This window comes from Saccoglossus kowalevskii, chromosome 10 (assembly GCF_978046115.1).
Source record: "Saccoglossus kowalevskii chromosome 10, keSacKowa6.1, whole genome shotgun sequence".
Classification (NCBI taxonomy): Eukaryota; Metazoa; Hemichordata; class Enteropneusta; family Harrimaniidae; genus Saccoglossus; species Saccoglossus kowalevskii.
This window is the reverse complement of record NC_140650.1, coordinates 25,281,202-25,353,290: the sequence shown is the minus strand read 5'-3', so window position 1 is coordinate 25,353,290 and position 72,089 is coordinate 25,281,202. Positions and strand designations below refer to the sequence as shown.

The following is a 72,089-nucleotide window of genomic DNA, read 5'->3' as shown; positions in this document are numbered from 1 at the left end:
CCACTAAAAATATCTTACTCCACTTAATGCCTAGGTATGATGCTAGTAATATCTCAGTATGTAGTCTAGCATCTAGAATATCCCACTAACAATGCCTTACTCCACTAAATGTCTAGGTATGGTGCTAGTAATATCTCATTATGTAGTCTAGCATCTATAGTATCCCACTAAAAATATCTTACTCCACTTAATGCCTAGGTATGATGCTAGTAATATCTCATTATGTAGTCTAGCATCTAGAGTATCCCACTAACAATGCCTTACTCCACTTAATGCCTAGGTATGATGCTAGTAATATCTCATTATGCAGCCTAGCATGTATAGTATCCCACTAACAATATCTTACTCCACTTAATGCCTAGGTATGATGCTAGTAATATCTCATTATGCAGCCTAGCATCTATAGTATCCCACTAACAATATCTTACTCCACTAAATGTCTAGGTATGGTGCTCGTAATATCTCATTATGCAGCCTAGCATCAATAGTATTCCACTAACAATATCTTACTCCACTTAATGCCTAGATATGATGCTAGTAATATCTCATTATGCAGCCCAGCATCTATAGTATCCCACTAACAATATCTTACTCCACTTAATGTCTAGGTATGATGCTAGTAATATCTCATTATGTAGTCTAGCATCTATAGTATCCCACTAAAAAGATCTTACTCCACTTAATGCCTAGGTATGATGCTAGTAATATCTCATTATGTAGTCTAGCATCTATAGTATCCCACTAAAAAGATCTTACTCCACTTAATGCCTAGGTATGATGCTAGTAATATCTCATTATGTAGTCTAGTATCTATAGTATCCCACTAACAATATCTTACTCCACTTAATGCCTAGGTATGATGCTAGTAATATCTCATTATGTAGTCTAACATCTAGAATATCCCACTAACAATATCTTACTCCACTTAATGCCTAGGTATGATGCTAGTAATATCTCATTATGTAGTCTAGCATCTAGAATATCCCACTAACAATATCTTACTCCACTAAATGTCTAGGTATGATGCTCGTAATATCTCATTATGGAGCCTAGTATCAATAGTATTCCACTAACAATATCTTACTCCACTAAATGCCTAGATATGATGCTAGTAATATCTCATTATGCAGCCCATCATCTATAGTATCCCACTAACAATATCTTACTCCACTTAATGTCTAGGTATGATGCTAGTAATATCTCATTATGTAGTCTAGCATCTATAGTATCCCACTAAAAAGATCTTACTCCACTTAATGCCTAGGTATGATGCTAGTAATATCTCATTATGTAGTCTAGCATCTATAGTATCCCACTAAAAAGATCTTACTCCACTTAATGCCTAGGTATGATGCTAGTAATATCTCATTATGTAGTCTAGTATCTATAGTATCCCACTAACAATATCTTACTCCACTTAATGCCTAGGTATGATGCTAGTAATATCTCATTATGTAGTCTAACATCTAGAATATCCCACTAACAATATCTTACTCCACTTAATGCCTAAGTATGATGCTAGTAATATCTCATTATGTAGTCTAGCATCTAGAATATCCCACTAACAATGATTTACTCCACTAAATGTCTAGGTATGGTGCTAGTAATATCTCATTATGTAGTCTAGCATCTATAGTATCCCACTAAAAATATCTTACTCCACTTAATGCCTAGGTATGATGCTAGTAATATATCATTATGTAGTCTAGTATATATAGTATACCACTAACAATATCTTACTCCACTTAATGCCTAGGTATGATGCTAGTAATATCTCATTATGTAGTCTAACATCTATAGTATCCCACTAAAAATATCTTACTCCACTTAATGCCTAGGTATGATGCTAGTAATATCTCAGTATGTAGTCTAGCATCTAGAATATCCCACTAACAATGCCTTACTCCACTAAATGTCTAGGTATGGTGCTAGTAATATCTCATTATGTAGTCTAGCATCTATAGTATCCCACTAAAAATATCTTACTCCACTTAATGCCTAGGTATGATGCTAGTAATATCTCATTATGTAGTCTAGCATCTAGAGTATCCCACTAACAATGCCTTACTCCACTTAATGCCTAGGTATGATGCTAGTAATATCTCATTATGCAGCCTAGCATGTATAGTATCCCACTAACAATATCTTACTCCACTTAATGCCTAGGTATGATGCTAGTAATATCTCATTATGCAGCCTAGCATCTATAGTATCCCACTAACAATATCTTACTCCACTAAATGTCTAGGTATGGTGCTCGTAATATCTCATTATGCAGCCTAGCATCAATAGTATTCCACTAACAATATCTTACTCCACTTAATGCCTAGATATGATGCTAGTAATATCTCATTATGCAGCCCAGCATCTATAGTATCCCACTAACAATATCTTACTCCACTTAATGTCTAGGTATGATGCTAGTAATATCTCATTATGTAGTCTAGCATCTATAGTATCCCACTAAAAAGATCTTACTCCACTTAATGCCTAGGTATGATGCTAGTAATATCTCATTATGTAGTCTAGCATCTATAGTATCCCACTAAAAAGATCTTACTCCACTTAATGCCTAGGTATGATGCTAGTAATATCTCATTATGTAGTCTAGTATCTATAGTATCCCACTAACAATATCTTACTCCACTTAATGCCTAGGTATGATGCTAGTAATATCTCATTATGTAGTCTAACATCTAGAATATCCCACTAACAATATCTTACTCCACTTAATGCCTAGGTATGATGCTAGTAATATCTCATTATGTAGTCTAGCATCTAGAATATCCCACTAACAATATCTTACTCCACTAAATGTCTAGGTATGATGCTCGTAATATCTCATTATGGAGCCTAGTATCAATAGTATTCCACTAACAATATCTTACTCCACTAAATGCCTAGATATGATGCTAGTAATATCTCATTATGCAGCCCATCATCTATAGTATCCCACTAACAATATCTTACTCCACTTAATGTCTAGGTATGATGCTAGTAATATCTCATTATGTAGTCTAGCATCTATAGTATCCCACTAAAAAGATCTTACTCCACTTAATGCCTAGGTATGATGCTAGTAATATCTCATTATGTAGTCTAGCATCTATAGTATCCCACTAAAAAGATCTTACTCCACTTAATGCCTAGGTATGATGCTAGTAATATCTCATTATGTAGTCTAGTATCTATAGTATCCCACTAACAATATCTTACTCCACTTAATGCCTAGGTATGATGCTAGTAATATCTCATTATGTAGTCTAACATCTAGAATATCCCACTAACAATATCTTACTCCACTTAATGCCTAAGTATGATGCTAGTAATATCTCATTATGTAGTCTAGCATCTAGAATATCCCACTAACAATGATTTACTCCACTAAATGTCTAGGTATGGTGCTAGTAATATCTCATTATGTAGTCTAGCATCTATAGTATCCCACTAAAAATATCTTACTCCACTTAATGCCTAGGTATGATGCTAGTAATATATCATTATGTAGTCTAGTATATATAGTATACCACTAACAATATCTTACTCCACTTAATGCCTAGGTATGATGCTAGTAATATCTCATTATGTAGTCTAACATCTAGAATATCCCACTAACAATATCTTACTCCACTTAATGCCTAGGTATGATGCTAGTAATATCTCATTATGTAGTCTAGCATCTAGAATATCCCACCAGCAATGCCTTACTCCACTAAATGTCTAGGTATGGTGCTAGTAATATCTCATTATGTAGTCTAGCATCTATAGTATCCCACTAACAATATCTTACTCCACTAAATGCCTAGGTATGATGCTAGTAATATCTCATTATGTAGTCTAGCTTCTATAGTATTCCACTAACAATATCTTACTCCACTAAATGCCTAGGTATGATGCTGGTAATATCTCATATGTAGTCTAGCTTCTATAGTATTCCACTAACAATATCTTACTCCACTAAATACCTAGGTATGATGCTAGTAATATCTCATTCTGCAGCCTAGCATCTACAGTATTCCACTAACAATATCTTACTCCACTAAATGCCTATGCATGATGCTAGTAATATCTCATTATGTAGTCTAGCATCTATAGTATCCCACTAAAAATATCTTACTCCACTTAATGCCTAGGTATGATGCTAGTAATATCTCATTATGTAGTCTAGCATCTATAGTATCCCACTAAAAAGATCTTACTCTACTTAATGCCTATGCATGATGCTAGTAATATCTCATTATGTAGTCTAGCATCTATAGTATCCCACTAAAAATATCTTACTCCACTTAATGCCTAGGTATGATGCTAGTAATATCTCATTATGTAGTCTAGCATCTATAGTATCCCACTAAAAAGATCTTACTCCACTTAATGCCTAGGTATGATGCTAGTAATATCTCATTATGTAGTCTAGCATCTAGAATATCCCACTAACAATTCCTTACTCCACCAAATGCCTAGGCATGATGCTAGTAATATCTCATTATGTAGTCTAGCATCTATAGTATCCCACTAAAATATCTTACTCCACTTAATGCCTAGGTATGATGCTAGTAATATCTCAGTATGTAGTCTAGCATCTAGAATATCCCACTAACAATGCCTTACTCCACTAAATGTCTAGGTATGGTGCTAGTAATATCTCATTATGTAGTCTAGCATCTATAGTATCCCACTAAAAATATCTTACTCCACTTAATGCCTAGGTATGATGCTAGTAATATCTCATTATGTAGTCTAGCATCTAGAGTATCCCACTAACAATGCCTTACTCCACTTAATGCCTAGGTATGATGCTAGTAATATCTCATTATGCAGCCTAGCATCTATAGTATCCCACTAACAATATCTTACTCCACTTAATGCCTAGGTATGATGCTAGTAATATCTCATTATGCAGCCTAGCATCTATAGTATCCCACTAACAATATCTTACTCCACTAAATGTCTAGGTATGGTGCTCGTAATATCTCATTATGCAGCCTAGCATCAATAGTATTCCACTAACAATATCTTACTCCACTTAATGCCTAGATATGATGCTAGTAATATCTCATTATGCAGCCCAGCATCTATAGTATCCCACTAACAATATCTTACTCCACTTAATGTCTAGGTATGATGCTAGTAATATCTCATTATGTAGTCTAGCATCTATAGTATCCCACTAAAAAGATCTTACTCCACTTAATGCCTAGGTATGATGCTAGTAATATCTCATTATGTAGTCTAGCATCTATAGTATCCCACTAAAAAGATCTTACTCCACTTAATGCCTAGGTATGATGCTAGTAATATCTCATTATGTAGTCTAGTATCTATAGTATCCCACTAACAATATCTTACTCCACTTAATGCCTAGGTATGATGCTAGTAATATCTCATTATGTAGTCTAACATCTAGAATATCCCACTAACAATATCTTACTCCACTTAATGCCTAGGTATGATGCTAGTAATATCTCATTATGTAGTCTAGCATCTAGAATATCCCACTAACAATATCTTACTCCACTAAATGTCTAGGTATGATGCTCGTAATATCTCATTATGGAGCCTAGTATCAATAGTATTCCACTAACAATATCTTACTCCACTAAATGCCTAGATATGATGCTAGTAATATCTCATTATGCAGCCCAGCATCTATAGTATCCCACTAACAATATCTTACTCCACTTAATGTCTAGGTATGATGCTAGTAATATCTCATTATGTAGTCTAGCATCTATAGTATCCCACTAAAAAGATCTTACTCCACTTAATGCCTAGGTATGATGCTAGTAATATCTCATTATGTAGTCTAGCATCTATAGTATCCCACTAAAAAGATCTTACTCCACTTAATGCCTAGGTATGATGCTAGTAATATCTCATTATGTAGTCTAGTATCTATAGTATCCCACTAACAATATCTTACTCCACTTAATGCCTAGGTATGATGCTAGTAATATCTCATTATGTAGTCTAACATCTAGAATATCCCACTAACAATATCTTACTCCACTTAATGCCTAAGTATGATGCTAGTAATATCTCATTATGTAGTCTAGCATCTAGAATATCCCACTAACAATGATTTACTCCACTAAATGTCTAGGTATGGTGCTAGTAATATCTCATTATGTAGTCTAGCATCTATAGTATCCCACTAAAAATATCTTACTCCACTTAATGCCTAGGTATGATGCTAGTAATATATCATTATGTAGTCTAGCATCTATAGTATCCCACTAACAATATCTTACTCCACTTAATGCCTAGGTATGGTGGTAGTAATATCTCATTATGCAGTCTAGTATCTATAGTATCCCACTAACAATATCTTATTCCACTTAATGCCTAGGTATGATGCTAGTAATATCTCATTATGTAGTCTAACATCTAGAATATCCCACTAACAATATCTTACTCCACTTAATGCCTAAGTATGATGCTAGTAATATCTCAGTATGTAGTCTAGCATCTAGAATATCCCACTTACAATGCCTTACTCCACTAAATGTCTAGGTATGGTGCTAGTAATATCTCATTATGTAGTCTAGCATCTATAGTATCCCACTAAAAATATCTCACTCCACTTAATGCCTAGGTATGATGCTAGTAATATCTCATTATGTAGTCTAGCATCTAGAGTATCCCACTAACAATGCCTTACTCCACTTAATGCCTAGGTATGATGCTAGTAATATCTCATTATGCAGCCTAGCATCTATAGTATCCCACTAACAATATCTTACTCCACTTAATGCCTAGGTATGATGCTAGTAATATCTCATTATGCAGCCTAGCATCTATAGTATCCCACTAACAATATCTTACTCCACTAAATGTCTAGGTATGGTGCTCGTAATATCTCATTATGCAGCCTAGCATCAATAGTATTCCACTAACAATATCTTACTCCACTTAATGCCTAGGTATGATGCTAGTAATATCTCATTATGTAGTCTAGTATCTATAGTATCCCACTAACAATATCTTACTCCACTTAATGCCTAGGTATGATGCTAGTAATATCTCATTATGTAGTCTAACATCTAGAATATCCCACTAACAATATCTTACTCCACTTAATGCCTAGGTATGATGCTAGTAATATCTCATTATGTAGTCTAGCATCTAGAATATCCCACTAACAATATCTTACTCCACTAAATGTCTAGGTATGATGCTCGTAATATCTCATTATGGAGCCTAGCATCAATAGTATTCCACTAACAATATCTTACTCCACTAAATGCCTAGATATGATGCTAGTAATATCTCATTATGCAGCCCAGCATCTATAGTATCCCACTAACAATATCTTACTCCACTTAATGTCTAGGTATGATGCTAGTAATATCTCATTATGTAGTCTAGCATCTATAGTATCCCACTAAAAAGATCTTACTCCACTTAATGCCTAGGTATGATGCTAGTAATATCTCATTATGTAGTCTAGCATCTATAGTATCCCACTAAAAAGATCTTACTCCACTTAATGCCTAGGTATGATGCTAGTAATATCTCATTATGTAGTCTAGTATCTATAGTATCCCACTAACAATATCTTACTCCACTTAATGCCTAGGTATGATGCTAGTAATATCTCATTATGTAGTCTAACATCTAGAATATCCCACTAACAATATCTTACTCTACTTAATGCCTAAGTATGATGCTAGTAATATCTCATTATGTAGTCTAGCATCTAGAATATCCCACTAACAATGATTTACTCCACTAAATGTCTAGGTATGGTGCTAGTAATATCTCATTATGTAGTCTAGCATCTATAGTATCCCACTAAAAATATCTTACTCCACTTAATGCCTAGGTATGATGCTAGTAATATATCATTATGTAGTCTAGCATCTATAGTATCCCAGTAACAATATCTTACTCCACTTAATGCCTAGGTATGATGCTAGTAATATCTCATTATGTAGTCTAGCATCTAGAATATCCCACTAACAATTCCTTACTCCACTAAATGCCTAGGTATGATGCTAGTAATATCTCATTATGTAGTCTAGCATCTAGAATATCCCACTAACAATTCCTTACTCCACTAAATGCCTAGGTATGATGCTAGTAATATATCATTATGTAGTCTAGCATCTATAGTATCCCACTAATAATATCTTACTCCACTTAATGCCTAGGTATGATGCTAGTAATATCTCATTATGTAGTCTAGCATCTAAAATATCCCACTAACAATTACTTACTCCACTAAATGCCTATGCATGATGCTAGTAATATCTCATTATGCAGCCTAGCATCTATAGTATTCCACTAACAGTTCTTTACTTCACTAAATGCCTAGGTATGATGCTGGTAATATTTCATATGTAGTCTAGCATCTATAGTATTCCACTAACAATATCTTACTCCACTAAATGCCTAGGCATGATGCAAGTAATATCTCATTATGTAGTCTAGCATCTATAGTATCCCAGTAAAAATATCTTACTCCACTTAATGTTTAGGTATGATGCTAGTAATATCTCATTATGTAGTCTAGCATCTAGAATATCCCACTAACAATTCCTTACTCCACTAAATGCCTAGGTATGATGCTAGTAATATCTCATTATGTAGTCTAGCATCTATAGTATCCCACTAAAAATATCTTACTCCACTTAATGCCTAGGTATGATGCTAGTAATATCTCATTATGTAGTCTAGCATCTATAGTATCCCATTAACAATATCTTACTCCACTAAATGTCTAGGTATGATGCTAGTAATATCTCATTATGCAGCCCAGCATCTATAGTATCCCACTAACAATATCTTACTCCACTTAATGCCTAGGCATGATGCTAGTAATATCTCATTATGCAGCCTAGCATCTATAGTATCCCACTAACAATATCTTACTCCACTTAATGTCTAGGCATGATGCTAGTAATATCTCATTATGCAGCCTAACATCAATAGTATTCCACTAACAATTCCTTATTCCACTAAATGCCTAGGTATGATGCTAGTAATATCTCATTATGCAGCCTAGCATCTATAATATTCCACTAACAATTCCTTACTCCACTAAATGCCTAGGTATGATGCTAAAAATATCTCATTATGCAGCCTAGCATCTATAGTATTCCACTAACAGTTCTTTACTTCACTAAATGCCTAGGTATGATGCTGGTAATATTTCATATGTAGTCTAGCATCTATAGTATTCCACTAACAATATCTTACTCCACTAAATACCTAGGTATGATGCTAGTAATATCTCATTATGCAGCCTAGCATCTATAGTATTCCACTAACAATTCCTTACTCCACTAAATGCCTAGGTATGATGCTGGTAATATCTCATATGTAGTCTAGCATCTATAGTATTCCACTAACAATATCTTACTCCACTAAATGCCTAGGCATGATGTAAGTAATATCTCATTATGTAGTCTAGCATCTATAGTATCCCACTAAAAATATCTTACTCCACTTAATGCCTAGGTATGATGCTAGTAATATATCATTATGTAGTCTAGCATCTATAGTATCCCACTAACAATATCTTACTCCACTTAATGCCTAGGTATGATGCTAGTAATATCTCATTATGTAGTCTAGCATCTAGAATATCCCACTAACAATTCCTTACTCCACTAAATGCCTAGGTATGATGCTAGTAATATCTCATTATGTAGTCTAGCATCTAGAATATCCCACTAACAATTCCTTACTCCACTAAATGCCTAGGTATGATGCTAGTAATATATCATTATGTAGTCTAGCATCTATAGTATCCCACTAACAATATCTTACTCCACTTAATGCCTAGGTATGATGCTAGTAATATCTCATTATGTAGTCTAGCATCTAGAATATCCCACTAACAATTACTTACTCCACTAAATGCCTATGCATGATGCTAGTAATATCTCATTATGCAGCCTAGCATCTATAGTATTCCACTAACAGTTCTTTACTTCACTAAATGCCTAGGTATGATGCTGGTAATATTTCATATGTAGTCTAGCATCTATAGTATTCCACTAACAATATCTTACTCCACTAAATGCCCAGGCATGATGCAAGTAATATCTCATTATGTAGTCTAGCATCTATAGTATCCCAGTAAAAATATCTTACTCCACTTAATGCCTAGGTATGATGCTAGTAATATCTCATTATGTAGTCTAGCATCTATAGTATCCCACTAACAATATCTTACTCCACTTAATGCCTAGGTATGATGCTAGTAATATCTCATTATGTAGTCTAGCATCTAGAATATCCCACTAACAATTCCTTACTCCACTAAATGCCTAGGTATGATGCTAGTAATATCTCATTATGTAGTCTAGCATCTAGAATATCCCACTAACAATTCCTTACTCCACTAAATGCCTAGGTATGATGCTAGTAATATCTCATTATGCAGCCTAACATCAATAGTATTCCACTAACAATTCCTTATTCCACTAAATGCCTAGGTATGATGCTAGTAATATCTCATTATGCAGCCTAGCATCTATAATATTCCACTAACAATTCCTTACTCCACTAAATGCCTAGGTATGATGCTAAAAATATCTCATTATGCAGCCTAGCATCTATAGTATTCCACTAACAGTTCTTTACTTCACTAAATGCCTAGGTATGATGCTGGTAATATTTCATATGTAGTCTAGCATCTATAGTATTCCACTAACAATATCTTACTCCACTAAATACCTAGGTATGATGCTAGTAATATCTCATTATGCAGCCTAGCATCTATAGTATTCCACTAACAATTCCTTACTCCACTAAATGCCTAGGTATGATGCTGGTAATATCTCATATGTAGTCTAGCATCTATAGTATTCCACTAACAATATCTTACTCCACTAAATGCCTAGGCATGATGTAAGTAATATCTCATTATGTAGTCTAGCATCTATAGTATCCCACTAAAAATATCTTACTCCACTTAATGCCTAGGTATGATGCTAGTAATATATCATTATGTTGTCTAGCATCTATAGTATCCCACTAACAATATCTTACTCCACTTAATGCCTAGGTATGATGCTAGTAATATCTCATTATGTAGTCTAGCATCTAGAATATCCCACTAACAATTCCTTACTCCACTAAATGCCTAGGTATGATGCTAGTAATATCTCATTATGTAGTCTAGCATCTAGAATATCCCACTAACAATTCCTTACTCCACTAAATGCCTAGGTATGATGCTAGTAATATATCATTATGTAGTCTAGCATCTATAGTATCCCACTAACAATATCTTACTCCACTTAATGCCTAGGTATGATGCTAGTAATATCTCATTATGTAGTCTAGCATCTAGAATATCCCACTAACAATTACTTACTCCACTAAATGCCTATGCATGATGCTAGTAATATCTCATTATGCAGCCTAGCATCTATAGTATTCCACTAACAGTTCTTTACTTCACTAAATGCCTAGGTATGATGCTGGTAATATTTCATATGTAGTCTAGCATCTATAGTATTCCACTAACAATATCTTACTCCACTAAATGCCTAGGCATGATGCAAGTAATATCTCATTATGTAGTCTAGCATCTATAGTATCCCAGTAAAAATATCTTACTCCACTTAATGCCTAGGTATGATGCTAGTAATATCTCATTATGTAGTCTAGCATCTATAGTATCCCACTAACAATATCTTACTCCACTTAATGCCTAGGTATGATGCTAGTAATATCTCATTATGTAGTCTAGCATCTAGAATATCCCACTAACAATTCCTTACTCCACTAAATGCCTAGGTATGATGCTAGTAATATCTCATTATGTAGTCTAGCATCTAGAATATCCCACTAACAATTCCTTACTCCACTAAATGCCTAGGTATGATGCTAGTAATATATCATTATGTAGTCTAGCATCTATAGTATCCCACTAACAATATCTTACTCCACTTAATGCCTAGGTATGATGCTAGTAATATCTCATTATGTAGTCTAGCATCTAGAATATCCCACTAACAATTACTTACTCCACTAAATGCCTATGCATGATGCTAGTAATATCTCATTATGCAGCCTAGCATCTATAGTATTCCACTAACAGTTCTTTACTTCACTAAATGCCTAGGTATGATGCTGGTAATATTTCATATGTAGTCTAGCATCTATAGTATTCCACTAACAATATCTTACTCCACTAAATGCCTAGGCATGATGCAAGTAATATCTCATTATGTAGTCTAGCATCTATAGTATCCCAGTAAAAATATCTTACTCCACTTAATGCCTAGGTATGATGCTAGTAATATCTCATTATGTAGTCTAGCATCTATAGTATCCCACTAACAATATCTTACTCCACTTAATGCCTAGGTATGATGCTAGTAATATCTCATTATGTAGTCTAGCATCTAGAATATCCCACTAACAATTCCTTACTCCACTAAATGCCTAGGTATGATGCTAGTAATATCTCATTATGTAGTCTAGCATCTATAGTATCCCACTAACAGTGGCTTACTCCACTTAATGCCTAGGTATGATGCTAGTAATATCTCATTATGTAGCCTAGAATCTAGGTGGTATTCCACTCACTCATCTAATGTCTAGGTGGAGTTCTGTATACAAATGGAACACTGCATAGATTATATGCTAGGTTCATCGTGCAAGTATGTTTTTGACTTGTGTGCAAAGCACACAATGGTAGTCTTATATTAAAGTAGTAGTATTAATTGCCTAATTTTGGTAAAGATTAGTCGATTTTCGGCTTTTCCACTGAAATCTCAAGTACTATTCATCACATTTCAATGAAATTTGGTACATAATTGTCATTGGACAATGCACAGACCTGATAGGTTTTAGGTTAATATCTAATTTTTTTTTGAATTTTTATAATGTGGATTACATTGTGCATCTCAAATAGCAGACAAATATTAGTTGCCAAGCTTCTTGTTTGAAAGACCAATCTTAAATTTTGAATTACGGGACATGGTAGTTCCTTTTAAGCTTTCTTTGATTTACTCTTGTTTGTGAAGCACATGATGGGAGTTGTTGCAGTTACCCTGACTATGTGTACAGTTGTATGTATGTAGGTATGTCTGTTGCACTCATACCTCAAGAACCACTCAATGAATGGAACTTTGTATATGTGGTCTGGGATTAGTTTGGGGTTGAAATCCGTTCATATCAATTACCTAATTTGCATAATTATTAGACAATTTTCAGCTCTGACGGTATATGTAATCAAATTGAATCCTTTTATTTTTGTTTTCAAGAATTATCAACTTCTATATTATGGATCAGTTTTTCAAAATTTTTCTTGATTATGATAATATTGGTAAAAGTACACAAGTCCTAGATTTCTTTTTTCCTGATGGTATGATAATTTGAATATTAAGAGGAGTTCCTCAATCTTGTTTATTATTTTATAGCGAAGTTTGCGGCAACTCGTGACAAGTCGCATGAAACAAGAACCAGAGCTCACAACAAAATGTATACTCCTTTCTATTGCCATGTGGATTAAAAAGATAAATTTTAATTTGAACCAAAAATATTTTAAAAAATCCATAATTTAAGTATATACATTCTGGAAAGAGAGAAAACAAATTCCATTTACATATAGAGCTGTCCCAAATGAACCTTAAAAAAAATGTACCGTATTTGCTCTAATAAACGCTTACAAAAATGCTATGTCAAAACTGTGAAAGGCCACAGTATGTTTTTTACAACTAGATTTTCAGAATAAGGATAGACTGGTTTACATAAATGTGAACACTATATAATCACTATAAATGTGTGATTTTCCATTCACTGTGAGACCTTGAGTTATGCGTGAATCGCGCATACCAAAATCTGCCGCAAAAATCAAATGATTTGATTTCAAGCTTGAATTTTTTTTTTTAATTTTATATAGTTCAATATCAAAATGCCAATCCTAATAGGGTAATATAGTGTTGATATACCCTTACTTAATTAATATTTACCATCATTAATATGATATGACCTTTGTTTGACCTATTTTTAAGTTTGATTTCATGGACAACACAAGATCTCACAGTAAACAGAAAATGGTCTACGCTTTGAAAGGTTACATTAAATAAGAGACAAACAGCAAATAAAAAGTAGGGTACTGAATCTTGTTTCCATGGATACAATAGTTGGTGTTTTCTCAATAATGTTAACCCTACTCTGGAGGCCATGTTGAATTTCAAAAATTGGTCAAAATACATATAATTGACGATCATAATTGATAAACTAATATTTTTAAATAGCCTATAACACAGAATAACAATGAGAACCTTCCTGTGTTGAAAGTATACTAGCCACGCAACCCTTAAATGCTAAAAAAACAATTTTAATTTTGCACGAGTCAGGAAAATGATGAAATTTCAGCAGTGAAAATTTCTGCAGGGTTCTACAACAGTGCCAGTGACTTTCGCCAAATTTTGCCTTAAATAAATGCAATAAAACCAACAAATCACGAAATTCCATCACAGTGAAAAATAAATGGTTTACAGTATTCACTTTTATGGGATGTCATTTAAATAGAACAAATACAGTATGTATTCACTATAATACATATTAATATACCTCATGTTTACTCTATTAGTAAGAACATGCAAGGTTTTTTAATAATCCAGCATACAATAAATGCAATTTTTGTTACACCAGTATTAGAACATATACGGTAATGTAAAAATAAAAAATATATAACGCAGGTAACAGAATGTAAACATATCATGTAGACTTTACCTCTATAGGAGACAAGCTTTCAAAAGTATACAATAATTCTTTGGCACATGTTGCCAAACAGTTATGAGATCAAATGTTTAGGAGATCCTAATTTCATTATTTTGAACTTATTGACTGGACTTGCTAATGAAACGTTGAGTTTGATAATGATTTTACATGCATTCACAGAACTCATAATCCATATAAATAAAAGTAGTGTTAAACATAACCACATTTAACCCTGATCTGCCACCAAATGAGTTACATTGGGTGGCAAAAATAAACAGATCAAGAAAATAGCTATACCCCTATCAGTTTCCCTAGAGACAACAATACTCAAGGAAAACAATGCCAGCAGTGTTTGTTTTGACTTGAACACTTTTGATATATACGGGTAAGTGACGGTTAAAAGCAATGTCATTATAAATAAATGAATAGCTGGCAATGTTCCTAGGAATATGAAACTTAAAACAGTTCCATGCTAGGAATAGTACAATGTTGCAAGGGAGACTGATAGAAAGATAACTGTTTTCTTGTTCAGTATATTTTTAGCACCCACTGTAACAGTACAGTATACTAGTAACTGCACAGCTAAATTAAAATAAACAGTGAGTCAGCCTCTAATTGGAAAACACACTTATACACATCCACATACATATACTTTGTTTGAATCGTATGGGACCCACATTCAATACACTGTGGTGCTAAAAGATAGAAACAGGGGGGAAACTAGTTTAAATTTAATTAATATGTGATTCAGACATTCTCCTAAAGTTACAAAGCATGCATTATCTGAAAGCTTTGATATGGGTGTGAATGGTGAAAAAAACAAAAAAACACTTTCTTTCCGGAGTGTTGTTTTTTTGTGTACAAGAAACCTTCATCTTGATTTTGTTATCTATTATAGGGTTTAGTTTTTTTCATTACAGCTTATCCAACAAATTGTATATGGCAGGGAGTTATTTGGCTAGACAAAAAAAGACAGATATATATATATATATACATGTACCAGTAGTCTTCAAGCCAACAGCATTACAAACTTCCCATGCAATTCACAGGTCAGTGTTAAAAACGGTGTTCTTAATAGTCAAAATAATCTAAAACGACAATAGCGAAATGACTATCAGGTAATCCCTTAGACAACCGTTGGTAAGACAAATGCAGTACTATATTCACTTATATCACAGATTTATCGTTTGGTATAGTAGCATGCTTGGAAACTTTTAGAAATTATCTGAATCAAAGGTCAATTTTCAACTTGTTTACCCTGTTGCTACTTTACGTTTCCAGCACTGTCAGTACAGACTACTATAGTCAGAAAATGAATTTGTTAACAATACAGCTCTCCAAATACATATGAGATTTACTGTAATATATACATACAAATTACTGTAAAATGACTAATTTTCACTGGGTTTAAATTTTACTGATTTACCATTTCAGGTATATTCAGTGGGTTTTCAATTCACAGTTTTCTATGCTCAATTTTACATATTCACTGGGTTTTAATTTAGCGCATTTTCCAGTCAGCGAAATAAGCAGTGAAACCCAGTGAATAATTAATCTTTTTACAGTATCAGAATATTAGCTATGACGCAGCGATGACCCAAACTGGACCACGCCACACCAACTTTAACTCCATAAAAACATTTTCTCTAGCAATAGTATCCTTGATCTTGTACTGATAAACTGTTCTGACCCTTTTGTGTGGAAATGAATGCCACTTGAAACAATTTCCTTAGTTCAAATTCCAAGGAGGTAAGGTAAGACAATACAATGTTTAATAGTAGTTATAGCAAAATATATTCTCCCACTACTGTAAAGTGAATGGTTGATTATTGGATAAATTGCAACATAATTTTGTCTCAATTAACCAGAATAGTTTGTGTATAACCGCATTTGGACATTTCTATTGCAAAGTGCAAAAATAACATATGAATAAAGTCTTTGTTAGTCAATGAATTATGAAAAGATCTTTTCTACTCAGTATTAAAATGAAGTTTTATATTTTTAAAAGAAGCTTGTGAGCCATATCAAAGTTTTCCCCAACACTGGAGTCAATGTGGAGCTACTTACAAGATTATTCCTGATTGGCTACCAAACCCTAACACCTTACATTCAGGCCAATCAGAGAGCAGCTTGTTTGTTGCCAATTTTGTTCCACGTATCAAATTCTGCCTGGTATATATGCTTTATCCCAGCTACAGCAGTAGCAGATAACACCATAAGTTCCAACTGTGAACTCTCAAGTACATATGTGTGGCAGGTTAAATTAAAGAAATCTACACTGCTGTCATTTTCGCTACCTTCATACAAGGCTTGATGAGGTAAGGGGTTGTCTTCAGGGAGTGTATGCAGGAGGTGGAGGGGGAGGTGGAGTAAACGAAGCAGGCAGGTTGACAAACTCATTTTCCCAATCATCAATGCCGTCATCTCCACTGTCATCGTACATAGGATACCTACGTAACATGTTAGTTGCCACAACGATAACAGACAATCCACCGGCTCCAGCGATTAAATAATATCCTATATCAAATTGTACTTTTACTAGACTACCTGTGCCCCGTTTGTTGGCATTTAGATGTTCATCTATCAAGTCTGATATCCAGTAGCAAAATAAATTGATTGCCGCACATAGTACAACTGTGGAGAAAGTTAAACAAAGTTGAGGTCATTTTAAGCAACTGTCTATACAGCGATCTCACTAGAATGACTTAGTCATGGCAATTTTTCTTGTTTTATATGATAATCTTTTTTTTTTTGCATCTTGACCCGACACTAAATTACTATGACTGGTCTATTCTATGGTGTACTCAATGCTCATAATTATTCATGATACCTGGTAAGCAGTGAAGTTATGAATCACTTTCAAAGGAGGGAATTGGGTGTATGCTTGTGCAAAGAATTTTACACATCATTGTCTTATGTGCTTCGGTATTGTGTTGAACAGGGCAGATCAAAAGCTGCCTTCTTTAATTGGCTGCCGTAGGTTACAATCACACTACTCATTAGCATAATAACCCACACAAAAATATGGTGCTGTCGCTAGAGGCACAACAGAATAGACCATTTATTCAGAATCAGAGATTTTACAAATTAATTCTCAAAGGGAGTTATCATATAAAACAAGAAATTGCCACGACTGGGCCAGTCTTAGATTTCACTAGGCCAACAAGAGTGCTGCTCACTCATTCATATTCATAAGCTAATGAATATTCAGGAACATGGTTACTGGAATTACAGCCTAAATAGCTACTACTGTAATTCTTCTATAAGTTGGCTGCTATGCAAAAGATTGATTTTATTTTCACATATAAATCATCATATCGTAATCATTAAAATTACACTATCATACCTACAGCTTCACTGGGGTTTGGGACTATTATTTAAATATTTCACATACCGGTACATAGAGAAGTGTGATAGTTCCAAGACCCATTTAAAGTGGGAAAATGATCTCAGAGTGAACTTTAATGGTAGAAACAAAATCTAAAACAATTTTTCCAAACTAGAGCTCGTATATTTATGTATTTTGAGCAAATATTATTGAAAATCAGTATATGAATATAGTAAATACTGTAACAAACATTGGCAAAACAGGATTACATGTACCAGAAAATTAGAGATGCACATATGAAAATGCCTTACCTGTGACAATATTCCCAATTCCATGCCGCCGAATTATTTTCAAAATTCTTTTTGAAGGACCAAATGTATCGAGTATAAAACCAAACAAGGAAGTGCCAATACCAACAAAACAAAATGCGATAACAACTCGCATTAACCCAGCAATCTTTTCCGTCACGCATAATTCCATATCTAGAAAAACAATGATCAGTAATGCGATTTACATTATGTGAAAACTCGAGATGTCTTCTCTGTGAATTTTTTTTTTTAAATTCTTAAGTGAGTAAGTTTGCTTATTATGGTTTGCTTCAACCATCCGTAATTCAACAATTCTACAAATATTATGAATATAATACAATGTTTTTCTTATCTCCAACATGTTTAGCTACTTTGAAATAGCATTATGAAATACTAATATTTATCGAAATGGTGCGTCTTTCATCTACTGTTTGCTATCCAATTGCAGATCTGGCGACAGAAATATGGTCATGCGTGTTCAGCATTGAATACGAAATGAATAAATGAATGAATGAAATTTTATTTCACCAAAAAAAAAATTAAAACAACATTAATTAATTTAAATGTAGAAATTGTATAAATATATAGAAATAAATAATGAATGCTACTGCAATATTTTTTTTTTGGTGGGGATTACAGATATAGTTCATCAGAACTAGTCAGGTCTGTAAACTTGGTATATATAATTTCATTGTTAATCAAATAAATCTTCAAATAAAGAATGAAAGAAAGAAAAATGATTGATAGGAGATTATTTTTCAGTGAAATATTACAGTTTGAATATACAGTGTCGCAGTAAACAAGAAGAGAGAAGACAGTTGTTGAAATAATATCTTTGCAAACTTTCTCAGTGAAAGAGCGCAGGCGTCTCAGACGTGATGTGATAAGTGGGAGCCACAAAACACTAAAGATAAGTCGCATGATTTGACCATTTTAGCTCAGGACCGAATATTAGTTCAAGACAGGTTGCAGTTGAATTTGAATGTATGCTTTGATCTTGATCTTGAATTTTTTGGATTTGTCGTCATGTTCTGCAGAACATGTTTTGGCATTTGGGGTTTGAGAGAGTTTGACTAGAACCATGGTTCCAAACGATTAATTGCTTGTTCTTAGTAAAGAAGTTTCTACTGAAAATACACTTTCGATTGGGCATTACCTTTTCCTTTCTATCGATGACGACATGTTTTAAACAATCACCATTCACTCAGACTAATTCATATTTGAAATTGGCCACTGGTTGTGACATAATTTGATGTAAACGGCATTAGCATTGGCAACTGGCAAAGCACTATCGAAAACCCAGTTATGTTATGGTACACTAGTACATCATAGAAAATGAGACCCTTTCGTTTACAGAAAATAGAAACAAATTCTTTGATGGAGCATGATAGAACTAGTTGTGTACCCTCATTGGTAAGCTGAGACTGAGACACACTAATTTTCAATGGTTGAAAAAATGCTGAAATAAGTCTACAAAAAGTCGGCATGTGGTGATTTGCAGGGCCTGAACCCAAATGTCAGCGAGAACCCATTTTCAAGAAAAATTTTATAAAATGGCCTTTGTGTCTAGAAGAAATTTTTAATTTTTGGAAGGGCACAAAGGCAAACTGCCTTTAATGCCTTCGTAAAGTTCAAGCTCTGAATTTGTTATCCATTATGATCAAAAGAATACCTTTTTATTACATCACCATTAAAAAAACTGTAAATTATCAGATTAGACTTTCTGTAAACTGAACGGTCAAAAAGTGTAGTTTTGCAACTCTCCCTTTAAACCACACCCTTCTACGTCACTAGAATAAGCCCACTGACCCGGCACAACCTGAAAACCAGACCAATCAAATACTATGGCATGCATCTACAAATATCAGTTGTTCAAGAGAGTCCTCAGATTAAGAATGAATGCTTACACTCAGCTGTTTGGTGAATTTAATTGGTTGTGTTTGCAGGTCTGACTGGACAGTGAACACATTTAAGTGACATAGGAGGGCGTGGTGTGCTCATTTTTTTTGTGGTGTTGACTTTTCATTTGAAAAGTTTGATGACAGCTAGTGATTCATCGATTTCTAGACGATCCGACCCTGGTCGGTTGCGGCCCTGGTAAAAAAAGGACGTTCCGGTTCTGGTTTGGACGTTCCGGCCCCAAAACAGTTTTGTCGATCCGGCCCTGGTATAAATTATATTCGATACGTGTTCATGTCTAATGTTAATATATTAAATACACGAATGTTTGACTATTTTGTTTAACAACTTATTTTTCGTCTTTTGCAGGGAATTTTTTACGATTTAACACAGTGTTTGACAGTGCAACAGATGTATGTTCATTTATTCGCCGCCGCCTGCGTGAACCGCAGACATTAGTATACACATCTAATACAATCTGTTTTTGTCAGGGTTCGAATGCACATTCGTGGTTTGTTGCGTAATGGACGTTAATACATGAAATGCACAACGAATGTACGACTATCTTATTCACAACTTATTTTCCGTCTTTTGTAGCACTTGACAAAGTTTATGGAAAGAATGTAGCCATTTAGCACAATGCAAGAGCCGTACACATCTTCCGTTCGGGCATGGTGGAAAAGTACACACAATCATTGAAATGGTAATGAGGAGTGTAGCAAACAGGTCACTTGACTCCAGCGACAACTTGTCAAAGCACAGACAAATATTTAAATAATAATTCCCTATGGAAACACATTCAAACGAACAACAAAAATGCGGACCCTGAGCGGAACTGAAATGTATTGCTCAACAACCAGAAGCACAACATGCAAAGAAACAGTTAATTTGTTTATTTACTGATAGACCAAAATTTTGTCTGCCTACATAAACTGCTACATAAACCTTCCTCTGTTGATTAACGTTCTTAATTCATGACGTGACAAACCACAAATGTGTATTCGAACCCTGACTAAAACGGATTGTATTAGATATGTATTCAAGTTATCTGTCTGCGGGCCACACATGTCCACGTGCCCAGTGTAAAGCACATCCTGCCATACACTGTTTAGTACAAAGGCGGCGACAAGTAAATGAAAAACATCTGTTGCATTGTGTAAAATATGGTGTTAAACCGTGAAAATTCCCTGCAAAAGACGAAAAATAAGTTGTTAAACAAGATAGTCAATCATTCGTTGTGTATTTAATATATTAACATTAGATATGAACACGTATCAAATATAATTTATACCAGGGCCGGATCGACCAAACTGTTTTGGGGCCGGAACGTCCAAACCAGGGCCGGATCGTCTTTTTTTTTACCAGGGTCGCAACCGACCAGGGCCGGATCGTCCTGATACCGATTCATCTGGCTAAGCAGTTGCACAGAGGGTGTGACTTAACAGTTTAGTGGTTTCTGCAATACAAAACAGTGTGTGTTCACCTCAGGTTAGTGAGTCACCCCTTAAAGAAATAGACGTATGTTGTTTATATTTGTTTACAATGTTGCCTTTACGCAGATGACTAGTAAACCAGTGCTAACCAGCGAGTAATAATATATATATATACATAATGTTTCATGAAGCTAAAACTCACCTATGTTGTGTTCGGAATTCTGATCAAAAAACATATAAACTCCAATATATTCATAATCACATTTGCCACCATGTAAATAAAACCACCGTGGTTCGGCTAACGCTGTAGCCAATGTAGCAATAACAATCATGCCGAGAATAGCTGCCGCGATGTTTCTCTCTCTTTGTTTGGGTCGTATTCTACGAGCCCCAGCTGTTGCTGGCGATAGTGAAACCGACGGCGCAGATGACCGAAGTCTACCATATCGTGGAAGCCGGGGCGGCATACTTTTGCTGTATAAATACTTCCAATGTCTTTTAAACGTACCTTTAACAACCACAGAACACTACCACCAGTGTGTGTGACTGATACAGTCACTTAAACGGGCGATATAGACATAAATTCGCCAGTAAACGACAACAACAAATGGACGACAAACGGGGGAAGTTCCTCTAAAGCATGGTGACGTCACAGGATTACCCGAATATGACCTCGGTGTATTTTATGGAGTCTCCTTTGCGAGAAAACGCTTGATCCCCTCATTTTTTAAAATTTATTTACGCTACTCTCAGTCTATTTTACTTAATGTTTTACATTATTGTACCCGAGTTTATGATTTTTGCTGACTTTTCTCAGTTAATGAAAGGTCGAGCCCCAAAGTTCAAAGTTCATTTTCTCAGCCATATCGCCAAGAAATTACGACAATGCTACATATCCCAATAACTAAAAGCGCATTTGTAATTTATATAACTGTTTTTAGAGAGAATACAGTGCATTGAAGCTAACGAAATCGTAAAACGTTGGATGAATCAAATTTTATGTGGGGGCGCTATATGTTGACGTCACGCTGGACAACCATAAACATTCAGCCATCTTTATAAGCCGAAGAATAGTTTCGCCGAGGAAATAAGGGGTCGTTATTTGGTGCCATACTTCTACGAGAAGACAAAAATGTCAGATTCTGAAGATGAAAGCCCAGATCGCCAGTTGAAAATAGTCATAATGGGTGATGGTGCATCAGGAAAGGTACGTGTAAATCAATTTTGTCTAAGTTTAATATGACAGAGAAGCCCGAAATCATTATTTATTTCGGTAACAGTAAACAAGACGTGAAGCTGTAGGATGAACTGTACTACGGTATTACTACACAGACTGAAGTCCCCTGGCTCATCGACGCACTTTTCTCTTCAACAACAATTGTTGTTTATACAGTACAGTGCAGTAGTAGAATTACATTTTCCAAGTACTACTGGCTGCCAAAGTCAGTATGGAATTATGCATATTATTAAACCATCATTTAATCCTAGGTTGTTATTAGTATTACATACAAATTGGATATATGATATTACTGTTATGATAGTACTGCTAATTTATTTGTAATTAGTAAACCCGTGATTAGATTACATCATTAATAGCTAATGTAAATCACACAAGTGCTTGGTGACCATATGATTTTAAGGTTTCATTGAAACACATAAAATTCCCCAGGTGGAATAGGTGATTTTCTGGCACTTCACTACAAATTTTTTTTTTAATTTTTTTTTAGTTCAATGTTGATTATTGATTATTCAAAGAGGTATAGGTCACTGACACACCATTTCTTCATCAAAATTGACCATCATCAAATGTGTATAGTGCATTATTAGGCTTGGAAATAACTCAAAAAAAGTGTTGGTTGAATCTCATGCAGCGTTTTGATGCTACTACAGCGCCATGACCTTTGTTTGTCTCGTTTTTATGCTCAATTTCACACATAATACAAGATCTCTGATAGTGAACAGAAAATGGTCTTTAAAATAGTTACGTAATAAACTAACACATCATTGTTATATTAATTATAATAGTTACAAGAGAGAAAGAAAAACACTATGAAGTACCTCGGTAAATGTGTAGCAAAATTATTTCTAACAAGTTTAGCCAGTTCAATATGCATACTAATATTTTGTTAATTATTACAAATATATTAACATTTTACCATTTTGTCATGCATTTTTCATATAGTGAATTTTTTTGTAGAAAGGTGTCATGGTCATTAAAGTTTGTTCATCAGTGCAGAGGTACTATACCCACTGATGTTTCTTTCTTTGAAAATTGAATGTTAATAATTTTTGAAATTATGGTTATTTAAACGAAATCACAGAGAAAATGATTCTCAGGGTTTGTTAACCTTACACATTCAAACATGCTCGAGTTCATTTAACCAGTTGAAATGTGCTGGATTAATTACATGTCATTGTCATTTATGTATCAAACATCAAAGGTACACAAAGAGGTAGAAGCCTACTCATAAATTTAAAAATGTAATAAAATGTACTCCAAGGTAATATAAGTTGGGAGTCACCAGCCTTTTTTTCGAGAAATTAATGATTGTATTTTAGTGGAAAGTCACCATTTTGACTCTATTATAACACTTTTACCACATGTTCCTATGGTGACATAGGCTGACAAAATCATATATTGTTAATGATGGAGTACTTTTTGTTTTTCTGAATTATTTAAAAAATCTGGGTTTTAAAAAGTGTCAAAAAATGCAATTTTTCTTTAACATTGTGTTCTATAGAATTGTTCTAAAATGGCAATTTTCAAGAAATATTAAGACACGTTTCTCAAAAAGCATAATTGTAAAACACAAAATAATGCTATTTCATTGTACCATGGAATATTAGCTTCCTGATTGTACATAATAAACGATTGAACATTGTCATGTGATTTATGACCAATTTTGTAAAAAAATTATGAGTAGGCTTCTACCTTAAATAGTAACTTTATTCTTATGACCAAGTGATTTTTTTATGTTGATTATTTTGGTTTGCTGAATATTTTCCTGTTTACTGCTCTATGAAGATGAGTGTTAGACTGTATCTAATAAGTATTGGGTGACAGGTGAAACAGTATTCAATACAAATTTAGCTGGTGTACAAGTGATCATAAAATAAATGTGATTAATGTACTGATATTTTCTATAATTATACTAAAAATATCATTCAACTGTTGCTGATTTGATGCTTACATTGAATGATAATTTTGGTTTCAAATACCCCAGGAAAAGACATGGGTTTATTGTGTTTAAACGATTATACGTCTCTCTACTATTTTTTTGCAGATATTTTTCTTTGGAATAAAGGCCATTGCCTTGGATTTCAAAAACATAGGTGCCTTTCATAATACCAACATTTTCATTTGTACAAGGTTGTTTTATCGGTAATAGTTTTTGCATTGAAATTTAAAGTGCTTGGATTCAGAATACTGACAATCAAGCCATTTTTTCTGAGCAGAGATGTACTCTTCTTTCTTTTCAGACATCACTGGCAACTAGATATTCACAAGAACAGTTTGGTAGGCAATATAAACAGACAGTCGGTCTAGACTTTTTTCTTAAAAGATTAATTTTACCAGGTAAGTAATCAAAGCTGTCTGTATTGCTTTTTTACAGCAGTTTTTGGATTATAACACGATCTAAATCCTACTTTAAGCCAATTAACTCTTTTCTGTGCTTAGTGCTAAGCTCCTTTGTTAAGTACAACAGCAAATATTCTGATGGTGTCCAGAGAAGGAACAGCCAAAACAGCTTGACGAGGAACATGTAAAAACTCAATCGATTATTTACATGTAATATTAGGTTTTGAGGGCTGCTGAGTCCAAAACGTACTCTAAATGATCCAAAAAGCATATGTTAGAGACATACCTGTTGATTGACCAGTACATTTATTCTATTGATTTTAATAGCTCTTGAACTGGTTGATAACAAACATGCACAGAATGGACAAAACATGTATGTTTCATACGGATAAAAAAAAAAGTCATAGGCAAACATTTTCATATGAGTGTCTATTATATTTATTATTATAAAATATTATAAGTATTTGATGGTATGAATTTGTGCGAACTGTGGGAAACATTTATAATGATTTTTAGCAATTTGCCCATATATTTCACTTGTTACTCAAGTAAAGCTGAGTGGGAATGATCTCAGAGTGAAACTGTAATGTAATTATGTAGACTGATATCAGTTACGCATTAAACTGTCTTGATGCTTTGATCTTGGATAATTTAATTGTATCACTTACAGATATCTTAGCACATAGTGTATGTTGATTCACAAGTAAAAAAGGTGGATGCTTTATTTCTGTTCCTGTGATTTTGTTGATTGATGTTATTGTTAGGGTTCAAAACTGAAATTGTACCATTTTGTAATACTACTGTAAAATACTTTATTTTTGCTGAAGAGATGATTCAGTGAAAATAAAATCCAGCAAATATACCTTTTTTTTACTTTATTTTACATTTTACTCATCAAAAATCAATGAAAATAAACTCCATACAAAACACCCCAAAAATTGATTCTGGCTAAAATCATATTTTTTAGAGGGTCTATGCTAAAATAAAGTATTTTTCAGAAATTATAATTTAGGCCAGACTTTTTTTATTCCTTGTTTTGCGAGTTTTTATAAGGCAATTTTTTTGAGGAGGGCGGAAATAAAAATAAAATTAATTCTTTTTTTCCATGAGATTTGTGTGATTCTCAAAGAATTGTAAGTGAGATCATAGATCAGAGAGAAGAAATGAAATAACATTTTATTTCATGTATGATCTTGTTTCTCATCTGCGCGAGACTTCAGTACTTTGATTATGATACTCCCACGAAAATGCAACTTGGATTTATTAAGCAGGCGGGCGGTAAAAAAATGAAGATAAAAATAGCATTTTTTGCGCTTACATGCTGGCGGGCGCGAGAAATTACGCTGAAATAAAATTTTATTTTTATTTCATTTTTATTTCATTCGACAGGTTCGCGAAACAAGGGATAATAAAAGTCTGGCCTTGAAAGTTAATGTGCATCCTGTGCGAGGTACACCCAATTTGCCATGCCATGTTGATTAGTTTTTTTTTCTTTATTAATTACTACAGGTAATGTGCATGTAACACTCCAAGTATGGGACATTGGTGGTCAAACACTGGGTGGAAAAATGCTTGATAAATACATATATGGAGCACATGTAAGTTTATGTCTACAACGATATTCTATATATGTTGTAGTCTGTGTGAATAAAGGAAAGGTTATTTGCAAGGGAAGTGGTATAAATGTAATATACATGTATTTCTAATAGGTGATTTTCCGTACAATTGCGAGATCTCGCGAGATGCATGAAAGTCGCGTGTCGAACGTCTGCCGCAAAAATCGAACGATTTGATTTTGAACTCGAATTTCTTTATTTCGTAGCTCACATCGACCGGCCGATCTTCGACAGAGGAATAGTGCTTCCGAATACCCTTACTTAATCGAAATTGTCTGTTATCAAATGTGGACAGCACATAATTAAGCATGGAAATGTACCCCAAAATACTTTCGCGTTTGTCGAATCCCACGCGATGTTTGACGCCACTACGACGCTATGACCTTTGTTTGTCCTGTTTTTACGTTCGATTTCACGCATAACGCGTGATTCTCACAGTGAACGGAAAATGATCTATTATAGTGACTGTCATTAGTAACATGTTACCGAGGTAATACTGTTAGGATTAGTAATCAAGTGTATCTAAATATATATATGAAAACAACTTGGTTTTTTTCAATAAAAATTATAACTCTTAGCATAATGTTATTATGATGTACCAATCTGATGTAGATTGTAGGCTCCAATTTTTTTTTTTAAATATTTATGTTTTATGTGTTGTTAATTTTGTTTATTTATGACTATTTTTTGTTTGTTTACTCGCTGTTATTAAGTTTTTTTATATTGTATCCCGCTCTCCTTAACTACTGTGACTGAGATGCAATATACAAGTATTATATTATAAGTAACACCAAAAACATATTCATAAACTAACAAAAATACCATTAGAAAAAATATATATAATATTGTATGATGTAAACTCATAATATACTTTTTTTGTACCAGTATCCATCTTAAATTAAACTGATGACTTTTTTGTTTTTTTTTGCTTTTTTGAACATTTCTGATTCTGGTCTGCATATAATAATTTGGTTTATATTTCCTGTATTATCCAAATAATGACATTTTGGAAATAATATTTGTGTTTCCTTTTTTGTCCAAATAAGGACATTTTGGAAATGCCATTTTTACAGACACCTGTTTCTTGTGATGTTTTCAGCGTATGAATCTATATGCTACAACTGTATGTAATTAGTATGTAATGGTAATGATATAGACAATTCATTATATGTTAATCACATATTCTTGTACATACCAGATTGTGATCACAAATTGACTTTATTTTTTCCAGGGTATATTACTAGTGTATGATATCAGCAATTACAATAGTTTTGAAAATCTAGAAGACTGGTATGCAATAGTAAAAAAAGTTTTTACAGATCAAGAAAAATTGCCCCATGTGGCTTTAGTTGCCAATAAAAGTAAGTTTTCCCTGTGGTGTTGTAAATTATATGTGAAGTTAGAGGAACGAAGCAAAACAGAAATGAATGTCAGTTGTTTATTTCACTGGTATCCTGGCAACACTTACTGCCTGTTCTATACTATGTAACAGTGAAGTGCTTTTAGTCTCTGCAATTTTTAGGTTGTATGGGTTTCTGTTGGAGATGCACTTCCAATAGAGTAAATACAGTATTAAACCAGTTGTTGCAGACAAAGTATCCTTTCTCAATCATGAATGGTAGATTTGAATAGAGTTAGAAATTGTAGAAATGGAAATCTGATATTGTTGATAAACTAATCACAAAATTATTGTTTCATTTCATACACTGCTTTAACTTTTTGTTTTCAAATGCATTTTGTTACAGTGGATTTAGAACATATGAAGACAGTCAAACATGAAAAACATCTAAAGTTTGTACAGGAAAATGGAATGTCCAGCCATTTTGTGTCGGCAAAGACCGGTGATTCTGTAAGCTCTAATTTTGTAAAATAAATAAGCTCTGCACTCTCCTATTTGTACAAGCACAGGGATTCTTATTAACGCCTGTGATAATACATTGAATAATTCTGATGTTTTACCATTTTATTTATTTCAGATAAATTTATGTTTTCAACGAATAGCTGCTGAAATATGTGGAATCAAGTTAACAAAACCAGAGTTAGAACAGACAACGGTAAGATATTTACAGATACAAATTGTAATTTACAAGAAACAAATACTTTTATTGATTTCACTACCCTGCAACAGTAGTTAACCTAGTTTTCAATAGGGAATTAAGTTCATTTGGTCCAAATTTAACTAAATAATTACATTAAAACTTTTCAAGATAAAACTTTGGTCAGAATTATTTTGTTGTTTAGAGGTGTTGTAGAGGTCACTGACACTATTGGATGTGTAATTCATTTCATTCACTTTACATCTGTGTAATGAATAAGATTGTACTGATACTATTGTTTGTTACAATAGTTGTATGATAATACTCAATTTGTTGTCTTTCAGAGAGTTGTGAAGGCTGATATTGTACAGTATAGTAACACAGAACCATCAAGTCGAGCTTCACAAACACAGACAAGAAGTTCAATGTGTAATTTACAATAAGAAATATGTTGCCTGACTGTGTCACAGTGATGCCCTGATATACCTGTAACAGTGATATATGTATCTGTGGTACCCTGATATATATAAACAACCATGATGAACTGTGTCAGTGATGCCCTGATATGCCTGCAACAGTGATGACTGTCAGTGATGCCCTGATATGCCTGCAACAGTGATGACTGTGTCACAGTGATGCCCTGATATGCCTGCAACAGTGATGCATCTGCGGTACCCTGATATATATAGACAACCATGATGACTGTGTCAGTGATGCCCTGATATGCCTGCAACAGTGATGACTGTGTCACAGTGATGCCCTGATATGCCTGCAACAGTGATGACTGTATCTGTGGTACCCTGATATATATAGACAACCATGATGAACTGTGTCAAGGGTGCCAAGATATTCCTCAACTCAGTGCTAAGATATTTAACTGTAGTGACTTTTGCCATGGGCCACTGTACTTTTTTTTAACAATGGTAGTTGGACAACAATTTTGATGTCCGGATGACTTGAAATTTTGCATAACAAAGTACCGGTAGTATGAATGAGAATCATTTCTGCACACAAGATGGCAGAAAAAGTCAATGACAATTAATTCACACAGCTCAAGTAAAGCTTTTACAAGCATTTATTAGTGGCTCATGTGCAGGTAAAAGTGCTTGTCCATGTTACAGATAAATATGACTTGAGTATGGGCATTATAGTGAAGGAGTTCGCCTCACTACAACTCTTGGTCTGTCAGTCGTATTTAAACAAAAATAATTTTCCTATTGTTATTTGTTTATACAGATTTATCTTAGGAAATCAAATGTTGTTGACCTCTTTAACAAACATCCATTGTGCATGAAATTGAATGCATAATGGTTGAGTGTTTTTTGAGAAAAAATCACTGATCTTTCATGAATATTCATTCATATTTTGAGAAAACAGAGGATTGACATGTATATTACAGTGCCCAGGGTGATAGTCTTGTTTGTAACTAGCAATCCACATTTATATCATGGATGTTTTAAATGAGTTCATTTTCTTTTTCACTAAAATGGAAGTAATTTGAAGGATATAGTTTCACTGTGACACTATTAGTCAAGACATTAATTTATTGGCAACTGATGCGCGTGATATCATCTAACAGGAAACATGTTGGATAGACTCTACATTTACGTCCACCAATTTCCTTTTTTATTGAATATATATGTACATAAGATTTACCTTATCGAAAAGTAATGAAACCAATATTGTAAACGAGATTGTGAAATGTGTATTTCCTAGGTGGGCTTCCATCAGTATGGATTATCTATTCACAAGGATACTAGAAGAAGAGTACTCTTATCTTGATGAAGATAATGCTTTGGTAATGTCTAGCATTCTCCCAGACATATTTCAATGTTCAAGATCTGATGAAGGTAGTTGTATTTTGTACCTTGAATATGTGTGTATATTGACGGCGTACATTGAATATTGGAATTTAAAGTTGTACTCTGAGAATCAGTTCTAAATCTTTATTGGGATTTATGAGACTACTATGTGAAGTATTTGATTTTATGAATGTATATTCGTATGGATCAACAAACAGGGTTTTGTTTATACAGTAATTCTGAACAAAGGTAGGTCCTGAAACCCCAATAAAGCAATAGAAATGATCTGAGAGTACAACATTAATACATTTATATATATATATATACAGTATATATAAAGATTTCTGTATAATTCTATAGAAGTCCCAATTTCATGAATGTAGTCAGAGTTTCCCCTAAATCATCTTTTCTGTTTTCCCCTCCACCAATAAGTTTTGGTTATTGTTACGAACACAATGTGATTTAGTTTAATGTTACAATCATTTGGCTGAAAGCAACTCAAATCATGATTTCATAACCCTGGAACATTTAAAAACATTGAATCAACACAAGATCACTTGAGTCATGTTTTTTTTTTTTGTTTCTGCTCAGTTTAGATACATAGTTGGGCAATTGGTGTAAAACGCACCGTTGAAGTGCATTTCCAAAGCTGACAGTGTAAGCCAAAAACATCTTGGGTGTGACCAAACAACGATACACAGTATTATTTGTAGGCTGGCTCAGCCGTGGCAATTTTATAAGTTTTTTTTTTCATTTCAAATCTTGGTTTGTCATGATAATTTCATGTCAACATGAGACAAAATTGCCACGACTGAGCTAATCTATATTATTTGGTCCCCTGTCTGAAATACTTAATCCAAGAATCATATACTCTTTCAGGAATTACTTTGTCCAATGCATTTACAAAGTTTGGCTTTCCTTCATTTGGTTGAGCTTGTTTGCCTCTAGTATTGTTATAAGTTTATGAATGAGACATGTTGTCAGATCGCATCGTCTCCCTGCCATCACAAAGTATGGCTGAACAGTGACAGTACAAAACTATATGTTGTGAATATAAAAGTGTATAGTTTTTTATCATAATATTATGATACAAATGTTGTGAAACATTGTAAAAGCTATTTATTATTAACTATTTCTGTATTTTCAATTTATTATCTCTTAAATTGTAATGACTGAGCTATCATTAAAACAGATTTTATTTGTGAACTTTTAATATCCAGCTCCGATTGTGTAACTTTACTGGACAGAGGATTTATTCCCTTGTGATCAAATTGAGGACGCATCAACAGCTTGGTGTATATTGTTCGTCAGTGGATCGTACCTCAGATTTGTAAAATAGAATGAACTTTAAAAGGCCAGACATGTAATCATATAGATCCACAGTAAACCAACCAGTACATTATTTTCATGTGCATAGTAAAATAAAAATACTCAAATTAGCCATGTTTCAAAGTTTGAAATTGGAGTGGGAAGTTCTTCCTCAATGAACAAGTTGGGACAAGTCACTGTTAAAAGTATAATACAACTACCCATTGCGTCGCCATTTAGAGTAAATACAAAGTCAAGTATACTGAGGTTGGTAAACAGTTTTATTTCTCAATTAAAAACAAAATGAAATCTCGGGAAAAATATCTTATTAAACATGAAATTAATCATTTCACCAACCACCATTCTCACTCTTTATTTTCTTTGGCATCCATTCGCCATGATTGAAATTTCAGCCACACACATTTTATATCCCATCAAGTTCTTATTGTGTATATTTATATATAATTACTTTTAACTAGTATGTTGGGTGTATTTTTACATATTTAGTAATAATTCATATATTCAAGTACAGCATATTTCTAATTCTTTACTTATAAGTTGAGCATTCCAAGTACGTCATACTTATTTTTATTTACTAATAACTCGTACATTACAAGTACGGTATATTTATTTACTAATACTTTGTGCATTGCAAGTACGCCATATTTCTAATTATTTTTAACTTGTATGTTGCATGTACATCTTCATTATCTAATAACTCGTACATTACAAGTATAAGATATTAATAATAAATAGTATGTTCAAGTAAGGCATATTTTTATTTATTTTCTAATAACTCTTGTATTGCAAGCATATTTGTAATTTATTTCTAACGTGTATGTTACAAGTATTGCTTACCGGTAATTATATTTATTTACTCTTACGATTCAAGTACAGCATATTTATTTTTATTTAATATAAAACACCGGAAGAGTTAAATAAATCTAAATAATTAGAAATAAACCATGTTTGGAATGCACAAGTAAATAAATATTTATATATTTTGCAATGAACGAGTTGAAAGTAAATATATATAAATTTATTTTTAATCGCAAGAACTCAATCAGTAAAATCTAAAACGTGTGGCCAAAACTTCGAGGGTGGCAAATAGAGGGAGAAACTTCTGTGGCTGAAACTTGCCCCTATTGTCCTCTCCCCCTCTTATTCTTTGGTTTCTTCCTATTTACTGTTTCACCAACCACCTCCCTTCTTTCCCCCCTTCTTTTTTGGTTTCTTCCTAGCTGCAGCTGCTGATTTCTGTTGTCTTGGTCCAGGTTGGCTGCTTGCGGTAGATGACGCCGAAGAAGGTGGTACAGTACCTGCTCTTGGTGAACTCGGCGTACTTGATGGTTTGCTGGCATCCCTGAGAAAGAGAGAAAATAATTATTCCACAATTATTTTTCAAACTGATTTAAATCAAATACTATTATTACAATTTTATATAAGAATGTCTACCCAGAAATTCCAGTGGAAGGTGAATTTCATTTTGATATGCATGGATTTTTTTTAAAGTAATGGCAAAGGACAACACAGATCTACCTTTTGTGTTACACAAATGAACAGCGTCAACAAATGTAAACAAACAGTGACAATTCCTAACTGCAAAAATTAAATGGCTCACAGGAATGAGATGAATTTGCTTTTATATTTATTTGACATTTCCATTTATGGTTAGCATCCCCATGTGTGGTCACTAAAACACCATGGCGACTTGTACAATAAACTATACTTATAACACTCTTGCCCATGTGGTCTATATTGAGACATGCCCACATTTGAGCTGTTCAGTGAATTGCTAGGCATTTTTCATTCATGGAATTTATATTTTTTGTGTGTTTAAATCCATGATCTGGGCAAGGTCAAATGTTCCAAAAAAATCTATATTTACAATGTCAAAAAAAAGGCAAAGGTGACTGCATAAAATGGCCCAATCTTCTTTGATTGTTAACATATTTATGACTGGTGTAAGAAGAATTTTCACCGAGCTCGCACGTCGGGATTAGCATGAAATTTTATTTCTGGAATCTTAGGGTATCAGTAACTTTTGGAGCAGTGAACATTTTATTGGGATGCTAGGGAGCCATAGCGACTTTTGGAGCAATGAGCATTTAATTGGGATCCCCTAAGACAGCATGTCACAGTGACTTTGGCAAAATTTTGTCTCATGGATGCCCTAAAATCATGAATATTTAAACTATTTAAAGTATTTTAATAAAAATACTTACAGGTCATTGTAAGCAGAGGATGACGCAGCACCCTGAGTTCCTTTACCAACATTCATTCCTTTTTTATCTTTCTTCCTTCCTTTGTAATATGATCTCTCTCGTTTAGGCAGCCATCTTTCTGGATCGGGATCAACATTAGTGTCGTAGCTTTTTGGTAACTTTCCTATAAATATATACATGTGTTCATATTTTGCATTTTTGTTCTGCATTACTGTTCCAGTCACTTAGCTATCATTACAATACATCACTTTTGTGATAATGTGATAATCGATTTTGCACACAGAAAATTTGTTTTTGTGTAGTAAAAAAATCAGTCGTTGTCCTGAATTATTAGAAAATTATAATGAATACTACCAGTATTTATTTTTTTGAATAAAAAAATTGTGATAAATGTTCTCGGGTATTTAACAAGTCAAATGTCAACGGACGACCTTAACAACTTGTTAGTACGGTACTTACCTCGTCTTTTCTTTTTCTTCTTTTTCTGAATTAAATCTTGTTGGGGTTGTGCAGCTTTCTTCTCGATACTTTCTGGCTTGCTAGCCTTTTTCAGGTACTTGGGCCCAAATAAGAAAGCTGAATTTTCCAAGGCATCTACATTTATATCTTCCGCTGACTCAGCAATAGACGGCAACTCTTCACTCAATCTTAATAAAATGTTAAGGACTCTAATATAACCTGACAGAATAACTCGTGCTCAAGATACAAATCTCTGTTGAACAAGTTCACCGTGATTGTGGGACAGACCTACAGTTTCTAATGAATTAGTTATTTTTTCCAAAATCGAATCATAGGTTTTATTTAGTGCAATTTTTAAAATTAGTGAATCCATTGCCCAAAAAATATATATTCATATGCAAATTAGCCTTCATGCATTAGCATACAGCTAGGAAGCACACTACGTTTTTAGAAACCGAGATCCTTCTTGCACCAAACCCTATAGGCCTTCGCACTTGTTTATGTTTTGCATGTGTGTATGCTTGTCAAGAAGACGCACTTGAAGATAAACGACATTGTTTGCTGCTATTGTTATTAAACATACATGTACGTGTCCCTGTTGATAAAATAATTTTTAGGCAACACTGTCACAGCCGATCACGTGTGCGATATTTGATATCAGATGTTCGCATACTGGTTGGTAGAAATGTAAACATATGTTGTCACAGTGAGATGGCCTATACACATTAACAAATGATTTCAAAAAGATACTGTTGTGCTTTCACTGGGTTGAACTGTGCATACGCTGAGATTAACTGAGCCAGTGTATGCATATCATTGGGATTGGCACTGCAATAAATGAGAAATAATATGTCAGTCAGATCAGATTTCTGTTATATTGGGTTGCACAAATAAGCTATATAGGTGTCAGTGTCAACAGTTCCAACCATTTTATTAAGTCTTGTTCAACCAATCACACCACTGCATGACATATACATGTTTCATTTGATTCCACATAAAATTCACAAGGCCACAAAAATATGCACAAGAACAAGTTGCAAATGTAATTCGACAGAATCTGACTAATGTTGTATTAGTGACCACTGCTTCATGTTATAATTAATAGTTAAACACTGGCACAGAAAACAAAGGTTACTAATATGCTCATTATAATTGACCCTTAAGCCATACAATTAAATCACACAAAAATGTAAAACTGCTAAAATTGGGATAATATAAACCCGATTCAGAGAGGGGCTTATAACCTTTAATAAAAGTAAACTTGTGACAGAACACGGTAGCACAGAAAACTACAGCACCAACAAATACACAAGTTTTAGCCCTGTGGCTATCTGTATCACTATGTCTAATGCATTCCATGACAAGTGGTAAATTTATTTTACATTTTGTTACATTCTCAATGTGTGAAAATATTTATTATTGTTATCTGCCAGACTGCCATGTACTATTAAAGCAAAGTGTTGAATAAGTTATGGTAGAATTTGTGACCAAATGCCCAAAATTCACTTTATGAGCCCAGAATTCACTTTATGAGCCCAGAATTCACTTTATGAGCCCAGAATTCACTTGACAAGCCCAGAATTCACTTGACGAGCCCAGAATTCACTTGACAAGCCCAGAATTCACTTGACAAGCCCAGAATTCACTTGACAAGCCCAGAATTCACTTGACGAGCCCAGAATTCACTTGACAAGCCCAGAATTCACTTGACGAGCCCAGAAATCACTTGACAAGCCCAGAATTCACTTGATGAGCCCAGAATTCAATTGACAAGCCTAAAATTCACTTGACACACCTTGAAATTATTCAACTACTTTCTCTAGCTAGAAACCTGCGATAAAACTTACCGTCTAAGGTCCTCTAGCATCTGCACAGCTTGCTCTGATCTGCCATGTCGTAACTTAAAATTAGCATTTTCTTTCAATAATGATTGCAAGCAACCTTTAGGCCCCTAGTGAATAAATGCAATGATGCATGAGAACTCAAGTAAAGACACAAACTGATGGAAGACTGTCTTTATATTTTTTATGCTCTTAATAATTTCTGAGAACTGATAAAAGCTCAACATCGTTGAAGTAGCATTTTGAGATGCCGTTAAATTTATTAGTGTTTGTTTGTGTAGCACAATTTCGAGAAATATATGACAATTATTTTGAATACAGTGATTCTGAACTAGCACATGTATGTAAAGGATCTAAAAACTAACTCTGCGATGTGATTACACTGTGACAAGTGGTCTTCCAATCAAAATATGCCGTTTCGCAGAGTGACACTGGGACCCTTCCGCAGAGTGTAATAATCGACATGAAACCCCCTTAAACACCTCACTAGCACACATTTTTTTGAATCCACACGAGTAAGAAAATGATTCCAAAATGTTTACAAATACAATTAATTATTCAATTAACTTTTGCAAAATATTTTTGCACTCTGGCAATTCAGCAGCACGTAAGTAGTATACTAACCCGATTTTTTCTGTAATAATGTACTGCATTATCTAGTATTTCTATGGCAGTATCTACATCTTCTAAACTCATATACAATGAAACCAGCGTGGATACCATACCAAGGTGGTGTTTCAACTCTTCAATGCTTCGAAGTACTTTACATGCTTGACCAACGTTACCTAGATAAAAAGGTCAGTGAAAGACACACATTTAAATATCTTCTCTACGAGCAGTACATCTTCAATATATAGTAAGTATATGTCACATTTGAACACCTTCTCTTTCTTTGCATCACACAAAATAAGCTAAATATCAAGTTTGCTATTTGCTGGCATTTCTGGCTATTATATATCACTAAATTATGACTACAGACAGGAGATGTTATCACATGAATACTACAACATTCAACTCTGGTGGTAATTTTTGCAAATACCAAACCAGCACATGTAAATACATACCTTGCATTAAATGTAATTGTGACAGAGTTAGTTGTACTCTAACAGATGGATTTGATTGCACTTCTAAATATTCCTGAAAGGGAGATTAATCATATCATTGTAAAATAATTAGTACATTTGAATTGGTTTGAACTAGTATGAATTGGTTTGAACTAGTATGAATTGGTTTGAACCACCGGGGCAGTATGAACTAATTTGAACTAGTATGAACTGATTTGAACTAGTATGAGCTGGTTTGAACTAGTATCAACTGATTTGAACTAGTATCAACTGATTTAAACTAGGATGAACTGATTTAAACTAGGATGAACTGATTTAAACTAGGATGAACTGATTTGAACTACCGGGGTAGTATGAACTGATTTGAACTAGTATCAACTGATTTGAACTAGGATGAACTGATTTGAACTAGAATGAACTGATTTGAACTAGTATGAACTACGGTAGTATGAACTGGTACAAGTAGTGTGCATTGAATTGAGATAGTATGAACTGGTTTGAACTAGTATAAAAATGATTCATATAAATTTGTCTCTCACACACTCAAATACCGGTACAATCCTTTACATCACACCAGAAGTTCAAAATGTGCCATGATTTGCAGTGAACTCTGGTACTTCCAGACAACAGTTTTATTGTAAACATGTCTGACACTGCAGAGTTGAAATACACAAGACCATTTCTAACAGTAGAAAATACTGAACTTATGATGAAAATCACAGTACACAAATATTTTTGCGCCAAATAGTCAGTGTATTCAAGAACTTTTGCAAACTGGATCAAAAATCAAAAAATGGTCCACGATACCATTTTGGTTCAAACCAAAAATATATTATTGTATAAAACGATTAAAATCAAAGTAATTTAATGTGAACTGGCAGTCATCTCAAGTAGTATTTTAATTAGTTAATTACGAAACCAAGATGACCTCCCTTGTCCCCAAAACTATATATTTTCGGAAAGCTTATTGTATGAATTTTAAAATTTTGTTAGTATTTTTTTGTTATGGACACTGTAGTTTGTAATATGCACAAAAATGTGCTTTTTTGGTCAAAAGTGATTTAAAAAAAATAGCTTCTAAACAATACTTCTGTTTCCTGTCAAAATTGGTTTACGGGTACATCTGTTTACCATGAAGAAAGCGCCGTCTTGAAAACTGTCTACCAGTTGTCAATTTTGCAGGGCAGCATCTCAAATTTAACTACTTCAAGTTTATGCATAAATTAACACCCTGGCTAGTTGTCTGTACAATTGTTGTAACACTGCTCAACCAAAAACAATGCCCTGACAGCGTTTTGAAGATAAACACATTGTCAATCATTTGTGAAAATTTCAAAACAAAAGGTCAAAGCGTCTAGGAGCTATTTTTTTTAAAAGTTCTGGGATGTGCACTAAAAAGAAGCTGAGATAATTGCTAATTTGCATAACAATTCACTCAGTAAGAAGTTTGCTAATGCTCATAATTAAAATGGCTGTAACAGTTTCAAATTTAAATGTACTATCATTTTGTAAAATGTTAAATATAGTGCATAATATGGAGATCCCGTCATTTCTTTTTTTCACCATGTTTCTTTTTTATTATTTATGTACAGCCTTGCTAAATCTTGCTAAGCATTCAAAAGAGAGAATGTTTGCACCTGTTATCTATATTTTAAAATCGTCTTTTAAGTATGTTCCACTATTCACAATGCTATAGCCAAGAATGTTTGGATAATAAAAAGCAAAAAAAAAAGAATTCACTCCCAAGTGCCCACGAACCTGCATCTCTACCTTAAACCAAAAAAAAAGACCAAAATTACTTGATCTACTATTGGGGATGAGAAGAAATTTGATTAGTGGTCTTATTGCAGCTATCGTGTCACATTACAGCCAGGACAAACTCACCTTTAGTGACTGGATAGCTTTATTGACATGCTTCTCTCGACATAACTGGGCAGCTTCTATTAGAAATGGTACATCACTGTTAGAATTACTTTTCAGATTCTTCACTGATTTCTTGAATGCATCCGCCTAAAAGAGTATTTGGTAAAACAGACAACATAATCAAATGACAATGTCACTTACTATGATATATATTGGGTAACTATCAAGAAAACACAGGTGAATAGACATTTTGTAATTTTGTTATGTATCAAATTAGTTCAAATTCTACTATACTGTTATTTTCACTGTCAGAATGTGTCAGTGAAAACAATGTTCAACTCATCAAAAATCAGTGAAAATAAACTTTATAGCCAAAAAATCTTTTCAGTGAAAATTAATTCTAGCTAAAATAAAGTATTTTACACAGTACATGTAAGTTATGTCCTACTGTTATGTTAATAAAATTCATCCAAAATGTAAATATTTTCTTGGATTTTGTATGATGCAACTTGACTTGTAAAATTCAAAATAATCACGTTGAATATTTAAAATAATGTTAATCAAAAAGATCAGAGTTGTCTGTTCTCTAGTGTTTTGGGTTTAAAACCTTGAAAATGGGATTTGTGAATTCTCACCTGATTAGTATACATGAGCAGTAAACATTTATTTAATGCTATAGTATTTCTTTGTTCTCTAGTTAACTTATGTTCAAGACCATCTGCTGTGGCAGCTTTCATTTTCTTTTTGGAATCAAACACATTTTGATCCTGTAAGAAAAAAATTAAATGCAATGAAATTCAGATAATACAGTTTAGATGTACAACAGACTTGTTAAATTGAATAGTGTGCATTTTGGAAAGTGATGAGAAATCTGGGAAGTGAAGTGCATTCTGGGTAGCGATGGGAAATTTGGGAAGTGAAGTGCATTCTGGAAAATGAAGTGCATGCTGGGAAGTGATGTGAAATCTGGGAAGTGTAGTGCATTCTGAGAAGTGATGTGAAATCTGGAAAGTGCAGTGCATTCTGGAAAGTGATGTGAAATCTGGAAAGTGAAGTGAATTCTGGGAAGTGATGAGAAATCTGGGAAGTGAAGTGCATTTTAGGAAGTAATGTGAAATCTGGGAAGTGAAGTGCATTCTGGGAAGTGATGTGAAATCCGGAAAGTGAAGTGCATTCTGGGAAGTGATGTCAAATCTGGGAAGTGAAGTGCATTCCGGAAAGTGAGGTGAATTTTCGGGTGTGAAATGCATTCTGGGAAGTGATGTGAATTGTGGGGTGTGGAGGCCGAGCACATTCTGAAGTGATGTGAAATCTGGGAAGTAAAGTGCATTCTGGGAAGTGATGTGAAATCTGAGAAGTAAAGTGCATTCTGGAAAGTGATAAGAAATCTGGGAAGTGAAGTGCATTCTGGGAAGTGATGTGGATTTTGGAAAGTGATGTGGATTCTGAAAAGTGATGTGGATTTTGGGAAGTGATGTGGATTCTGGAAAGTGATGGGAAATCTGGGAAGTGAAGTGCATGCTGGAAAGTGAAGTGCATTCTGGGAATTGATGAGAAATCCGGGAAGTAAAGTGCATTCTGGGAAGTGATGCGAAAGGGTTACATCCAAAACATCCCCAACACAATCTTTTAGCACATTTTGGTAATCGCTATTTTAATCCATTGTATTCTAAATACAAGAATGAAAAGGCTGAATTGGTTTAAAATATGTCATAAACTTTGGCATTTCTTTGGGAATCTAATACTTGTGAATAATCTCACACTAGTGATTTTAATGATACATGTATGATATGTACTGGTTTTAATTTTGTTGTTGAATAAAAGTATAGAACAAGTTTGAAAAAAAAAAAAAAAATTGGTTTAGTAGCACATGATCACAGTAGTGTAAACTGATCACTACTTGTTTTTGAGTTGTTACAAACATCCATTATTATTCAGTTATGATTAAAATAGCATGCAAAATCTTAGTTTGATGATTTGTTATGAAATGCAAGTAAAATTCAACTTATTTTTGATTGCACGCAAACACTTGATGCGAAATGATATTCGTCTTGTTTGATTTATGTATGAGTTGATCTGAAACTGGTTCATTTGACTTGATAGATCAACTAGCTGTTAACCAATCAGAATGCTGGGTGGTGCCAGCTGAACGTATCCGGGTATTTCTGAATGGCATCAGATTTTGAACACAAAACAGCCCAGATATGTTTTGTGACTCATAAATTTTGTAACCAAAAGATCAACACCTGCTGAAATATCACCCATGGTCGGGGTTTTAAGATTGGTGGTGTATCGGACAAATCGTGGGATGCTAGATGTTTCTGGGAAATTACTGGTAATTGCATTCTGGGAAATGAATGCATTATGGAAACATGTCATAACAGTCAGTTTTTATAAAATTGTCAATATAAATAAAATGCTTACCTTATTGAGGGTGATGATATTATTACAAGCCACAGCCATCAATCCAATATCGGAAGGTCTAGAGAGAGAAAAAACAAAGGGTCAATTTTAGCAGGCATAAAGACATTTGTGATTAATTTGAAAGTACACGCTTGCTGTAACAGAATAGTCACAGAATTTCAACTAACTATTTCTGTGTATACAAACAACATGTAAATATGCCCTGTTTTCATTCTTTGCAGTTGACAACTCTAACATGTATGTGTTCAGCACTCATTTTCCTGAACGATCAAATTTTGGCAGTCATGTTTCAAAATTATGCATTTCTACACGAACTTATAAATTAGGGTAGAATAGGGGCATGTACCAGTAATTGTCTCACCATTTTAATTGTACATGACATATCATACAGAGCAGGGAGAGAAATTACGGTTAGGTTCAGGACCGTATAGTACTAGTGTAGCATCATCTGACAAGGTTAAAATAATAATAATTATTCAAAATGTCCACGCATATCAAACTACACACTTCTATTGCACACTAACATAATACATGTACCGTAAAATCTGTATTAGAAGCCGCACCCATTTTTTTTGTGAATAATTGAGAACTAAAAATTCATAATTTTTCTCATATGTATAGATGCTCTAATATTAGCCGCATCCCCTCTGTTGCATTGTACCATTTTAATAGAATTCGGGGCTTCTAATACAGATTTTACAATACTGTAAACTAATTAATTTTCATTTGAACTTATTTTCGCTATTTTTTCCTACCGTAAAAGGATGATTCAGTGAAAATAAAATCCAGCAAATATACCTTTTTTCCTATATTCTACATTCAACTCGTCAAAAATCGATGAAAATAAATTCTATGCAAAATGTCTTTTCAGCGTATTTTACAGTATACAGTATCACAAGAAATCTTACTTTGATTTGACTACTTGGTTATATAACTTGAGTGCTTTATCATTCTTGCCAAGTAATTGTAGAGTATAGGCATGCTGTACATGGATACCACTGAGTTCCTCCTCTATCTCCTCTTCTGTTATGTCAGTGTCATCTTCCAGCATCTGTCGGCATAGTGACTCAGCTTCACGCAACTTCTTCTCTGCTGCTTTGATATTACCTTGACCAAGAAGGAAACAGGCTTTATTGTAACATAACTCGAAGGTATCTTCTGTCAGTCCATAATCATCCTGAAATACAAAGAATGGAAGATAAAAACGTAAGGCAGTAAATAGACTTAAACACAAGTAAACAAAATAAGCCCTAAAATAATCGTTTTGTATAGGCAGTAAATTTTCTTGGCATATAAAAGAAATCACTCAAAAGCCACAACAAAGTAATGTAACTGGTATAGAAATCAACTTTATTGATTGTATATGAAGGGGCGATTCCTGGATTAAAAAGATGATTCTGCCAGAGAAAGGCAATTCTGGCAGTATTATAAGTAATTTTGTAAGTTGTACCACACAAGTGTGATGCTAACCTTTGATAGTTAACATTTTTTGGTCATCATCTCTCTACCATATTTACTAAGAAAGTACACTTTTGTCTGTTTTAAATAGTCCGTATTTAATAGTATGCAGATCGCCTTACACCAAATGGGACATTTTTTGAACAGCAATAACCTGGATTCAAACCAGCAATTTCCAGATCACCAAACTGTGTGGATGCATTGTCACTCAGTAATTTGTATACCTTGTCATACTACTATGAGTACAATAATGGGAGTTACACTTTGGGGAAGAGGTCTGGTAAAAGTCTGAAGCATAAATACTAGTAAAATGGTGCCTCTCGTTAAATCATCATTATTGCTCTTTTAACCTTTTTACCACCAGTTTCCTCTTTTCATCACAAATTCACAAAATAATCCTGTTTATAGTCTGCACTTTCCCCAGAAGATTGGGAAAAAATAGCCAAATTTGTGGAGTAAAAAAATTTATCTAAATTTCGTCTGTTGGCTCCAAAATTAAGAAAAGAGTGCAGAAAAAAATTTGGGCGAGAAAGTCTGGTGGTGAAAGGGTTGCCGGGTAATTAACAAGAAATAGATTAAATTCAATTTACCACATTTTTATCTCCCCATATTTGTAAAGCAGCTGTTACAGCTGACAGATTTGTATGTCTTTCTTCTTCATAGTCATCCGAGGTATTCTTTATAACATCTCTATAAACATCCAAGCAATCTTCATACTCTTCTAGTCTATAAAGCTACAAAAAACAACAAAATCAACTTATGTACTGTAAAATGACTAATTTTCACTGGGTTTAAATATTGCTGATTTACCATTTCAAGCATATCAAGTGGATTTAAAATTCATGGTTTTATCATTGAGATAATGTGTTCAATGCTAAATTTTACATATTCACTGGGTTTTAATTTAGTGCATTTTCCAGTCAGCGAAATAAGCAAAATTAAAACCCAGTGAATAATTAACCCCTTTACAGTACCACAAATTTACTTTAAACATTTGAATTTGTCCACCAAAATATCAGACATTTTTCTATGAATTTTTGATCAAATGGACATACTTACCACTTGACCTTCCAGTTCTTTAAGTTTAATATCTGGGTTAATAGTGTCTCGTATAGTGGATAAAGCATCTCTTACTGCGTTTAATCTGTATTGACAATACGCCTTTTCAAAAGTCAGCTCACTGAAAAAATGGAGACGATGTAAATAGTCGGGAACCATGCAGTTGAGAAAAGCAATACAATAAACTAGCCTGACACGTAGGCGTGAAGTAGGCCCTCGCCAGCCGAACGGCATCAGACTTCACCAATGCCTGACAGAATCGTGCATGTATCGTTGGCAAGATCAATACTGCAAATTTGCAAAGTTCACACCTCCTTGCAATTAGTTCAATGAATATTTATTTTGGTTGTCATGCTAACACTGTCAATCAAAAGCCGTGTTTGCATTGTCATTGACTGTTTTCAACAAGATGATAAAAATTGGGCGGAAATTTGCCAGCATCGTATCACACGTTATGTCAACCAAACAAATAAACTCTCCGTGAATGTTTACTCTTTGATGGCTGTCACTATCTTACGTTCCTGCAATTTGATTGGTACTGACAACAAATTGTTGGGGAAGTGAAAAACTACATCATTCTGTCAGGCGTGTATTGGGTTTGGAGCACCGGGGAGGGCGCAACTCGCTACAATAGACTTGCCTAAGGTATAACAAGGGAGTACTCAATAAAGTCAACTTACCTAGAAGGTACTCAATAAAGTCAACTTACCTGGAATGCCTGCAAAAAGTCAACTTACCTAGGGAGTTCTCAATAAAATAAACTTACCTAGACAGGTTAGAATTATCTTGCAATACTTTCAATGCTTGTCTAAAATCAGACTGCTGAATCAGACAGATAACTTTACAATGAAATGCTTTCTTATCACCAGGTGCTGCTTTCAAAACTGTAGAGAAATTGAAAACACAAAATAATAAGTACAAGGCTTGCAAAAAGCAAAATCCAACTGAGTTTTTATGGCATTTGATAATAAAACCATGTTTGAGAAAGATTACTTTTGTTATCAGGGACAAAAGAAATACCACTATTATTTCATTTTCTTTATAGGTAAGATAAAAAAACAAACAGATGCACATGTACAATGTATTGTATCTGTATTGAAGTTAGAAAGTAATCAGTCTATGCCAGTCTGGAAATTGGCCTTGGACCATATATGATCAGATCACACAACAAAATTACCCACTGCATACAAGTGTACAGTTATAGCTTTGTCAATACCACTTCACTGTGACAATTGAATTATTGTAATCTAACATTGCAAGCCCCACGTCATGTCAAAACCTACTCAAAAACTATGAGCTATATAAACCGTGTTTTGTATAATTTATATTTAACACCTTATAATTGAAACTAGATTATGATAAAAAAAATGTCCTAAGATGATTTGTTATTTAATTATGAGGAATATGTGGTAATGTGATAATATTGTTCATATTATAGTAGGACAATTCACTCTCGATGAAAAGACTTGATGTGACCACTTCATACATCTGATGTTGACAAGCATATGCACATCCACATCTTCTACATTCTGAATCCTACAGTGTAGTTTCAATGCCAAATTTGTTTAATCATGGTTTGGTTGATACTTTGATTATGACGATTTGCTGCTATGTTTTATTTGTTTTAGCATAAAATTAAAATAATACAATAAACACTCCCCCCCCCCCCCCGCCAGAGTATACATAGAGCATTGAACGTTCACTTTATATACACACTTTGCTACCATTGGTACCACTGCTACAAATGTATTATTTCTTTACAGTAGTACTAAAAAAATATCTATTTTGTGAAACTATTCAAAATATCATGGTATACTATCCTCTGGGAGATGGCTATTCTTTGAAAATGGCTAATTAATTTGTCTCAGTTGTTATTATTTTCGAACACATGACTGGAGAATAATTTGTAGAAAATGTAGTTTAATTCTGCCTCTCTGTCTCTATACATGTGTACCGGTAAAAAAAGCTTACATTCTGTAAAGAAATGAGTCTAATGTTTTCAATATATATACTAGTATGCTAAAAATGGGGGAATGATCTTCACGTGAACAATGAACCGTGCAATCTTCAATGCGACCAAACATCGAACAGCTGGTAGCGTTCAAGACATGTATTCTAATGTCTGTAAACGTGGCAGTTTTCACAGCGCGTGTTCAAAACAGACGAGTTCTCTCTCTTATCTAAAGGGATACGAAGGACTGCTGGTTACTTACTTTTGTTGGTAACCTTGATAGCTCGATCATAGTCTCCATTTTGGCCGTGTTTGTTCAATTCTGTGAATAATGCCGATAAGTTCACTTCAACCTGCGCCATTTTGTTCCTGTTTTGAAATGTCGTTGGGGGCGCTGTCTAGATGGTCGAGATGAATATTGATGTACCAGTATTATTGGATAGACCCAAATGTACGCAATCATTTGCACGAAACGTTTGGTTTCTATTATATGGCATTGTATCTGCTGCCCCTTCTCAGTTTGTATTTATTTCCATACGAAAACGACTTTGCTACTAACCGACTCTTGTACCATCTATTTTTTTATCAAACATAAGAAATATAATCATTAAAATAAAATTCTAGTTTGCGCTTTATTTTTTTTTTCATTTTTTAAAATAAAATATATATATATTCAATTATTTTGTTATATATATTTTTTTAATTTTTAAAGATTTTGGAATCGCAGGTTCAAATAATACAGAATAAATACACATACACAAACAAAGCAAAACAAAAATACAAAATAATAAAAGAACTATATTACAAATTGAATAAAATACAAGTATTTTAAATTTAAAAAAAATAAACGCGTAAGTAAGATTTTATTTAAAATGGTATTTGCACCGCGGTTGTTGCGTCTACAGATCACTATATATAGCCTATTGTTAGGTTCGTTGACAAGAAATTGCATTGTACCACGGTTACGAGAAGAACGGTGCGGAACGAAACTTTATCGGTTCTATTGTTAGAATGCACGTACTGTAAACATTAAAAACAAAGGGGAATTAGCATACTGTCGACGTTGTGGTGACTATTCCACGATTGGAGTTTTGATGTGTTTTTTTCTAACAATTTTTCACGATTTATACAGCATTGTCAGGATTTGTTAAGGATAATAACATTGAAATAAAAAATATATATATTCAGATTAAAATTGCTCATACAACTTCCTGTGTCACTTACAAGAACTAGTAACCATGATTGTACGATACTTGAAAATGGAATGGAGAGCCTGCTCGCACGGTTTCGTATCTGTTCAGAAATCCCTCTCTCTGCGAATTGTTGTGACATTATACATTGGAAATTTTAGAATAAAACTAGTGCTGAAATGGCACTGAAGTGCCGTTTTACCCCTAAATCTAGAACTATTTCATATTAGTGCTACTCACACTAACCACTCGCACTATGTCCATTTCAACATAGGTACGTACCGACGCTGTGAACGACGCCACTGGCATTACAATTATTTACGCATGATTCAGTAAACAAAAACAACATGAGATAGTTGATAGTTTTTGGTGGCAGGATATGTAAAGTTAAAAATACAGGTAATTCAGAGAAAGATTATATATTGTAAAACACTATATTTAGCCAAAGACAATAGAAAAGAATGTCTTTGATTTAGCTGGAATTAATTTTCACTGAAATGACTTTTTGGCTGTGTTGTATGGAATTTATTTTCACTGATTTTTGAAGAGTTGAATATTCGCTGGATTTTATTTTCACTGAATCATTCCTTCAGCAAAAATAGCGAAAATTAATTCCAAGCGAAGATAGAATATTATACAGTAAATAAGTATGGATCTCACCTGTCCAATGGGAGTGCTGGTCGCTCATGAATATTAATGAGCTTGAACACAGTGCAAATATTTTTTTTTATTATTCAAGTCAAAATATTATGTTTCACAATTTCACACTACTATTGAAAGATTAAAAATACTATCTGATCAATTGTTTTTATTTAATAAATTTAGTATACTTGTATTTGTCTGCAAGATGAGTAAGCCAAGATATCCAAGTAAAGGTCAAAACACATTTGAAACGTTGTAGCCAGGAATATTTTCATGAGTTTCTTTTTTACGGCAAAAACACGAAATCGGCCAGGTAATTATTTGACGGATTGTTTTAATTTATTATTCGTACCATCAGTTGTTAACTCATACAATGTAAAATTCACCCGTCTTTCTCTGAAATTATGAAGTGGTAGCATAAAGTTCAAATGTTGAAAAAAAATGACATTTTCTACATGGCAATAATATTTAAATTTTAAATACAAATATCAAACTTACAAACAGATGTATACATATACATCAAACAGCAACACGAGGCTTTATGACCCCCCCCCCCAAATGGTAATTTATCAGTTGCCTGTCTACACAGGGGAAAAACGAAGTTAACCAACAAGTCAGACATTCTCTAGAATTTACTATCATAGATTCATCATAATTGTGTACAGGTGTTGAAAATATATTATAAAATGTTCTAATAATGTAATAACCACGTGTTGCACACCATTTATATGAGCTACTATGTTTGCGTGACTCCTGAGTACCACACATTCGGATATTGCAGTCCGATAACCGCAATCATTTATATTAAAGGGCGGTGGTCGTCGCACCGCGTACTGTTCGATATGGGACTCATAACGACGTACACAACGCGTGTAAAATACATTGTTTGTTTACGTCAAATTCAAACACGCGCTGCGTGACAACCACCGCCCTTTAATGCACTGTTGCCGTTCCTTATGGAAGCGACAGGAGAAAAACGAAGTAAAAATGGATCTGTGATTCAGACATTCTCTATAAGTTACTATGCGTGCTACTATAACAACCTATATATTATCTGAAAACTTAGATATAAGCGAATACGATAGTGCAACTAACTAGAGACACGCTGCCAACAAGCCGTTGTCGACAGCTTGTCTGTAATTATTTGGTCGTAGCTAGGAAACAAAAACAGTAAAAGAAAGCCCAAGACGCAGTCGTCAAGCCCACGGCATTAAGAACGTCATGCGCAATTCACAGATCAAGCGTTAAAAACAGTTTTTAAAATATTCGAAATAGTCAGAAAAGCACAAATATAGCATAATCAGCCGCCATCCCTTAGACAAACATTGGCATGGTATTGGTACTGACTATTTGTCTATATGATGTACCGGTATATCTTGTATTAGTAAGGCTTAAAGGGCGGTAGTCGTCGTACTGCGTCCTGTTCTATATGGGACTCATAGCGACGTATACAACGCGTGTAAAATACATTGTTTATTTACATGAAATTCGAACACGCGCTGCGCGACGACCACCGCGCTTTGAACAATTATGTGTTTGTGTGTCATTCATTTACAATAATTCAGAAATCAACAAGTTTGGTCACACATACACGGTATTACATTGCGTGACTATTACATTATTAACATATTTTATAAAGGGTTTGTTATCGTCTGTACATTATTATTACAAAAATAGGAGCCTGAGTGAGACTAGCGATAAATACCTAAGTTAAACGCTGTGGTCGTCGCGCAGCGCGTGTTCGAATTTCATGTAAATAAACAATGTATTTTACACGCATTGTATACGTCGCTATGAGTCCCATATCGAACAGAACGCGGCACGACGACTGCCGCCCTTAACATATAACACTGTAGAAATATCTAATGGCAATTCTATGATTCTTCTTCTCTTGGTTATAATGTTTTTTTTTGTCTGTTTGTTGTCTGTATTTCAAGTAGTGTCCTTGGCGAATCTTCATTTTATCTTACGGATTGATAGTACTCAGTCTGTCCTGTTTGGTTGTCGTTTTTGTTTTGTTCATTTTCTTAGCTGCTACTACCTTTGGTTTTGGTACCTCCGTGCCTTGTTTCAAACACACTGTTTTTGTGCTCTCATCAACTTCTAACCATTCCGGCAATGCGGGACATTTGGTGAACACAAACTTCGTATTCTTAAATAACTTAGTGCTTGCGTTCTTCGCCTTTGTCTCGGCCTTCACTTTGTCAATAAATGCCTGTGTAGTTAGAACCCAGTCTGTTGGGAAGGGTAATTTTAATTCCTTTGCCAGATCTTTGTCAACTTGCAGTCCAAAGTGCGCGCGTGTTCTGCTTTCCGTCTCAGGAAAAGGGCTGGTGTCGACTGCATTAACTGGTATTACAAACAACACACTCGCCTTTCCATTGTGATGCTCCGTTTCAATCACCGATTTCACGGACTCCATAATGTTGCCAGTTCCCTCTATAGTCGACATTTGAGTTAAACTAACAAAACAGAATTTCCAATCCTTCAAATCCAATCCGGAGTTATTTAGAATAATGGCATATATCATGGGTCTGGATCCATCACGTTCCCTGCGTAGGTAATCCGTTGTACGCGCCGCACTCTCATTCAGTCTGTCTATTATTTCATTGCCAAAATTATTCTTCCAAAACCACTCGCAAAATTCATTCCAGCTATCCCAATTGGGTGGATTTTCCGGAAAACTAGCTGCCATGGTTCAGTCGCAAATATATCAGTGATATGTAATGCGTAGAACTTAGCCCCACCGGGAGGTTTACATGGTTTAAAATACAAGTACCTAGGTTTTATAGAACTCAAAACAACTTCAAGCACAGTATCCATGCGCGCCGAGTAAGAAAACAAAGTAGTGCCTTAGCAATACTGAATAGCCTGTTGTTATATAATGCCTATCCCACAACCCAGTTTGTTTTCACGTTTCTCAAGAAATGTTGGCAAAGCAAAACTGCGATTGCGATTATATCAACATGTCTATGATTATATTAACGAAACTAAATTGCATGGTTTGTTTATCAATTTTTATATCACCTTTCAACCAGTTTGGCATTTTGCCAGTGGTTCTGCGTTCAAATGACTATCTAGTAAGATTCGTGGAAACACTACTCAGAACTAAAAATAAACAGAATTTGGGGAATAATGCGCTCATATTAGATTTTAGACACGTACTCTCGTATATTCGAACAAATAGTTTTAGATAATCCTTTCAAACAAAAGGTTGGGCTGGTATTACGACGACTCCGTATTTGTATGTGAAGGCGGCAGTAGTGAGAGTCGTCGGGTTCTGAACGGGGACGGGGAACGGGGATGTTCGCAAAACGTAACAGCCCACAGCTCAGATTTGTGCTAGCTATTACTGTACTCTAATTACTCAATTTACTGTTTGGCCGTACCAGGCACATCTCTTCCAAATACTAGTTGTCGCCATGGTGCTTCCCATGTAGGTTGGTCACTCGATATTCATGATAAGATAAGATAAGATAAAGATAATAATACTTGAATAATAACACATGGTGTCGGAACGTTAATGTAGATTGGGGACTAAATTGTCAAGTACTTCAACAAATATTCAATGCAATGTGTAAAAATGGCGGTTGTACCGGGATTGTGTCCGTCTGGATTTTGTCGGTCAGGATGTTGTCCGCAGGAATTTTGTCCGAGTCCTACATCCGATTCGAAACCCAGAACGTCATGGAGCCGCCATGTCCAACCACCAGAAACATAGAACTCAGCTTAGTGATATGGACCACGGTCACTCGACTTGTCAGTCTGTATGCCCCCATTCGTCTGAAAATAGTGTGACCTAATGAACTTTGAATTATTTTCTGATTCAACCAAAATCAATGGAACTAGATTCGTCTCTGATTCGTACGATCAGAAGTTTTATTTGATTTCCTTGGTATTGCAAGAATAAACACGAAATTTGCGTCACTGATGTTATTCAAGCAGTAGTGGAATCCTTGATTAAACTGACACTCATTTAGGTTTATATAGTTATTACTAGTATTTACTTGATTGTCTACACCGTTCCTTGTAAGTGCGCCCTCTACCGACGAATTGTTTCCGTGACGTAATTGGTATGAAGGATGTCCTTCACAATATCAATATTGTTTGATCTGTAGTCGTCCGTCAATACAAATCAAAGTTTGTTTTCTAAGTTCATCAAACACGGTTGTTGCTTGAACGACATTTCTTACACCCATCTACGTCATGTTGACGTCACGGAAGTGTATACCGCAAGAGGGCGTGACTTACATAGACAGTGCAAATTGTCGTCATATTGTATTGTCAACGAGCATTATGATTCCACGACAACCAAAACATTACTTGTGACCGTTGCTAGGTAAGGTAATAAACGACTGACACACGTAAGTAAGTACTCCGGACAAAACACGTAAACACTGACTTACCTCTCCATCTTCCAAATATGGTAAACCAATTATATCCGCACGTGAAGAGGAAGGTTGTGATTGGCTACCGTTTGTTGTTTCCATTGAATTTAAATTTGTTGTGCGTGGAAGAGCAATGTCGTAGTCAACGGACTAAAACAAGTTCACCGGGAGTTAGGATAACCAGGGCTACCTGGTATCAAAATATCATTCCTGTTAGCTCATGTGTGAAAGAAGAAACAAATGGTGAAGATACAGCGTTCAGATGTATTTTGGATAACTTGTTATAGTTTTCCTCGTTATTTTTCCTCGATATACCAATGTTAGTAGACGCATTGGAGTACGAATTTATTTTAAACTACGAACTTTGCGTATGTACGCAAACAATGGCATTCGTCGGAGAAATGATACGCAAGCATTTTTAACTTCGAGTTATTTTTGAGTATGTTTAAATCACGATTCTGTTTAAAAATGTATTTTGATGAAAACAATATCATGATTTATCAAAAATATAAAAAAAAAACCTGAAATTTGACAAGTTAATTATTCAAAAACAGATTTCTGTTATATGCTAACATAGACATGCTTACATACACTGATATACATATCCTGAACGTTGTTGTGACGCGGTCAAAACGATGATGGATACGATGATGGATCAAAACGCCATCAACGCTTTGAGTGATGTTCGTAACACCTATTTACGTCATCAAAGTGCTACGTCACTAGGGGGCGCGATCTATAGGAAAGGTGTATTGTCCGAGTATCCACGTGACCAAACTCAGCATTTCCGCAAAATTATATATATTATATTTTTAAATCGTTAATTATATTCTCTGTGTTATTTTGGACACAACGACGCATGCATAGAAGTGCTTCGTTGAAATTAGTTTACCTTATTTTGAGTTAGCCAAAACATTTAAAAATATGATAAATAATATACAAATCGAATGATTAATATATTGACGCAAAAAATAAGCAGCACTTGTCGCGTAGTTACCAATTTGTTCAAATCTGGCAATGTAGTTGTTCTTAGTTATAGGTTTGCTTACTTGAAATTCATTTTCTCGGCATCCTCTGCGGTTTGCAGTTGCAGCTCGCGGCCAACATGGACTCATTATTTAAAGCGGGAGGGTCGTCACCTGCGCACGCGCGGGAATTGAGTCCCAAGCGACGATAACAACACAGACTAAAAACGCAAAGGGACATGGGTAGACGCTTGTCTGTAAACAATGACACGCTATGGCCATCTGACGCATGCACAGGTGACGAATCCCCCGCTTTAAAGCACACCGGTTGTTATGTAGCGCGCATTCGAATTGTATCTTAACAAATGTATCTCTGATGCTACCTTGTTATTATATATGACCGAAGAGCCATTGTTCGAAACGTCTAACTATTCTGAATACTAGTAATTACTTAGGACAACGATTACCAAATATTGTTTATTTTATATCATAATATATTTTACATGCGTTGAGCATGGGTCTTGTTTCTTCGAGCTCGCAATGCCTATTGGTTAAAGGGGCACCTTCCAGTTAAGCCTAATCTCACAACAAATTTACTTTCTGGATTAAAATAACAATGGATAACAAAAGATAGATTAACATTGTAAACAACATAGACAATAGTGTCCCATGATTGTTTGGTGCAATCCATGGGATTGAGCGGTTCCCCCTTAAGGTGTTAATCGGCTTAATTGTATATGCTATGTGTGCTACGCTTGGTAGCATTGGCATAGACATCGTCGAAGTTTACCGAACACCGGATATTCTGCACACTTCGCGTTCTTCGGAAATTGCGTATTTCTTCGTATTACTAGTCTGGGTGTCAATTCAGGCGAAACCGAACCACTGAAGTTGCGAATATATTCGCAAAACCATTGTTCATTGATTTGTTAGGGTTTTGTGCAGTCCTTTGACAGAACTTTTGACTTGTTGCCAATGGTTCTATGTTCAAACACAGACTAGTAATACTAGTCTGAGGTTCAAATGACTGTATTCTATTGTTGTTTGGTGGAAATCTACTGTGAAAGACTCGAGTCACTCAGAACCAGGTAACCGGTAATCAATCTTCGATTATCTTGTTGATGTTTCAACAAAATATTAAACACTACGATAAAGACTTTCCGTTTTCGACATTGTGAAATTCTTTGGTTTTTTGAGAGAATAAACCCTGAAAAAAAAAAACTGATTTTGACAAGATAAATTCAGAAATTTATAGTAAAAATAATTCATAACGAAATGTATTCTCTATGCACCCATAAATCATTTTCATAATTACTGATATTACAAAAAAAAGATAATTTGCTATATTCTCTATATTGCTGCCTTAATGAATGAAGCTGAATTAAATTACAAACTATGTGTGTTCAACAACTCATGGAGGAAAAAGAAATATTATTATACTTGGTACAAAGAATACTGTATTTTTATGCATAAAAACGAAAGAATTGCACAGTGTAGAGAACGGAAGGTAAACATTGTCTGCGGGAACCGTTGTATCAATTTCTAAAATAATGTTGAGATGTTGTCCACAAACCATACAAAAACAACCCATTAATGACTGAAAAATTACATTAAAAATTGTACATTAAATCACATTAGTTCAAAACGGCACTGTCTTCGTAATATAGCAATCCTGAAGCTAGATTTGTTTTACATAATTTAATAATATGAACATCCAAATTTAAATGTTGATCAAGTTCAAGTCCGAGCAATGCGTGATTTGTACCATTTTGAATACGCATATATTTTCAGCAGTTGCTCTGAATTTGGGAAAAGATGAGACACCCATGGTGTATTTTGTCTTATTTCCATGCCAACAATTATAAACACTAGCATAAACATGTGTTTCCAAAATTGTTGAAAGGAACGGAAGGGTAGCTATTGTATTGACACTACACCAGTAGTATGATCGCCGATAAATGCACTAGTGGTGGTATATCAATAAGAGGGTGTACGTATACGTGGCTGAGTATCCCGGATGAAAATTATTTGTAGACGTTTTCCGCGGGTCGCCAACAACGGGAAACTAATTGTCTTTACATGATGTTAACAACCAATTGGAGGCTTTATGCCAGGCACGTGCTTCCATTCATACTTTCGCACGAACTCAACTTTGATTCGAGCGGTAGGATAATGTCGTAGCACACTGACAGGGAGTTTTCAAAAATCGAAATTATATTTATTTTATTTTTCTATGAACTAAAATGGGACACTGAGGTAAAACGAAGTCTTTACCTTATGTGTTCTCAGTGTAGTGTATGCTAAACAAAACATTCCATTACTGTGGCCTCTTAAATCGGACGGCAGTGTTTGCGGATATGGCGCCTTCTAGCAATTACTCAACATCGTCTTTCGGGAGAGCTTTGTAGAAAATGCTTGGCGGATGGGCATTTTTGACAGCCTTTTTAATGATAATTACTTCTAGTTTGCATATCCTCGGGGGGCGGACATCCGGGCATTTTCACCGCCTGGCAACCCGCGGCGGTGAAAACAAAAGCCCAAAACTCACAGAAAACGGTACTTTGGGGTGATTGTTGAGACTCCTCTGAACAGTGCAACAAGATTAGCCCTACGTGTGTAACATATATAAATTTAGTTGTTCGGGATGACTTCAAAGTTGAGTTTGTGTTGTTTTCTCGAATTTTCACCGGTTCGACCAGGGTTCCACAGCAGCGCGCACAGAGCCCATAGAAATGCATGTACAGTGGTGCGCGTCTTAGCAACGTGGAACGTCTGTGACGTAGCTCCGCCCCCGAGGATATTCTTAGTTTTTACAGAACCTGCTTCCACTTCATGAACAAGAGAATGTTTCGATTTTGTGTTGCACAGCCGAGTTATTGTGTAGTTGTGTGCAGCAAACAAGGAACTATATTTTATAAAAGGCTTACACGCATATTTCCGTTCTTTAGCTGACTGAAAAGGGGTAGAGATTCCTATTATTCAAAGACGAAGGATGATCCTCCATGGGTTCATATTTATCTTTCCAGTTTGAATACAGACATTTTCCATCGCAATATTACCAATAATTCAAGATACTAGTAGACGCCATTCTTTGAGTCAACTGTTCCTTTGTAGGGTCCCCACCAACCACTTCTTTTTATTTCGTCATTTTTTACAATAGTCGAGTTTATCATATTGTTTAAACATTGGGACGAAATGAAATTGTTCCGATGTCAACCCATGCCCATGCTATGCTGGACATATGTGCGAATATTCCGATCCATGACTGGCATCGTGCGTAAATTACGGGCCAAATTAATTATGATGGGTTATATAACGACATAGCGCTGCCAGTGTCAGTGTAAAGAAAATATGTTTGCTAATACTGAACACATGTCCCTAAAATAAACTGCTGAAATTGAATTAAAGAAAATCAGAAAATGTGAATTAATTATTAATTTAATTTAAGTTAATAATATATATTAATGGTTGAAAATAAATGTTTCTGAACGTTGTCAGGTCATGTAATTTTGTTTATAGCCGGCTTTATTTTCCATTTATAGAAATATCGGTTCTTTTGCGCACCGCGACGGCGACTACCTAGGCTACCGAAGATATTGAGTTGAACTATTGCACTCCTATACTCGTCAAATCTCCACAGACGCGCCGCACAATGTGTTCGATTTTCGTTTAAGCATTGTATATGTCGTATGGGACCAGAGGTACATTACTTGGGGTTTGCAACGCGCATAGTACTGTATGGTGACATCATGTCAAGATCCCATTCAAGTCTCATCTCGTAGATAGCGAGACTGATGCTACGACCTTCAAACATGAAATAGGCGGTTTGTATTACATGTATTACCACATTCATAGTGAAAAAAAATAATACATCGAAAATGTACAGAAAATAAAGTTATCGTAATCCGTCATATCGTGAGCAGCTATTTTGGTCCACCTGGACGTTCCAGTATCCTAGTTACCTCGGGCATGCGCATTCGCATTTTTCGGAGTTGGAATGCTTATGCGAGAGCGGGATTGAAACGGGATCTTGGTATCATGTCACCGTAGTTGCAAACCCCAAGTAATGTACCTCTGATGGGGCCCATATTGAACTTGTCGTGGCGCGACGACTTTGCTGACTTGATGCATGACCTAAGGTGTTTGTCGAAGTGAAGATGGTTACTATGTTCCAGTAGCAAACAAGTTAGGGGTTCCATAGAATGAGTGGCAGACCACTCAGTAAGGAGTACTTTCTGCCCCTTCAGCGGCATTCGTAGTAGTCAGTAAGGTCTCGAGCCCGTTCGCTGTTCCTGCCATCGGTGAACGTAAACAATACTAGTTTTCTTGATGTAAAGGGCACCGATGTTCTTTTGGAGGCACCTTTAAAATAATGTCATACACGGTGGTATTTTCTTTCTAAATAAAATACTAAATAATGATAGAATCGGATGGCAACAATCGTCATTACATGTTCCTATACTACACTGTATTACGACAGGTATTTCGTAAAGTTACTTTACGTGAACGGCGTCTTGAGGGACGAAAAAGCCCGAAGAACAGACCAAATAGTTGTTGTTGTTGAAATCAACACCTGAGTTATTCGAAATTGGCCCGCATATAAATTTGCCTTTGATTGCCAGAATCATGATCACACTTAATAATATTAATATAAATGTGGTTACGCTCAGGCTGGTGACCATTAATTAGTATTGCCAAACGTCTTAGTCTAATGTTAGGCCAACAAAACCCGTTTCTGGGACAAAAAAAAAAAAAAAAAAAAAAAACACGATGCGACATATCGATATATCGAGAATTGGGTTCTACGCATACATGAACAAGATATTGCCCCTACCAACGGCAGGCACATTTCTACTCTTCTTTCTAGTTCAAATAAAAATAAAAGAAACGTATATAAATTTGAACGAAAATCATTACCATGTGCTTGCATGTGTTTAGGAACGTAATTTTTATGAAGACTTAAATGTAATTCGCTTTATTTTGAAAACAACCTTTTGTCATAGTATTATATTGTGTATTTTATTTTTTCATAGTTATGTTTTGTTTAAGATGGTACTAACATGACACGAATGCTTAGATTTATGTGAGTGCAAGTTTAAGAAAAACCAACTTGTTTCAAGTAAAAAACTGAACACCCTAAAGTATATACACCACGCTTATCAAATAATAAACAAATGCATAAAAGATATGAATGTAAACTTTGAAACCTTTGTGAATGCACAAGAACATCGACGTTCGCTTTCCTGGGGTATTTGAAACTAAAAATTGGCATTCCAGTGCAGCAGCCAATCAGCGACGGTCTTACACTTAGATGATAATTTCGGTTTCAAATACCCCGGCTTAGTGTTCTAGGTTCTTCGTGTAATTAGGTGTTCGTATGCAAGGGATCTTTCCACACAAAAAAGACGAATTCGGCCGAATTTTGTTATCGGTTGGCTTTATATAACCCCATCGGACCGTATTTTTGTGAAAGATTGTTTTTTTTGTCCTGATTTGTAGGAATCTGAAAAACGCGTTTCACAACTTGTCTCTTATTTAGTTTCATGCGTCATTCAAGATGGCGGCCCCCATATAGTAAATATCGCATTTATTTTATCATATCAGGTGTGCGCCAGCTGACTGTGATATTAGTGATCCCGAATTGAAACACCGACTGCACACAGGTGTGTAGTTCAAACAAATGTTCGTTGATCTTCTTTACCCCTGAAATAAAATAAAATGCCAATTCAAGCACTCGATCTTCAAAATTTCTATTAATTCCATAAAAAACAAAAGTATTATTTCCATAGTTTTACAACTGTGAGTGTTACGGTGTTCAGTGAGTGTCTGTCATTGGCACGGCCCTTTGTATGCCGTTTGGTGGCGCAGTTTCACCTCGGGAGAAGTCGGAAGATCGGAAACAGTCGAATTCGGAATTATTTTTTCGAAGATGATTAATTTTTAATTTTGTTTTCCCATTTGATTGCAACAAGAATGTATTGTTGGGCATTTCACAACCACTGTAAAGTATATTTTGCATGTGTGGTGCACGTCGCATCGGGATCTATACTAACACTGCGCCGTCAACATACAGGTATCAACGTGTTCAAAAACTGAACAAAGTATAAACCTTATTATCAATGCCGGTTCACCAGAAATTACGTCTGTTATTTAAACATGGGGCACATATCACCTAAATGATTGGGACGCAACAAACAACAGAGCATACACTATCGATCTCACATTCTTTGGAGAACCGTTCGACGTTTGACAGATGTAAGACCGCAAGCTTGAATGTAACAAATGACCTAATCAATATTATCGACTGCGTTATAGGGATGCCATTAGTAAATGTCCAACAGCTCTCGCTATGTATCGAATACTATAAACACATGCAATGAACATATATTTCACGTTCGTTTATGGGACTTGGGGTCAGTTCAATTTATTCATAGGTCTATGGATAAACTTTGCTATTTAACACATTGCCTTTGCTAACCCACATCAATTCGCTGATCTGAATTATAGCCGACAACTAGGGACTACGTACTGGCGGGTATTTAGGATAGAAGTCGGCAGAATATTAATAGTCGTTCTCGGATCTGACTAAAATTAATACACTCTTTCTATACATGTATATCGCGCCCTCTGGTGACGGACACTTCTGTGACATCAAAATGACGTAAATGGGTGAATATAATGTCGTTCAACTCGACAACTGTGTTTGGTTGTGCAGTCGTTCGTCATTTAGAATATAGTAAAATCTCTCAAAAACATAATCTGCATTAATGAACGACCATTTTGTCACCATTTACGTGATAGGTGTGATTCGGCACTAGAGGGCGCAATTTATAGAAAATATGTATTAAGTGTCATTCGTGGGAACATCTGACATCAAGTTTGGTAGAGATGTATGATTCAAAGGTCAAACTATTATGATTATAGGCCATTTCTTCATCAAAAAGTTACCCGTGCAAATCCCACTCTCGCTTTGAGCACGACACCCCGAGAGTTACCCGTGCAAATCCCACTCTCGTTGTGAGCATGATACTCCGAGAGTTACCCGTGCAAATCCCACTCTCGTTGTGAGCATGATACTCCGAGAGTTACCCGTACAAATTCCACTCTCGTTTTGAGCATGACACCCAGAGTTACCCGCGCAAATCCTACTTTCGTTTTGAGCATGACACCCGAGAGTTACCTGTACAAATCCCACTCTTGTTTTGAACATGACACTCCGAAAGTTTATGGTAAATCCAGAAAATCTGATGAATATATTTAAGGTGCTTTTTCAAACATTACCACAGTGTATAACTTTCATTCATGAATTAGAATTAGAATACTGAATCGAACTAACTCAAGTATTAACATTTATTTATAATCTCAAACTACGGCATATTCCGATATCCACCGCAGAGGGCTCGTTTCATATTACCTTTCCATGCACCTTATGTTTCGGTTTGGAATTTCGCATGTGAATTCATTTAATCCAACGAGTAATTAGTATATCGGATGGGTATTGTCCTTGAGCGTTAACGAATCGATATCGCCATCAAGTGACCGACGGCCCACCTATTAACATGACAGATGGCTGTCATCGATCAGGCGGACTCTTACAGAACCCCTATGTGGTTAGGTAGAGTCGTCAATCCGCTGGCGTAGCTAGCGGAATACAACTAACGCGAAAAGTGATTTCATTTATAACTATCATTACTTACTTTTTTACAGCCAAAACAGCATAGTAATTATGAGGGTCATTTCAAAGAACATCAAGTAACTTGCCGGTTTCTTATCCATATAAATTGGCTTGTAATAAAAAAAAAACACCCAAGTATGCGTAAACATCGCAGAGTCGTAAGGGACCGTTGATAATTACGCCAAGGTTCCCCATTCCCTGATTTAGATCCCGTTCACGTGATCCTGATTTGACCTCTGATCAGGTCATGCGATTCCCAGTCAGCTGATTTGCAAAAAAATCAAATGATTAACCATTAGATGAAGGTTAATTGAAATTGTTTCTCCGGGGCTTCTTGGCATGCAAATCCTTGAATCATTACGCAAACGCTGTTACAATTTTGTTCATTCTAGGAATACCAATTCATTCCTATTGCTTAGTCTATCCAAATGATAATTTGCATATAGTAACCGGATTGTATCGAACGTAATACTGCAAATTACTGATACTGTATTGGTTACATTTACCACCTGCTACCGCTTAGTAAGAATACACAAGTTGTCACTTTATATACGCCCCTCAACTGGACGCGACTTCTGGGTACGAATAGCAGATATGTAAAAGTTTATAGCATCCATTGATGTGAAATTCGAAGACTATTAATGCTGTTTACAACGAGGATAACATCTGGAATGCTAAATCAAGGTATTAGGCAGGATTCTATCGACATGTACATTGGAATTTGCGATAAAGTACGAGGTGAACTCATGAATGAAATAAGCAACCAAACAAAGTGTGATTTATATCGCTGGTATATATCAAAAGTTTAATGTTATAGTGAATTATATTTTTTTTACTATCTGTCAGTCACAATTATACAGAAACAACACCGAATACATTAGTGTGTCACTATTAATCAGGTTCAACACAGAAACACGTACGACATCATAGATTTGCCCAGGTTTCAATATTATATATGAATAACTTTTTATATTGGAAGATTCGAAATTCCGGTATGCTGTCAAGTCATTTGATTGGAAGATTCGAAATTCCGGTATGCTGTCAAGTCATTTGTTTGGAAGATTCGAAATTCCGGTATGCTGTCAAGTCATTTGTTTGGACGATTCGAAATTCCGGTATGCTGTCTAGGCATTTGTTTTAGTTCTCACGTGTCTCATTGGGTTGATGTGATGTTGGGCGTGTGTGGGAGTGGGCTCTATGAATTGTTACTTTCTGGCTTAGACAACCTTCCATGAAACGCAAGTCTCAGAAATATCTATAAATAACATGGACTAGACAATAGGGGAAGTCATAACGTAACTCTGGATTTCATTAACTTGGCTTTGCAGATTTACATAATAATACATCGGTAGATAATATCATTCTCGGACAACCTATTTTCGTTGTCCGTTTTTAGTATTCGACACAAACTGACCCAGGTTTAGCAGGTTTAATATGTCACACTAGACAAACTAGACGTCTTTTTGGTATAACATACTGAACATTGTTTTGCGACATTGTTCTAATACGTACGTTAAGCCGGTAAGTGTCTACTCCCTATGTGAATGACATCATAGACGTGCTCGGATAGGATATATAATAATAGGATATATAATAGGATATATGGGTGAAATATCGACTATTAATTAACCTAACGGCTTGTATCGTCTATCATTCAATTTATAGCTACTCGAATGAAAGTAATTAACGATCAAGGAGCAAATACTATATTACTTCGCCCTCGCTTGGTTGTTCAGCGGGTCCATTTTTAGACTTATGGGGAGGGCGCGACATTACTAAAATTCAATCCAAGAATATTACAATTTGTAATAAAATTTCAGTTTTATATATGCTGTGTTTGATATATAATTAAATAACTTCGACGAGGTTTATAATTTTCAAAACTGCTGAGATAAAAAGCTTTTTTGAAAAGTTCTCGAAAAAGTCATTAAACATCTGCATACTTAAAGTAAATACAGGACCAATTCCAATTTCCATTCATTCAGCCATATTCTACACATTGAGTCCATTAGTTTGATATATTGATATATATTTGGTTATTTTAGTGCTTTAAATCGTTTTTCTATCAGTTAAATAAACACATTATATACGATTTTGTTCAAATTATGCAAAATAGGGACGGAGCATCCCACAAATGGTGAATATTGCCATCTTTTGTCTTGTTCAGCACAAAAAATAGTCCTAAAATTGTGGGTCTAGGAGAATTGAGCGTGTAAGTGTATGTGTGTGTCGGGGTGCATGGTCGGTCTAATGTGAATACAGTAAGCAGTAAACAACGTTCGTCTGAATCAGTGGCGGATCCAGAGGGGGGGGGGGGCAAGGGGGCCGTGTCACATACATACATACATACATACATACATACATACCCAACCCACCCACCCCAAACGCATGACGATTCGTATCATCTGGATTAGGCATAGCTTCTCTGCGATTCACGGTCCGTATATCTTAAGCGTAGCTTGGACCCCCCAATACATTTTGCTGGATCCGCCACTGGTCTGAATACCATTGCATCGATTAGAAATTACCTCACTACTCAATACCAAACACACGTTTGAATCCAAGGACAATCTTCCTCAGTGTTTCATCTTTCTCCTTACAACACGGAAAAGTGAGGTCGTCTGAATATATTTGAATGACTTCATCGTTAAAATACATTATAATCTCATTCATGATTGACGTCTATCGAACTTTCCTTTCTGTCATGGTTTCTTTTACGCCATCTATTGCCAAGGTATGTATATGCCAATGATGCGTCTCTAAATGCACTTTTGATATAAAACACACGGAAGAATCTCTGCATATTACATAAATAGACCCCAGCCCAATTTACAGGATTACGCCACTCAGTGTCATTATACCCAAAGTGCATAGCTACCTATGAGAAGAACAGCAACGAGGCAATGTGCTCAATCGATTAACTTCGTAATCACTCTAACAATTTAGCAATTACTTCACGCCTATCTCATTTTAGAACTGAACTTCCTCGGAAGTCAGAAAAAAACAAACGTTAATTGGACTCGTCGTACGGCAACATAGTCGTTCTCGGGTCATAGGTAAGTACACGTGGGAGACATGAGATGCACAGCCCCTGCAATTACTGTTTCTGTGCGAATGAGGTCAAATTAGCCGGACGTAATTAAGACCAATGCCACTGAAATACTTATAAGCTAGTGGCGACAGTCAAAGTAATGACTGCGCGACCCGAGACTACTTTCAATACAGGCGTATTCCCAATGTGTGGTGTAATCCCAAGTGCCGAAATGCCGGTTAAAGGTCACGATTTTGGTTTTCCGTCATTTACGATGTGTGCGGGCATTATATGCTATTATTGATGTGAGCTTGATTGAACAGGTATGGTAACTTTCAGGTAATTCGTTCGAAGTCAAGCAAACCTATACTTCTGCCAATTTACCTCAAAGCCGAATGCCATTGCTAGTCAAAATCAACAATATCAATCACAACCCTCAAGGTGTACCTTATTTCAGCTGAATTTGTCGATATCCAACCGATATTTTCTCAACCTACTATATTTATTTCTGAAAAGAAATGGTTAAAAAATGCCAGCTCAGCTGTGTATGTGATTTCTCTATGACCCTATAATTAAGAAATTACTGACAAATTATATGTAGATTTATCAAGCTGAAGCGCGTGATCGAATTCCGTGTAAACAAACAATGTATTTTACACGCGTTGTATGCGTCGTATGGGACCCATATCAAACATGACGCGCTGAGACAAGCACCTTCCTTTAAAACTTTACAACATTGCTTTACATCTGATTCATGTGACTGATACGATTATCTCCCCAGTAGAAAAAACACACAAAAAAGAGCGAAACATACAAAATGGTAAACCAAGAAGTTGCGTACGTAATACATAATGAGATGCACCATGGGAATACGGCCATGTTGATGTAGTTTTTTGTCTCCGGGGAGTTCATTTGTAATATGAGATAGGTAGTATGTGACCTGTGCATTGTCGTCTATGAGGAGTTTATTGGTAGTACGTGACCTGTGTATTGTCGTCTATGGGGAGTTATTGATACTATGTGACCTGTGCATTGTTGTCTATGGGGAGTTTAATGGTAGTATGTGACCTGTGCATTGTCGTCTATGGGGAGTTTATTGGTAGTATGTGACCTGTGTATTGTCGTCTATGGGGAGTTTATTGGTACTATGTGGCCTGTGCATTGTTGTCTATGGAGAGTTTAATGGTAGTATGTGACCTGTGCATTGTCGTCTATGGGGAGTTTATTGGTACTATGTGACCTGTGTAGTGTCGTCTATGGGGAGTTTATTGGTACTATGTGACCTGTGCATTGTTGTCTATGGGGAGTTTAATGGTAGTATGTGACCTGTGCATTGTTGTCTATGAGGAGTTTATTGGTACTATGTGTCCTGTGTATTGTCGTCTATGAGGAGTTTATTGGTACTATGTGACCTGTGCATTGTCGTCTATTGGGAGTTTAATGGTAGTATGTGACCTGTGCATTGTCGTCTGTGGGAAGTTTAATGGTAGTATGTGACCTGTGCATTGGCGTCTATGGGGAGTTTAATGGTAGTATGTGACCTGTGCATTGTCGTCTATGGGGAGTTTAATGGTAGTATGTGACCTGTGCATTGGCGTCTATGGGGAGTTTAATGGTAGTATGTGACCTGTGCATTGTCGTCTATTGTGAGTTTAATGGTAGTATGGGGCCTGTGCATTGTCGTCTGTGGGGAGTTTAATGGTAGTATGCGACCTGTGCATTGGCGTCTATGGGGAGTTTAATGGTAGTATGTGACCTGTGCATTGCCGTCTATTTGGAGTTTAATGGTAGTATGTGACCTATGCATTGGCGTCTATGGGGAGTTTAATGGTAGTATGGGGCCTGTGCATTGTCGTCTATGGGGAGTTTAATGGTAGTATGTGACCTGTGCATTGACGTCTATTTGGAGTTTAATGGTAGTATGTGACCTATGTATTGGCGTCTATGGGGAGTTTAATGGCAGTATGTGTCCTGTGCATTGCCGTCTATTTGGAGTTTAATTGTAGTATGTGCATTGTCGTCTATGAGGAGTTTAATGGTAGTATGTGACCTGTGCATTGTCGTCTATGGGGAGTTTAATGGCAGTATGTGACCTGTGCATTGCCGTCTATTTGGAGTTTAATTGTAGTATGTGCATTGTCGTCTATGAGGAGTTTAATGGTAGTATGTGACCTGTGCATTGTCGTCTATGGGGAGTTTAATGGCAGTATGTGTCCTGTGCATTGCCGTCTATTTGGAGTTTAATTGTAGTATGTGCATTGTCGTCTATGGGGAGTTTAATGGCAGTATGTGACCTGTGCATTGCCGTCTATTTGGAGTTTAATTGTAGTATGTGCATTGTCGTCTATGGAGAGTTTAATGGTAGTATGTGACCTGTAAATTGTCGTCTATTTGAGTTTAATGGTAGTATGTGACCTGTGCATTGTCGTCTATTTGGAGTTTTATGGTAGTATGTGACCTGTGCATTGACGTCTATGGGGAGTTTAATGGTAGTATGTGACCTGTGCATTGTCGTCTGATGGGAGTTTAATAGTAGTATGTGACCTGTGCATTGTCGTCTGCGGGGAGTTTAATGGTAGTATGTGACCTGTGCATTGTCGTCTGCGGGGAGTTTAATGGTAGTATGTGACCTGTGCATTGTCGTCTATTTGGAGTTTTATGGTAGTATGTGACCTGTGCATTGTCGTCTGTGGGGAGTTTAATGGTAGTATGTGACCTGTACATTGTCGTCTATGGGGAGTTTAATAGTAGTATGTGACCTGTGCATTGTCGTCTGTGGGGAGTTTAATGGTAGTATGTGACCTGTGCATTGTCGTCTGCGGGGAGTTTAATGGTAGTATGTGACCTGTGCATTGTCGTCTATGGGGAGTTTAATGATAGTATGTGACCTGTGCATTGTCGTCTATTTGGAGTTTAATGGTAGTATGTGACCTGTGCATTGTCGTCTGTGGGGAGTTTAATGGTAGTATGTGACCTGTGCATTGGCGTCTATGGGGAGTTTAATGGTAGTATGTGACCTGTGCATTGTCGTCTATGGGGAGTTTAATGGTAGTATGTGAGCTGTGCATTGTCGTCTGCGGGGAGTTTAATGGTAGTATGTGACCTGTGCATTGTCGTCTGTGGGGAGTTTAATGGTAGTATGTGACCTGTGCATTGGCGTCTATGGGGAGTTTAATGGTAGTATGTGACCTGTGCATTGTCGTCTATTTGGAGTTTTATGGTAGTATGTGACCTGTGCATTGTCGTCTGTGGGAAGTTTAATAGTAGTATGTGACCTGTGCATTGTCGTCTATGGGGAGTTTAATAGTAGTATGTGACCTGTGCATTGTCGTCTGTGGGGAGTTTAATGGTAGTATGTGACCTGTGCATTGGCGTCTATGGGGAGTTTAATGGTAGTATGTGACCTGTGCATTGTCATCTGTGGGGAGTTTAATAATAGTACTATGTGACCTGTGCATTGTCGTCTATTTGGAGTTTTATGGTAGTATGTGACCTGTGCATTGGCGTCTATTTGGAGTTTAATGGTAGTATGTGACCTGTGCATTGTCATCTGTGGGGAGTTTAATAATAGTACTATGTGACCTGTGCATTGTCGTCTATTTGGAGTTTTATGGTAGTATGTGACCTGTGCATTGTCGTCTGCGGGGAGTTTAATGGTAGTATGTGACCTGTGCATTGTCGTCTATTTGAAGTTTAATGGTAGTATGTGACCTGTGCATTGTCGTCTATTTGGAGTTTTATGGTAGTATGTGACCTGTGCATTGTCGTCTGCGGGGAGTTTAATGGTAGTATGTGACCTGTGCATTGTCGTCTATTTGGAGTTTAATGGTAGTATGTGACCTGTGCATTGTCGTCTGTGGGGAGTTTAATGGTAGTATGTGACCTGTGCATTGTCGTCTATGGGGAGTTTAATGGTAGTATGTGACCTGTGCATTGTCGTCTGCGGGGAGTTTAATGGTAGTATGTGACCTGTGCATTGTCGTCTGTGGGGAGTTTAATGGTAGTATGTGACCTGTGCATTGTCGTCTGTGGGGAGTTTAATGGTAGTATGTGACCTGTGCATTGTCGTCTGTGGGGAGTTTAATGGTAGTATGTGACCTGTGCATTGTCGTCTATTGTGAGTTTAATGGTAGTATGGGGCCTGTGCATTGTCGTCTGCGGGGAGTTTAATAGTAGTATGTGACCTGTGCATTGTCGTCTGCGGGGAGTTTAATAGTAGTATGTGACCTGTGCATTGTCGTCTGTGGGGAGTTTAATGGTAGTATGTGACCTGTGCATTGTCGTCTGCGGGGAGTTTAATGGTAGTATGTGACCTGTGCATTGTCGTCTGTGGGGAGTTTAATAGTAGTATGTGACCTGTGCATTGTCGTCTGTGGGGAGTTTAATAGTAGTATGTGACCTGTGCATTGTCGTCTGTGGGGAGTTTAATGGTAGTATGTGACCTGTGCATTGTCGTCTGCGGGGAGTTTAATGGTAGTATGTGACCTGTGCATTGTCGTCTGCGGGGAGTTTAATGGTAGTATGTGACCTGTGCATTGTCGTCTGTGGGGAGTTTAATAGTAGTATGTGACCTGTGCATTGTCGTCTGCGGGGAGTTTAATGGTAGTATGTGACCTGTGCATTGTCGTCTGTGGGGAGTTTAATGGTAGTATGTGACCTGTGCATTGTCGTCTGCGGGGAGTTTAATGGTAGTATGTGACCTGTGCATTGTCGTCTATTTGGAGTTTTATGGTAGTATGTGACCTGTGCATTGTCGTCTGTGGGGAGTTTAATGGTAGTATGTGACCTGTGCATTGTCGTCTGTGGGGAGTTTAATGGTAGTATGTGACCTGTGCATTGTCGTCTGTGGGGAGTTTAATGGTAGTATGTGACCTGTGCATTGTCGTCTATGGGGAGTTTAATGGTAGTATGTGACCTGTGCATTGTCGTCTGTGGGGAGTTTAATGGTAGTATGTGACCTGTGCATTGTCGTCTGTGGGGAGTTTAATGGCAGTATGTGACCTGTGCATTGTCGTCTATGGGGAGTTTAATGGTAGTATGTGACCTGTGCATTGTCGTCTGTGGGGAGTTTAATGGTAGTATGTGACCTGTGCATTGTCGTCTGTGGGGAGTTTAATGGTAGTATGTGACCTGTGCATTGTCGTCTGTGGGGAGTTTAATAGTAGTATGTGACCTGTGCATTGTCGTCTGCGGGGAGTTTAATGGTAGTATGTGACCTGTGCATTGTCGTCTGTGGGAAGTTTAATAGTAGTATGTGACCTGTGCATTGTCGTCTGCGGGGAGTTTAATGGTAGTATGTGACCTGTGCATTGTCGTCTGTGGGGAGTTTAATGGTAGTATGTGACCTGTGCATTGTCGTCTGTGGGGAGTTTAATGGTAGTATGTGACCTGTGCATTGTCGTCTGTGGGGAGTTTAATGGTAGTATGTGACCTGTGCATTGTCATCTGTGGGGAGTTTAATGGTAGTATGTGACCTGTGCATTGTCGTCTGTGGGGAGTTTAATGGTAGTATGTGACCTGTGCATTGTCATCTGTGGGGAGTTTAATAGTAGTATGTGACCTGTGCATTGTCGTCTGTGGGGAGTTTAATAGTAGTATGTGACCTGTGCATTGTCGTCTGCGGGGAGTTTAATGGTAGTATGTGACCTGTGCATTGTCGTCTGTGGGAAGTTTAATAGTAGTATGTGACCTGTGCATTGTCGTCTGCGGGGAGTTTAATGGTAGTATGTGACCTGTGCATTGTCGTCTGCGGGGAGTTTAATGGTAGTATGTGACCTGTGCATTGTCGTCTGTGGGGAGTTTAATGGTAGTATGTGACCTGTGCATTGTCATCTGTGGGGAGTTTAATAGTAGTATGTGACCTGTGCATTGTCGTCTGTGGGGAGTTTAATAGTAGTATGTGACCTGTGCATTGTCGTCTGCGGGGAGTTTAATGGTAGTATGTGACCTGTGCATTGTCGTCTGTGGGAAGTTTAATAGTAGTATGTGACCTGTGCATTGTCGTCTGCGGGGAGTTTAATGGTAGTATGTGACCTGTGCATTGTCGTCTGCGGGGAGTTTAATGGTAGTATGTGACCTGTGCATTGTCGTCTGTGGGGAGTTTAATGGTAGTATGTGACCTGTGCATTGTCGTCTGTGGGGAGTTTAATGGTAGTATGTGACCTGTGCATTGTCGTCTATGAGGAGTTTTATGGTAGTATGTGACCTGTGCATTGTCGTCTGCGGGGAGTTTAATGGTAGTATGTGACCTGTGCATTGTCGTCTGTGGGGAGTTTAATGGTAGTATGTGACCTGTGCATTGTCGTCTATTTGGAGTTTTATGGTAGTATGTGACCTGTGCATAGTCGTCTATGAGGAGTTTTATGGTAGTATGTGACCTGTGCATTGTCGTCTGCGGGGAGTTTAATAGTAGTATGTGACCTGTAAATTGTCGTCAATTTGGAGTTTAATGGTAGTATGTGACCTATGCATTGTCGTCTGTGGGGAGTTTAATAGTAGTATGTGACCTGTAAATTGTCGTCTATTTGGAGTTTAATGGTAGTATGTGACCTGTGCATTGTCGTCTGTGGGGAGTTTAATGGTAGTATGTGACCTGTGCATTGTCGTCTGTGGGGAGTTTAATGGTAGTATGTGACCTGTGCATTGTCGTCTGTGGGGAGTTTAATAGTAGTATGTGACCTGTGCATTGTCGTCTATTTGGAGTTTAATGGTAGTATGTGACCTGTGCATTGTCGTCTATTTGGAGTTTAATGGTAGTATGTGACCTATGCATTGTCGTCTGTGGGGAGTTTAATGGTAGTATGTGACCTGTGCATTGTCGTCTGTGGGGAGTTTAATGGTAGTATGTGACCTGTGCATTGTCGTCTGCGGGGAGTTTAATGGTAGTATGTGACCTGTGCATTGTCGTCTGCGGGGAGTTTAATGGTAGTATGTGACCTGTGCATTGTCGTCTATTTGGAGTTTTATGGTAGTATGTGACCTGTGCATTGTCGTCTATTTGGAGTTTTATGGTAGTATGTGACCTGTGCATAGTCGTCTATGAGGAGTTTTATGGTAGTATGTGACCTGTGCATTGTCGTCTGCGGGGAGTTTAATAGTAGTATGTGACCTGTAAATTGTCGTCAATTTGGAGTTTAATGGTAGTATGTGACCTATGCATTGTCGTCTGTGGGGAGTTTAATAGTAGTATGTGACCTGTAAATTGTCGTCTATTTGGAGTTTAATGGTAGTATGTGACCTATGCATTGTCGTCTGTGGGGAGTTTAATGGTAGTATGTGACCTGTAAATTGTCGTCTATTTGGAGTTTAATGGTAGTATGTGACCTATGCATTGTCGTCTGTGGGGAGTTTAATAGTAGTATGTGACCTGTGCATTGTCGTCTATTTGGAGTTTATTGGTAGTATGTGACCTGTGCATTGTCGTCTATTTGGAGTTTAATGGTAGTATGTGACCTATGCATTGTCGTCTGTGGGGAGTTTAATGGTAGTATGTGACCTGTGCATTGTCGTCTGTGGGGAGTTTAATGGTAGTATGTGACCTGTGCATTGTCGTCTGCGGGGAGTTTAATGGTAGTATGTGACCTGTGCATTGTCGTCTGTGGGGAGTTTAATGGTAGTATGTGACCTGTGCATTGTCGTCTGCGGGGAGTTTAATGGTAGTATGTGACCTGTGCATTGTCGTCTGCGGGGAGTTTAATGGTAGTATGTGACCTGTGCATTGTCGTCTATTTGGAGTTTTATGGTAGTATGTGACCTATGCATTGTCGTCTGTGGGGAGTTTAATAGTAGTATGTGACCTGTGCATTGTCGTCTATGGGGAGTTTAATGGCAGTATGTGACCTGTGCATTGTCGT

General features: G+C 35.9%; 3 protein-coding genes across 3 annotated transcripts; 1 reads left to right on the top strand and 2 right to left on the bottom strand.

Moving 5' to 3' along the window:
- Positions 1 to 13,466: 13,466 nt before the first annotated feature.
- On the bottom strand, positions 13,467 to 22,298 carry LOC102801125 (transmembrane protein 127-like). The gene is made up of 3 exons (XM_085504418.1): positions 21,862 to 22,298; positions 18,331 to 18,501; positions 13,467 to 17,325 (listed from the first exon to the last, which is right to left on the bottom strand). The coding sequence occupies exons 1-3, from the start codon at positions 22,124 to 22,126 to the stop codon at positions 17,024 to 17,026; spliced, it is 738 nt and encodes a 245-aa protein (XP_085360544.1). The 5' UTR covers positions 22,127 to 22,298; the 3' UTR covers positions 13,467 to 17,023.
- Positions 22,299 to 22,729: 431 nt separating this feature from the next.
- On the top strand, positions 22,730 to 32,132 carry LOC100366300 (ras-related protein Rab-28-like). The gene is made up of 7 exons (XM_002733868.4): positions 22,730 to 22,866; positions 25,140 to 25,236; positions 26,749 to 26,837; positions 28,087 to 28,216; positions 28,601 to 28,704; positions 28,832 to 28,909; positions 29,236 to 32,132. The coding sequence occupies exons 1-7, from the start codon at positions 22,792 to 22,794 to the stop codon at positions 29,332 to 29,334; spliced, it is 672 nt and encodes a 223-aa protein (XP_002733914.1). The 5' UTR covers positions 22,730 to 22,791; the 3' UTR covers positions 29,335 to 32,132.
- Positions 32,133 to 32,264: 132 nt separating this feature from the next.
- LOC100367514 (signal recognition particle subunit SRP72-like) lies at positions 32,265 to 46,736 on the bottom strand. Its single transcript, XM_002733876.4, has 15 exons — positions 46,608 to 46,736; positions 45,161 to 45,278; positions 44,395 to 44,515; positions 43,926 to 44,069; positions 42,786 to 43,054; positions 41,878 to 41,935; positions 40,089 to 40,220; positions 39,475 to 39,600; positions 37,591 to 37,663; positions 37,151 to 37,311; positions 36,533 to 36,636; positions 35,436 to 35,513; positions 34,686 to 34,873; positions 34,227 to 34,389; positions 32,265 to 33,364 (listed from the first exon to the last, which is right to left on the bottom strand). The coding sequence occupies exons 1-15, from the start codon at positions 46,705 to 46,707 to the stop codon at positions 33,193 to 33,195; spliced, it is 2,007 nt and encodes a 668-aa protein (XP_002733922.1). The 5' UTR covers positions 46,708 to 46,736; the 3' UTR covers positions 32,265 to 33,192.
- Positions 46,737 to 72,089: the final 25,353 nt, after the last annotated feature.

Coding starts and splice junctions, on each gene's coding strand:
- LOC102801125 (XM_085504418.1), bottom strand. CDS start 22,126: ATGCCGCCCCGGCTTCCACGATATGGTAGACTTCGGTCATCTGCGCCG. Junction 18,502..21,861: donor GAATTCCGAACACAACATAG/GTGAGTTTTAGC, acceptor TTGTTTTTCTAG/ATATGGAATTATGCGTGACG. Junction 17,326..18,330: donor AATTGGGAATATTGTCACAG/GTAAGGCATTTT, acceptor CTTTCTCCACAG/TTGTACTATGTGCGGCAATC.
- LOC100366300 (XM_002733868.4), top strand. CDS start 22,792: ATGTCAGATTCTGAAGATGAAAGCCCAGATCGCCAGTTGAAAATAGTC. Junction 28,217..28,600: donor GGCTTTAGTTGCCAATAAAA/GTAAGTTTTCCC, acceptor ATTTTGTTACAG/TGGATTTAGAACATATGAAG. Junction 28,910..29,235: donor CAGAGTTAGAACAGACAACG/GTAAGATATTTA, acceptor GTTGTCTTTCAG/AGAGTTGTGAAGGCTGATAT.
- LOC100367514 (XM_002733876.4), bottom strand. CDS start 46,707: ATGGCGCAGGTTGAAGTGAACTTATCGGCATTATTCACAGAATTGAAC. Junction 39,601..40,088: donor TGCTCATGTATACTAATCAG/GTGAGAATTCAC, acceptor ATACTCTTTTAG/GCGGATGCATTCAAGAAATC. Junction 34,874..35,435: donor AACCCAGTGAAAGCACAACA/GTATCTTTTTGA, acceptor CATTTTATTAAG/ATTGAGTGAAGAGTTGCCGT.